The sequence below is a fragment of the Castanea sativa genome, chromosome 7 (assembly GCF_040712315.1).
Source record: "Castanea sativa cultivar Marrone di Chiusa Pesio chromosome 7, ASM4071231v1".
In the NCBI taxonomy this organism is placed as follows: Eukaryota; Viridiplantae; Streptophyta; class Magnoliopsida; order Fagales; family Fagaceae; genus Castanea; species Castanea sativa.
Window position 1 is genome coordinate 9,293,293 of NC_134019.1, and position 72,089 is coordinate 9,365,381.

The 72,089-nt window shown below is 36.8% G+C and overlaps 3 protein-coding genes across 3 annotated transcripts in view; all 3 read right to left on the reverse strand.

Annotated features, from left to right (window-relative positions):
* Nucleotides 1-6,482: 6,482 nt before the first annotated feature.
* LOC142643930 (uncharacterized) lies at nucleotides 6,483-7,352 on the reverse strand. The gene has a single exon (XM_075818638.1). It carries the CDS (start codon nucleotides 7,350-7,352, stop codon nucleotides 6,483-6,485), a length of 870 nt encoding a protein of 289 aa, XP_075674753.1.
* Nucleotides 7,353-12,783: 5,431 nt separating this feature from the next.
* Nucleotides 12,784-16,592, reverse strand: LOC142644691 (disease resistance protein RPP13-like). The gene is made up of 2 exons (XM_075819268.1): nucleotides 13,311-16,592; nucleotides 12,784-12,937 (listed from the first exon to the last, which is right to left on the reverse strand). The coding sequence occupies exons 1-2, from the start codon at nucleotides 16,476-16,478 to the stop codon at nucleotides 12,881-12,883; spliced, it is 3,225 nt and encodes a 1,074-aa protein (XP_075675383.1). The 5' UTR covers nucleotides 16,479-16,592; the 3' UTR covers nucleotides 12,784-12,880.
* A 49,823-nt stretch (nucleotides 16,593-66,415) lies between these two features.
* The window catches only part of LOC142642578 (uncharacterized protein PHLOEM PROTEIN 2-LIKE A4-like), a 10,594-nt gene continuing 4,920 nt past the window's right edge, over nucleotides 66,416-72,089 (reverse strand). Inside the window, exons 2-3 of the mRNA XM_075816961.1 lie at nucleotides 69,993-70,134; nucleotides 66,416-66,897 (exon numbers count right to left, since the gene is read on the reverse strand). Coding sequence (XP_075673076.1) covers nucleotides 66,528-66,897; nucleotides 69,993-70,134 — 512 coding nt within the window. The 3' untranslated portion in view covers nucleotides 66,416-66,527. The remainder of the gene's footprint in view (nucleotides 66,898-69,992; nucleotides 70,135-72,089) is intronic.

A 72,089-nucleotide genomic window follows, 5' to 3' on the forward strand; every position in this document is an offset into this window, starting at 1 on the left:
ATTTCTTCCTCATGATTTTGAGGTATTTGATTCCCCCCCAGCAGACGTTGCTCTGTTATTGAGCCTAGACGTTGCTAGGACTTTGTATCAGTGCAGCAATGCTCCTGTTTCTGATTTTTAGTTTATAAATATTTCCTTTTCACCAAAAAAAAAGAAAAAAAAAAGAAAGAAATTGGAGTGACCTTCACATGTGTGGTTGTGGTTGAAGCACATAAAACAAAAAAGCTAAATGACAAAAATAAAATGAAGAGGCAAATTGAAAAAGAAACATAAGAATACTATGAATCAAGGGGCAATGGGTGAACAAAGAAAGAGGAAATAGTGGAGGAACAGATCTATGAAATGGGCTAAAGAAAAAGAAGAAGAAAGGGCATTTGGTCTGGGAAACATGGCGGAAATGTTCTGACGATAGAGGTGGTGACATGAGCACAACAAGCTAATAAGTCCCTGATAGTTTCAGATCTGAAACTTGTGTTTTTTCTGTTTCGGTCCGATACTAATATTTTGGCCGAAATTCGATTATACTCCGGTATGGCTGAAATGACCCAATACATGCTGACATTTTAACCGGAACGAAACAAACCCATTTATGTACTGACTTAGTCATCTGTACGAAAAATTTTGACCGTACCAATTGGTACGGTATAGAATTGATTCCCTTGGACATAATCCATCATGCACCCTTGAATAATACTAAAAATAATAGTGCTACCAAGTAGAGTATCAAATGGGTTTATGTTTAAAAAATTCATTCATTTAAATTTGGGGTTTTTGTGTTTGTCCAATGGGGTTACACATTTGTCAATTACTGATATAGCCAGGAGTGATATAATGAAGTTTGAATCTTGGATGCCTCTGTTGGATACACCAAGAAATATCAATTGAGGTAAAAAAACTCTTGGCAAATACATTTATTGTTTTCGCCTAGACGCAAATAAACCAAAGATATGCTTTTATACGTAAGCAATGTAGAAGTGCATAGTGTGTATATCATTTATCAATTACCACCAAAAAAAGAAAAAAGAAAAATCAAGATTTAGAGGGACAACTCCAAAGTCCAAATATCTTATTTACAACAAATCCCAAAATACAATCAATTCTTAGGGTCTATTTGGGGTTCACTTATTTTGCTAAAATTGAAAACTTTTTGCTGAAAGTACTGTAGACAAAAGTTAAAGTTAGCAGAAATAGTATAGTAAGACTCATGAATAGTACCAAAAAGTGCAATCGGACCCATGAATAGTAGCAAAAATGAGCTGGCTTTTTAATTTGGAGCCAAACACACTATTAGCGTAAGGATTAATAAGAGGATTAATAAAATGACTTAATCTTCTCAAGAAAAAAAAAAGTGACTTAAAAGTGAAAATTTTAAAAAACTTTTAATATAGATGAGCTATCAATTAGTTGTAAAGTCACCTTAAATTATTCTTTTAAAAAAAATGTTATGTTAACTTGAACTGAAATTCGTACATTAAGACAATGCAATGTGAAGTATCACTCAATGCAACAATTAAAAGAATAGATCTAAATTGACTGTGTGAACTGTGAATACACAATCCTAAGAGAAACTTGAAATGATACAAAGTAACCCAAAAGGTGAATAACAACATACATAATCCTAAGAGAAACTTAAAATGATACAAAGTAACCCAAAAGGTGAATAACAACATAAAAAGGTTAGGGGCATTGAGCAAATGAATGCCCAATTTCCCCACAATTATACCCGAACTTCTCATCCATGGTCTCATCATTCTTATTAGGGCGATTTCTTGACACTGTGCCCTTGATGCCAACAAGGCTATCATATCTGCAAGCATCACATAACACACACAACTACCACTATAAGTTTGACTTTATGCTATAACAGAAAATTTTCCATCTCCAATAAAACTTCAATTCCATAAATGTTATTCAATGGCACACTTCGTAACTTAATCAGTGGTGAAGCCAGGAATTTTTCTAGGGGGCCAACCTTAGGAAGTCCCACATAAATTCTTCATTTCTTTTCTCTCACATCTAACTTTGGTGGGGTGTTTTCTAAATAAAAACACGCGTTTTTGATCAAAAACGTTGGAAGCTATGCGTTTGGCATTGCATTTTTTGAACAATCATGTTTTTATAAACTTTGAAAAATACGTTTGCAAAACACAGTGGTGGGTGGCTTTTAAAAAAACACAGGTAAAAAACGCAACTATCATAGTGGTTGTTTGGATACCGCTTATTACTGAAAACTGAAAACACTATAACAAAATAATTTTTAAATATGTGAATAGTGTTGTAAGACTCAGTTTTAACTTAACATTTGCTGAAATCTGTACTTGTGAATCTTGTGAACCGTGCACAGGACCCACAAAAAAAAACGCCAAACATAAAGAGTTTCATTTTTCATGCAATCCAAACTCAACCATAGTCGGTTGAAGTTTGAAATTCCTAAAATATCCTCACAAATACTAATGCGTTGCCTGCTACCTTTGCTATCATCTGTCTCCTCTATGCCTTGCCTCTATCTAATTCCACTCGGCTTCGCTTTAGTTTCTTCTCTCTAGGTTTTTTTTTTTTTTTTTTTTTTTTTTTTTTTTTTTTTTCATGAATTGAATATTCTAGGCAAGCAAAAATTGGAGTGAAAGAAAAATTATTTTAGTATGGATGAAGTTGTGGGTGACGCGAAGAAGATGAATCTAGAGAAATGAATTGGTTTAGAAATTACTAAAGTTAGATGCGGACCATGTGGTTGGAGTAGAAGATTTTTGTCCAGCTACTCAACAAGTGAAAGAGAAGCTTGTGGTCGGAAATAGACATTGGGAAAGATAAAAATTAGGTGTCCTTCTTGTGCACTCTTTTATTATTATAATAACAAAAATAAATTACACTATTAAATATAATAATAATAATAATAATAATAATAATAATAATTATTCAAATTTTTTTATGGGACGTTTTCTTATTATTACAACATATATTATTATTATTATTATTATTATTATTATTATTCAATTTTTTATGGGACGTTTTCTTATTATTACATCATTAAATATATATATATATATAATTATTACTATTATTATTATCATTACAGTATTTTTCTGTCAAGTCCTTTTTTGTAATTTGCTCAAAACAACAATTTTAGAGTAACATATTTTACCAAACGCTCAAGTGTAACTTTAAAAAGTATATATATATTAAAACGCTCATTTTAAAAACGCTTTTTTTAAAACACCTAATCCAGATGGATTCTAGCCATGAAGAAAATTCTCAAACCAACTAGACCAAAATCTATGACAATGCTTTTCATTTTTAGACGGTTTATAATTCTCACTTTTATGTTGATATGGCCAAACTTTGAGATACTTTGTATTCCCCATAAGTTACTCATACCTTAAACAATATTTTTTCAATTTTGAACGTGTTTTCTTTTAAAATATGCATCAATTGTAAATTACTTATACTTTTAAAACCTGAATATTAAATTTAATAATTAATAATCCAGTTATATAACATCTAAAAAATGCAAACGCTTAAAATTCATGCTGTCAAATAAAACCAAACAAATGAAGTAAATCTGTCTAAATTATTATTATTATTATCAAATATACTTATATAACTAATAAACAAGTCTATTAAGAATGGCTTAAATTTATTACTCAAGCAAATACTTTCAAACGATGTGGGATTCACTCTACATGAAATTATGTCCAAAAATTTCCTTATATGTATTCTGGAACCCTAGAAGCATGCACATACTCGGGACATGCATGCGCATGCCATAAGTGTGCGTGTGCATATGCGTGTATGTGTATGCACACTTAGAGTTTTTTCTACACTTTTTCTTTTCCAAAATAACTTTTATTTTCCAAAAATAACTCTCAAGTCAAGATTTTATGAGATTGGATCCTAGCCAACCTTGGGCCTCCGAGTGATGTCGTCATTGGAGAACAAGGGCTCGGGTTGTAAGAGGTATAAAATGAGATGTCTACACCATGTCCCCCCTCCTGGATTTTCAAAATTTCCCTTAACTATAGGACTAAAAGAAGAAATTATCTTTATATTAAAGAGTAATTTAGTTACTGGCCCCCTTAGAATTTTCAATGAAAAAAAAATATGAATGTTGTACAGTATACAAGCCAGTGCAAGTAAACGTGCTGACTTGGCTACATCTAGACCCTACACATGGACAAACCATGAGACAAAAGAAGAAGGATTTTGGTGAGGGGAGCTGTGCCTTCGGCTCGTGCCAACGGCATGATCACCATTAGGGGAAGAGAAGTGCACAGTCTAGCATGGGCACCGAGCCCTACCATGAAAGGGAATTCAGCCTCTATTTGTCAGAGGTTGTAGAATACCCCTCATTGGTTAGTACCAAGCTGGACCACTGCAAAAGACACGTGCAATGCTCTCAAGATCCATGCAGTCCCTTTCCCTGTTGATGCTTGTCCCTCACGATGTAGCAGAGCCACCTTTCATCTCACTACTCTGGTCAGAAACGGTTTCTCTCTCTCCTCCAGCCATAATATAGTATAGTAGTTGTATTAGGATTTGTGGGGAGGAATGAGAGTGAGACACCTGTTATTGTACATCTAGTAGCACTCCCCATTCATAAGAGGAGAATGCTACTGAGCCATGGAGGGAGGTAGAAAATTTGGGTAGGAAAGAAAGGCAGAGAAGAATAGGTGCCTAGGAAGAACAACATTGTGTAACCTTAAACTTTCCATATTATTGCACAACTTTTAAGGGTGAAGGATATTCTGTCCTTCGCCTACCGTGGTTTTTCACCTCGTTGATAGGGTTTTCCACCTATACCTTGTTCTTTACGTTCTTTGTTCTACCATGGTCTTCCTTTTGATGATTTGGTGGTAAAGTTCACATTTTTATCACTCGCCAAGTTTTAACACCCAAATGTACTATTAGACTATTAGGTCACACACATTTTAACATCTAAAAATCTAACTTGCACGTACAAATATCAATTTCAAAACCCAAAAAGAAAATTTTGATATAAAGAACCCAAAAATAAAAATAGAATTTGGCCCATCCGTTGGCCCATAGTTCCTCCAAAATACAAGATTACGAGCATCAAAATTATTTTAATCAAAAACTGAGGGTACGGTTGGTATGCTGTAATAGCACCTGTAATGAAATAATTATTCATGTGTAATAGTAATTCGGTCATTTGGTTACATCTTTATTACATGGATTAGTTATTACATTGGAATAACTATTCTTTAAATTGAAGAATAGCTATTCCTCTTTAAAATGGATGTAATAGTTATTCTTTAGTGCATATAATAGCTTTTAAAATTAATATATTTCCAAAAATATAAAGTTTCCTTATATATTATCTTTTACAAGCTTTCTATATGTAACAATCAAACTTATGGATAGTAATAGTTATTCCATTATAATGTTTTCTATTTCCATTAATAAAGATTACTATTCCTAATGTAATTTACATTCGGTATACCAAACATACCCTAAATATTTATATATATTTTTAAGAAAATGCCCTTAGAGCTTACGCCGCCGCTGAGCTCCATCCAGTCGAAGATTGGACCAGCAAAGACTAGCGCGAATGCAGACTCCACTTGACCACAACTGCTGTTGCACCATATAAGCAAATACTAAATATATAAACAAAAAGTAACACATTTATTATTAAAAAAAAATTTGTATGGAAACTTTAATTTTTTTTATTTATAAAATAAGCAAATACTAAAAGGATATTAAAAAAAAAAAAAGATAAAAACAAACAAAAAGAACCAACGTGTATTGTGCAAATTTTATCCACAAAAAAAAAAAAAAAAACTAAAACCAAACCAACGTCAATGTACTATGCAAACAAGAAGAAATTTTATCCAAGTAAATAAATAAAAAAAAATAAAAAAAGGGGGGGGAGGGGGAAGGCAAAAAGTAGAAAAAGACAAAAAGTTGGATATTGGATGGAGAAGGACAATTTTGTCCAACACACGTTTTTCTCATTTTCTCTCTATTTTGAAGAGATTGAATTTTGGTGGGCATAGATAAAAAACAACTGGACCTCACCACTTTTCTCTCCCCCTCTCCCTCTCGACCAAACACCATTTCCACTAATTTTCTCTCCTATTTTCCACTTTTTTTTTTTTTTTTTTTTTTTTTTTTTTTTTTTTTTTTTTTCATCCTCCCTAAAATCCACTCAACCAAACATATCCTAAGAGACCAACAAATTTCATAGTGTATTAACCTTCAGTATATCAGGAAGGAGTGCGTATTGAAAATCTAAATTTCAAATTATTTGGGGCCTGGAACATCAAAGAAATCCAGATGCTGTGCCACTGCCAAATCAATCTCCTAGGATTAAGAAGTAAATATTTAGTGTATCCAGGGTACAATACACATTATTCTCACATAATACTATATATGAGTTCGGCACATAGGGCACACATTAATGTGAGTGTATAGTTCTCTAATTAAAGCCAAAATCCAATTAGGCTACAAATATAAATTTTAATCTATCTTAGAATCACTTCAGCTATTGCATGGCTGCGTGAAATTTGAAAGTGATCAGTTAAGCCAAAATGCGCCATTAGAAGCCATACATGAGTGAGAAGCTCTCCTCCTCGTCTCAGCTGCTGAGCATGAAGTCTTCCTTTACATTGGCTAGCAGCATGACCCAACATTTCCAGCCAAACATCTTTAATTATTTTCCATTTCTCCTCGCCTTCACCTAATGCTGAAGCAAGCTTACATGCATAAAATATTACATTATTGCTTCTATCCCTTCTACTTCTATCCCTTCCTCCAACTGTTAGCATGATGTCGGTTTTCACTGTTCTCAATGTCTTTGAAGCTTCCACCTCGTCTCCAACTGATTTGCCAGCATGTTCTTCAATGAAGTGTCCGACATCTTTATAAATGTCCCGGAACTTGATATTTCCCATACCAATTGGTAACATATTAGGATGCCTTACTAGAAGGTAGAGCATATATCGCGATAGGTAATTGCATCTTCGGCGCTCTAAACCTATTGCACTTCTTTCATCTTTTGGGGATTGTGTACCTTCTTCAGAAAACCCTGTATCAATGTCATCCGACTTTATGTAATCTTGGAAGAAGCAAATTTCTGTAGCAAGGTGCCAAATAAGGATGCTTTGGTCAAACCCTTTCTCAACAGTCCAAGCAAGATCCTCACGTTTATACCTTTCAAGTGTGCAGCCTCCCCTACGACCATACAAAGCTTTAAGATCTGTGTCATAATTATTCACTTCTGCCCAATCCCTTACATCCTTGATCCCCCAAAAGATTAAATTTTTTGTATCATCAACGTCTTGTTGAGGAATATGATGCGGTTGGATCTTAAGCCTTTCAACAATGCGTAACATCTTCAGGATGCCATAGTAGGGTAAGGGTGCTTTTCCTAGGGAAAAACTTAGCAGACTGAACTGACTAATGGAATTTGACCAGCTGCGTCTTTTATATTTAGGTCGTAAAGTACTATGAATGACTTTTAAGAAAGTTGGTTTCTTATGCTTAATTAACCAATAAGCGGTCTGGTCGGAGAGAAGTAGTTCCCTAAATGCATATAACTCCAAAAGAAGAGCGACTACCAACAATACCAAAGTTATGATAAAGTCAATCCTGGAGTGATGATGTCCCTCCTTGAGGGTGACAAATAGCACCAATACAGTCAAAGTGATAAGGATTCCAACAATTCGTCGTGCAATGCCCCAAGGAGAATAGATTGCGTTTGCCTTGGTGTACAATAAATCATATATAAACCCAAGTTCAATCTCAATAACCTTGAAAGCCTGTTTAGAAGACAGCCTTTTAAAGATTTCTCTACTTGCATATCTGTTAAATTATAAATGAAAAAAAATGAAATATTTAGAGATTGAAGCAGAGAGCGAAAGCAATAATCCACAACAGAAAGCTAAAGCTATTAATAGCTACATTTTTACTATTTCGAATTATGCATTATAAGAACTTAACATATGGCCTATTGAGGCTATTGATTATGCTTGAATCAAGTATAATTGATATGCCTTAATCCTTATGAAATATGTGCATATACTTACCGATCCTGGAAGCCAAGAATGAGATCTGCAAAGAGACGTTTGACCATCTCAAGCAAGCTGTAGGCCTTAATAAGTAAGTCATCTGCATGAGGAAAAGACCCATTTAATGTTGTACCAGCTAAATGATGTGGCATCTCAACCTCAAAAACCTGATATGTTGTGAGATGGTACCCCTCATACAGCTTCAGTTTACATTTCTCCATTATTGTAGAATCATTGGTAGGGACATCTGGAATTGAGTCTCTAAATGTTTTTTCACTTGCCCAGTAAAGAACCCACACTCTTTCGCAGTATTTGACAAGCCCAACTAAGAACATCACAATAAAAAGTAGGGAAAGACGAGAGCTTGTACAGGCCGTGACCCAAATGTACACTGTAGCAATTGCTTGGATAACCACTCCCAGTGAGTGCCTTTTCCATAACTCGTTGTCTTCCAAGGAATAAGCAGTAATGGTGTCGGTGCCACCTAGGTGCAATAGCAAAAGGGGTGCCCAAAATGTTTTTAGCTCATACTTTGCATCAACTAAACCACAGGCATTGTGGACATCTCTTAGATCTTTTGATATAATGCCAGCAGCCATTAAAGCTATTGAGTCAGCGAGTAAGTAGGTTGACCAAACAATAAATCTGATCCAAGTTCCGGCAATATATTTTCTGCGATTGCCCAGAATGACTAGAATTATTTGGGTGGTGAGACTAAGTAGAATCAACCCTCGTAGCTCCCATTCTGTCCACAGATTCCTCCAACTTGGCGGAACCGCCAACATTAACCTCTTCTTCTTGATAAACATTATACTGCTAACAACTGAAAATTTATATGCATATTATGAAACGTGGGAAAAAAAAAAAAAAAAACCAAACAATCAAACTCATTCAATATTCTAGTGCTACTCCAAAGTGATTAGCAGTCAACAAATTACAGGTTCACTTACAGACACGACAAAACTTACGTGTTGAGGTAGTAAATCATGGTAATGCTTATAAATTTAAAGTTAATTAAGGGGATAATTTGTAAATATAAACACAATTAATAAAATGCTGGCTGGCGGCTGCTACTCTTCAAAGTTGGCTAAATTACTAGAGTACCTGTTGGGATCAGCACCATTGGCAATTTTGCTTCCAAGTGAAGTAGGTACTTTCAGTTTGTCTGTGATTGTATGTATGGCCGTAGTGCTAGAGAGAGAGAGAGAGAGAGAGAGAGAGAGAGGAGGGCTCCAAAAGATTCTTTTGAAGACATCTGTTATTGGATGTAATAAATAACGAGAAGATAACAGTTTTGTTTTTATTGTTTTTTTTTTTTGTCTTTTTCGCTTTTGTAATCTAGAAGATAAAAAGTTCATGAAGGCTCGTCTATTATTTACTTTTTTTCTTTTAAAACTAGGAAAAATACCTCTAAGAGGAAATTTATTTTATTAAAAACTTACTATTTGAACTCAACAACTAAAAATTACCAATTAAGAGAGAAAAAAACTAAAAAGTAGTACTTTTTTTTGGTTACAAGGTGAATAGTTTGTTGTTATTAACAATTATTTTTTGGAACCCAACAATTAGTTGTTCAATTCTTTTTTGTAGGGGTCAGTTCTTATTTTTTGGAGAGGCCAACTATTAATTTTAGAGTATAATATTTTGAAAAATTGCAGAATATATATACATTATAAAGTTTTTTAAAAATATTGGGGGCCATGGCCCCCCTATTGGTAAGTGTAGCTCCGCCCCTCAATGAGTTCTAATTGGAATTAAACTCTCCCTGACCAGCCCTATACAAGAACAGCCACCTTCACCATTAATCTATTGCTCGCGGTTGATTAATTAATCCCAGACGGTAAATTTTCTTACGCATCAAAGGCAAGATAAAAGGTTGCTGCAATATAAGTTTCTTTGAAGGCTCTCATATTCTTAAGTGCCTTGATCTAGCTTATAAGAAATTTCCTTGCGTTGTGGAACATCAGGATAAATTATGCACATCTATTGATATCCTTACATCTATTTCTTTGATCTTGTATCACAGGCAACTTTTTGTTTTGATAATTTCTTGGCATAATTGCTACCTTGATGCCAAATAATAATTACATACGTGAGGATATTTAGGATGTCCTTGAATAGATATTCCACCATGCAAGAATTTTTATTTTTTTACTTCCAATTGTGTAATCCGACCTGCTTTCCTTACATGATGAGCATAATTCATCCTTTGACTCACTTTTTAGTGACGCTTAACAAAAAGAGGCATTTGCTTCAATTAAGGAAAAAAGTATGGAGTAAACTTAAAGGATGGAAGGAAAAGATGATGTGTCAAGCTTGTAGAAAAATTTTGCTTAAAGCAGTTGTACAATCCAATATATGCTTGCTTAAAGCAGTTGTACAATCCAATATATATGCTATGGGATGCTTCCTGCTTCCTTCTTTCGAAAGGGCTCTTTAAAGAGCAGACTTTGGTGGGGTCAAAAGTCACAAGAAAAGAAAATACACGAGCTGAGTTGGCCTAAAGTTTGTATGCCTAAGATAATGGGAGGAATTGGTTTTCGGAATCTTCACCCATTTAATTTACCCATGTTGGTTAAACAAGGATAGAGATTATACAAGAATATGCACTCATTGTTCTACCAGGTCTACAAATCTCATTATTTCCCTAATACATCAATCTAGATGCTACATTACCAAAATATGGAAGCTTGGCATGGACAATCATAGCTGTAGCAAGATTTGTCTTAGAGAATGGATTAAGATGGCAAGTAGGACTAGAAATAGGATTTGAATTTGGCAAGATCTGTGGCTCCTAATAAGTCATTTATTGTTGGCTTAATTTAGTGACAAAATTTGTTTGTATTGCATTTTATGTTATTTATTTTCTGGGGTTTAATGTAATTTGCGTAGATGTACTTGAGCCTCTCCCTTAACCATGGAAAACTACATCAACTAGGGATTTAACCTAGAGGCGACCTGCCTAGCACATGAGATCCACGTGGCAGGTGGTCTGGATGAGAATGTAGACTTGCATCTCATGGCCCACATGCGACTTTAGGGCGTGACCAGGTCACGAGTTGGATGAACTCTGTACTTTGCATTTTGGACTGCACCTATCCAATGCACATTTGCCAGCACAGGCACAGTTGTGAGGCATGGCAGAAGGCTTCTAATAAGGGTGATAAAAACCCTAGAAAACCATAAGAAAGATATCCAAGAGAAGCCTCTAGAGTGTATGAAGAGAGAAAATTATTTTGCTTTGAGAAAATCAATCCAACCTCTCTTTTCCATCTACTTCATTGTATTGATTGAGATATTGTAGACACTTTTCTCACCCATAAACATAGACCTCGTAAGTGAGAGAAGCTTTTGGAAACTTGAGAAGCCCCATTCAAATCCAATCTTCATTGGTAGGTTTTTTCATTGGTGCTTCAATGGAGGGTCTCCAGTAACCTAGAAATAGCAAAGATTCGGAGCAGTCAGTTGCTAGCTAGAGCTTATAAGAGGGCTCAAGTCCATGTAGGCGTTTGGGCTTGGAGGGTTCTTAGTGTCCTAATGTACTATAACTATCTTATTTAGTGGAGATTTTCGACGAGTGGCTGGGGGAGAGGTTTTTACGCCTAGAGCTCGGGTTTTTATGCTCAAGGCTTGGTGTTAAGTGTGGTTTGCTTGCTTTTTCCTTTATTTTCATTGCTTTACTATATTGCCATGTTTTGTATAGTGTAGTTAGTTGTGCTTGGAATTTGGCTAAACCACATACACTTGAACTAATTTGATTAGTTTTGGATTAACATTGTTTTAGCCATAAAAAGCATGCTTTAGGGTTCTAAATACTTGCTACGATTATTTTAGCATATTTCAGCTCCCAACCTCATCATCTTTTAAATTGGCGACCTAACAATGGAAATAGTGGATAACCTCATTGATTGATCAAATATTTCTTCCCCATGAAGCTAGTGGTAATTAAATCTATCTCATTGAGTGATGGACCAGTACAAGACATCACATACACATGCACCGGTCAATTCTCGATCAAAAGTGCATATAAAATGATCCAGATCCAACAACTTAATTCCTCTCGCAGCCAACATCAAACCACCACTCGCAAAGTAACTGTATTTGGAAATCAAAACCTTCATTTGGCTTGATCAGGGCTTGATCTTGCTTCCGTAGCAAAAACTGCTACAGCCCATGCTATAAAATCTAGCAAAATTTATTGTTTTGCGGTCAAAATTAATATTTTTGGTTGGAGGTGTCTCCTCTAGCTTGAACTGTATTGTTTCTAATGTATAGTTTTTGTTGTTGAATGAAATTCTATCGTTTATCCGTTAAAAAAAAGTTAGCTGAAATCAATTAAAATCAACTTTTTAAATAATTAGATGGTGAAGCAACAAAAACCATGAATACATTTAAAACACCATATCGACACCATCAATGGAAACCAAAACCCTAAAAATTACAACTCAACATCTGGCTGGCAAGTTGTTTACTACGGCTGCGCAAACGTGATCGTTAGACTCCGTGTTCAAGACCATTGTATTGAAGTCTTCAACCATAAAAGCAACCTCTCCATCTCCTTTCTTTTGAATCGAAAGGACTTTGTCATTAGTTAAGAAATTAACCCAAGAAATCAACGCTTAATCAACCATTCCTCAAATTTTCATCTAGAATACCAATATCATTTATAAGAATTCATGGATCAGGCCGAAATTTAAACATAAGTTGGTCTGCTGATTCAAATATGAATTTATAACCCACATACGGCAACAAAAAAAAAAAAAGTTTTGCTTCTTGCTTCACAATTCTACTCAACTAAACACACCCATACAGCCTTAAATCACATCAAATGCCAACTGTCCACCTCCTTTCCTTTACTTGCTTGCGGGGGATGCATCTGGCCTTTTCTGTTCTAGCATAAGGAATGGATCCTGCAATTTGAAATATGTGAAAGAAACGTAATACTGATTACAATCCCCAAATCATATTCAACAGAATTAAGACAACCTAGAATAAGTAACAAGACAGGAAACAAAACAATCAGGTTGGTGAAATTTGCAAATTGCAAGATATCAATTCCATCTTAAGACCCATCAAAATGATTTACTGACAATGAAAAATTCTAGTTATGATGAGTTTTCTTTGTTTTCAATTTGATCAGATTTTTCACTTAGGCTAAACACCTGAAAATGAGAAACATTTTTTGGAAAAACGTTTTAGGTCCAAATATAGAAGAAAAGTAAAAAGAAAAGCTATTGAACTTATTGATAATGCAGATGGATATACGTTTAGAAGAAAGCTTACATCCAAGGGAGAAAAGTCCCACTTGTTCGTGAGTAATATGTCTTTGCCCAACTTTCTTCTAACATCTGCTACAAAATCCTCTGGCATTTTCGTTAAAATCAATTCCTTCAAGGAAGCCAGCTTCTCTAATCCGTCTGAAGTTTTCAGTTTTTCGCAACCTCTAATTTCTAATTCTACAAGATTGGGCATGGCACCTTCCTCAACCTTCCACTCCTCTAGTTTCTCTAGCATCCACATTTTCATGACACGAAGTTTAGGAAAGTGCCTGGCAAGACAACTGATTTTCGACCCTACATAAGAGCAAGCAAAAAGCCTGAGAACATTCAGCTGAGGCAGCAGCTTCCCTAGCACTGGCATTGGATCATTTTCTAGTTTTGACATAGACAATGTAAGAGTTCTGAGGTTTTGGGGAAGGTTATCTATGGCATCACTTATCACTCCAAACAAATATAAGTTTGAGAGAGACTGATGTCCCTTCATAGGCTCCAACGCAAGGTCTAGAGGTTGGCCAAATGGGTCTCTTGATTTCAACCTTAAGGTTTGGAGGCTGGCAATTTGTGAGATACACTCTGCTGTTCGCTTTGCTGATTTTGAATGGCATGTCAGTTCCAATTTCCTAACGTTGATGAACATTTTCAGACCATTTATCATGGGGCTTTTAGCACCAATATGTAGCGCTGTTAATATCTGTAGGTTGGGTAAAGACTCTTTTGGTGGTTTCCAAATGGACATCTCGTTAATATAGAGATGCCGCAGCCTCTTGGCCTTCCAAATGGAACATGGCAAAGTAATTATATTAGTATATTTCAAATCTAAAGTTTCTAGACATGGTAGATCCCCAATTGATGCTGGACATGAGTCAAGACCAGTCCATCGTAAGCCTATGTACCTTAAATTCTGCAACTTGCTGAGTTTCGCAGGTAGCAAAGGTTTGTAGACACCCTCTAGATCAAGTACCTTGAACAGAACATAACCTCTTTTATTGATCATTGTTTTAAGAAACGTACCAATTCCACTGTTGGATGCATCTTGCTTCTGGGAGTTGAAAGAAACATAGGAACATAGTTGTCGGATGTGACCTTTTGAAGTAGACGACTCCACACCAAATTGATCTGCAAGCCTTCGAATGTAAAGCTCAGGTGAATCAGCAAATGTGCAATTCGACTTGCAGTGGTGGACATGAAGAAATCCTATGTCCATAGCTTTTGGCACAAAAGCATCGTAGAGAAAGCTTGGCAAACGACACGTTTTGGGGCTTCCATCTGACTTCCATCTTGCTATTTCAATCATGTTTCTACACACTAGCTCTTCAAAATATTTCTTGGCTTCACATTCAGGGTTAAGTTCATTAGGTAAGAATTGAAGAAATTCCTCCGCAAGCCACAATTGTAACAACCTCCTTATTGGGATCTCATAAGCTTTAGGAAACAGAGCCAAATAGAGGAAACAAGGCCTTAAAACAGATGGTAATTGATGAAAGCTATAATCAACGATTTTTAAGAGAGGTGATTGACTCTCACTTCGTTGTGCAAGTGCAAGATTAATTGCTCTTGACCAATCCTTAAACTCTATAGCTGATAAAACCCCTCCCAGTAGCACAATTGCTAGAGGCAAACCGTTACATACTTTCAGAATGTCCACCTTGATGTTGTCTAATTTGGTATTATATTCTTGTCTGCCAACCTTCTTCAAGAACAATTTCCAACTCTTCTCCTCAGACAATGGACCTAATTTGAGCGGAGAACTCCAAGGATCAGCTTTGATTGCTACATTTGAGTTGCGAGTGATGAGAATGACTCTGCTTCCATTCACCGTGTCTGCAAAGGGACGGACAAGCTTGAGCCAAACATCAACAGTTTGGACGTCATCCAAGACTATTAAAAACCTATGCTCCATCAAAAATTTGAAAAGCATATCAGATAGTTCTTTCTCGCTCATAAACTCCAAGTCCTTCAATACAATTCTAGGAAGCTGTTTTAGTATGAGGAGCAAGAGATCCTTATATTCAAGATCTCCGAAAACATGGAGCCACACTCGCCACGGGAATTGCTGCCGAATATCGAGTCTATTATAAACATTCCTTGCTAAAGCAGTCTTGCCAATTGCTTCTTCACCCATGACTGAAATCACGCGGAGACTTTCATCATCGGGATTGATCAGTCGAGATACAAGCTCCTCCACCGAATCTTCACGTCCAACGATAAGTACATCCAAATCCTGATCAATTAATGGCCATATTTCGAGCGGAGAACTCCGAGGATCAACTTGGAATGCCACTTTTAAGTTTCGAGTAGTGAGAATAACTCTACTTCCATTGACAGCACCGGCTAAAAGACGGACAAGCTTGAGCAAAACATCAACAGTTTGGACATCATCCAAAACTATAAGAAAATTATGCTCCATTGAAAACTGTAAAAGCGCATCAGACAGTTCTTTCTCACTCATAGTTTCTACTGAGTTACTCGATACACTTCTAGGAAGCTGTTTTAGTATAGCGACTAAGAAATCTTTATATTCAAGATCTCCGGAAACAACAAGCCAGGCTCGCCACTCAAAATGCTGCTGAATATCTAGTCTATCATAAACATCCTTTGCCAAATATGTCTTTCCAAGTGCTTCTTTGCTAACTAGTGAAATGACACGAAGACTTACCTCATCATCGTTGATTAGTCGAGCTACAAGCTCCTCTTTGACATCGACAAGGTGGTGGTGGTGGCGGCAGATTTGTCCTTCACGTATTTCAGAAATTGAATCAGTCTTGTCTCCCAGAGCCAGAGGCTGGCCTTGCGGCTTTCCAATTTCTGTGGATACAGCTCTCACGCCCTGCACCAACTTCTTCATTTTGTAGCAGAACTGTAGCTGACTCCATGGTGAAAATGGCAATGGCATTTCAATTTTAATGAGACCCTTTTGTCTCCTTTGTAGGATGAAACTTTCAGTGAAGTACTCTGCAGAGTAAATAGTGCGCAGAAGTGAGGCCTCCATTGAAGTTCTGTTACTGGTATTCTCATGGTTTGGCTTCGCAGCTTTGAGGAGGCACAAAATCTTTTCTAGTTCGTTGGCAGCAGTAACTACACGATTTCTAAGTCCTGGCAAGGTAAATCTTTCCTCTTCAAGCAGCTTCTGTAATTTCCTCAGTAAAATTGAAACGGGTACTTCAGTCGCCATAATTTCTTTCAATCTCCGCTCCTTTCTCACAACTCACAAGTCACAATTGGGGTTGGTGGGAAGAAGACAACTGTAGACCAAATGGATGACTGAGATAGAATTATGACAAGACAACCGAAGATCAATTGTGGGCAAAAGGCTATTATGTATCCGGTGTACCTCTCTCAGAACATGTGATGCGAGAGGCTTGGTGTATACACCATAAATATGATATACCTTTCTCCAGTTGTGGATCATCCACCATAGTGGAAATCATATCATATTATATCACATTATATACTTTATAATAAAAGTTGAACTTAAAAGTCATGGTTGCATCAAATATATGCACCAAATTACAGTTTGTTCCCTAGCCTTTGTGAGTGTTTGCTTCTCAAAATTTTGCCAACTGGATGCACCAATTAATTTTTTAGATTAAAACAACAGTCTAATTGTACTTATCAAATGCTTAATTGTTGATGTATATCATTTTTTTTTTTCCTTATGTTTTGTTCAAATCAAGTTCTTCTTTGTTTCTCTGGATAAAATAACAAAACACGCGTAGGCTACGTTTTGTATGCATTTTTTTTCCTACTTTTGTTTTTTATTTTTAACATTAACTGTGAAATTTTTTTCCTAATACATATATTTTTCCTAATAATCCCCTTCTCTCATAATTCCTAGATTGATTAGAAATCTAATTTCCTCGCAATCGAAAAGTCTCTCTCTCTATAAAGAGTTTTTTTAAGTGTATTATTATCAATGGCGGCTTTAAGAATGTTTCTCAAGGTGTTCTTAGGTGGGCTTGCTTTGTTACAAATTTTTTTTTCTTCAGATTCTCTGTTACAATTTTTTCTTTTTTAGATTTTAGTTCAATTTTTTTTTTAACTTTTTCTTTTTGCTTGAAAGCAATGTTATGAATACCATTTTGGACCCTGTTTTGGTTTGTTTAGTGGAACGGAATATTTCGGTACTGATCTATTTCAACGTACCGTTTCAGGGGTGTTTGGGTTTCTTAAAAAAAAATTAAAAATAATATATATTTATATTTTCTTATACAACATAAAATTATTGATTCAAATAAGTAAACCTCAAATAAAAAAAATTATTTAGTTTTTTTTTTTTGACACTCATATCATTTAGTTATTAAATAAAAATTACTCTTTTAGAATATTAAAACATAAATATGTAATTAAATAATGAAAAACAACAACTAAAAATAGTACAATAAGAGTGTATATATGTATATCATATTGAAAAGAGGTAAGACTCACTAAATAAGTTTGAAATCAAACTCTTTTGTCAGCTTTTTTAGTTTTGTCATTTCCAAAGCTTTGTCACATGGGTGGGGTTAGCAAGCTAAAAGTCTAAAATGCAAACTATAAAAAAAAAAAAAAAAAAAAAAAAAAAAAAAAAAAAAAAACTTGACAAAGCAAAAACTAGAGTAAAAAAAGAAAGAAAAGGTAGCTAGACTAGCAAAGCTTCTAAGACGAAGCAAAGAAAAAGAAAAGGAAGAATAAGAAGAGGAAGGGGCGACCTTTGCGATAGCTGGATTTGTTTTTTAGGCGTTCGACGTAGGTAATGACATGCTGTGCTGACGAGTTTGTCAGCTTAGGGATTTTTCTTTTTTTTCTTCTGAAAAACTGGTACTAGCCAAAATGTAACAAATAATCCACCAAAATTTAATTTTATTGGCATAAAAAATTTTGAGGGTATTCCTAATTTTTTTTAAGGGTAGATAAATAATATTTTTTTATTATATATATATATATATATATATATATATATATATATATATATATATATAAATTTCAGGTCAAGGTGGTCCTAGGAATATACTCCTATAGGGTCAATGGGCCCAGGAATATGTGTGGAGTTCGCCCAAGAGTATTTGTAGGGCTAAAGGCCCAATCTGAGAACACTGAATGGTTCGAGGATGTAAGAATGTGAACTCACAAAGCAATACTAATAGGTAAAAAGGTGATACCTGAACAAGTATATCCAAGAGGATAGTTCGAGGAAGATTATGTCCTCGGCTATGTAAAGCCGAGGTAGGAGAAAGACTGGCTAACTTCCACAGGAAATATTCTAGAAGACCCTATAGGTAAGGGTAATCATGGTAAATGTGAAAGATAAGAAGAAGGACGGTGAAATATCTAAGATAAAGTTGTTACTACCGTCCCCGCATTGAATGCTCTGCAACTGCTTCTCTGGCCGTATTAATGGAGAAATGATACCTGGGCATCAGAGTTTAGCCCGATACCTGCCTTCAAAGACTTCAGGGGAGGTGGATGAGACAAGTATCTAAAAAAGCAATTGAACCCTTACGTGGAGGATGAGGAGAAGAAGATGGATGATATAAAAGGAAGAAGGGACCTTCAAGAGAAGGGGGAGAGAAAAATAGACACTGTATACATCAAAATCTATAATTTTAATCTATCTTTGGAAGAGATTGAGGGAGATAACCAAATTCATCCTCGGCTTATGTTTGAGGATGAATTTTGTCATATAAACTTTTCCTTGTGTGTAGTGTTTGAGTCGAGCCCATCATTTTTGTTATCCAATATCCCTAAAACCTAGATTTCAAACCCATTCTCTACAAATTTCATTGTATTGGGCTTTTGGGCCTATTCCCTTCTCACTATTGGGTTTGGGCTTAAATTGTGACCCTGCAATTGGCGTTGTCTGTGGGAATCTTGTGTTCTGGGAGGTTTAGCATTATGGTAGGCTCAGGTCCACATCGTGCAGAGTCTGTGGGGTCCCAGCGTGAGGGTCACTTCTTGCATCTTGAGGAGGATAAGAACCGAGAGGGTAGTGTGCATACAATGCACACTAGTAGGAGTCGTTCATGAAGTGAAGGTAGACTTCCCCACAAGGAAAATGCTAAAGTCATGCAGAAGGAAATTGACCACCTGAAGAAGAAGTTACGCCACGAAAGGCAAAGGCGAATTCCTTCCTTTTCTGATCCTTCTTCTAAGGGCTCTAGGGATGACAGTTACAGACCCAGGTCAAGAACTCCCCTGGATGAGTCTTTCTCCTCTAAGGAGGACAATTTGCATGAACGTGATGGTAAAAATTCTTTTTCGAGGGGCTTGGGAAATGATGCTATGGGTAGGGCATTACATCAAATCTCCAGATCACCCTTCACGTGTAGAGTGGAAGAAGGGAAGCTCCCTCGACGCTTCACACAACTAGCATTCACCATTTATAATGGCCGAACAGATCTTGTGGAGCATGTGAGTCATTTCAATCAGAGGATGTCAGTACATTCTAAGAATGAAACTTTAGTATGCAAAGTCTTCCCCTATAGCCTAGGACCTGTGGCGATGAGGTGGTTTGATGGCTTGAGGGCAGGTTCTATCAATTCTTTCAAGGAACTTACTAGGGCATTTGGTTCTCGTTTCATCACATTCAGTAGAGTTCCTCGGCCTTTGGATTCGTTATTATCCATGGCCATGAGAGAAGGGAAAACCTTAAAAACATACTCAGACAAATACAGGGAGATGTTCAATGAGATTGATGGGAACTTTGATGATGTGGCGATAAGGACTTTTAAGGTTGGGCTACTTGCAGAGCACGACTTGAGGAAATCTTTGACCAAAAAGCCTATAAGAAGTGTACGTCGGCTCATGGATCGCATTGATGAATATAAAAGGGTTAAGGAAGATCAATAACAAGGTAAGGAAAAGGCGAAGGTTATCCCTCAGGAAAGGAGGGATTTCAGGTCAGACAGATACAACAACAACAGGCTCCGAAGAGATTTTAATGGGTAAATTGGCCCTACCACTCCTCAAGTGGTTAATACTGTCTTTAGGGAACCAGTGCATCAGTTGTTGGAGAAAATCAAGAATGAACCATACTTCAAGTGGCCCAATAAGATGCTGGAGGACCCCGTGAGGCGCAATCAGAACCTTCATTGCCAGTATCACCAAGAAAGGGGTCATACCATTGAGGATTGTCAGACTCTGTGGAACCATTTGGAGCAGTTGGTTAAGGAGGGAAGGTTAAAGCAATTCTTGTATCGGCCTAATGGGTAGGGAAACCACTCAGGGGCGATGAACCAGGCCAGCACTTCATCAAGGCCTCCTCTGGGTATGATCAATGTTATTTTTGCTGCACCTGGAAGAACTGGCTCTCATCCTTCCAAGGTGATGTCTGTAGCTCGGACCCTGGCCGAGGATTCTACGTCTGAGCCGAAGAGGATAGGGGGCTATGATGTGAGGAGGGTAATGGTTGATCAGGGTAGTGGTGCAGATATCATGTACCTTGACTTGTTCAAAGGGCTAAACCTAAAGCTTGAGGATCTTATGGCTTATGATTCGCTCTTAATAAGTTTTGAGGGGAAGACTGTCATACCAAAGGGGCAAATTAGGTTGCTAGTGCAATCAGGCCCAAAAGTGGTAAACGTGGATTTCATTGTGGTAGATGCCTATTCTCCCTACATGGCCATTGTGGCAAGACCTTGGTTTCATACTCTGGGTGCCGTGTCCTCAACTTTACATGTCAAAGTCAAATTTCCATCTAGGGATCAGATCGAGGAGCTCCTTGGGAGTCAATCTGTGGCTAGACAGTGCATGGCGGCTGCAATTCTGCATCAGCTTGGGCCGGAGTCCTCGGCCTCGACTGAGGGAGGGCTATAGCAATCAATGTCCCTGGCCATGCCTAGGGTACCAGCGGTAGAAGAACCTGCATTTGAAGAATTATAGAAGGTTCTTATAGATGACGACCCTGAAAAATTCTTTTAGGTAGGAGTTCAGTTGCCACTTGAAGAGAAAACGGAGCTGGTTATGTTTTTGAAGAAGCATGTGGATGTATTTGGATGGAATGCTTATGAGGCCCCCGGGGTTGATCCAAGTTTAATTTGTCATCATTTGAATGTCAATCCAGTTGTGGTGCTGAGGAGGCAACCACCTCAGCGCTCCTCTAAATAGCATTTCGAGGCTGTCAAGGAAGAGGTGCTAAAGCTTAAGAAGGTTGGTGCTATCAAAGAGGTATTTTATCTTGAATGGTTGGCTCATACTGTAGTAGTAAAGAAGAAGAATGGGAAATAAAGAGTATGTGTAGACTTCACAGATTTGAACAAGGCTTGTCCTAGATTTTTTTCCAATGCCTCAGATAGATCAGTTGGTGGATGCTACTGTTGGGCATCCTCGGATGAGTTTTTTGAATGCTGTTTAAGGTTATCACCAAATACCTTTAGTTTTGGAGAACCAAGAGAAGACTGCATTTGTCACTCCTACGGAAAATTATCATTATAAGGTAATGCCTTTCGGTTTGAAGAACGCAGGGGCTACCTATCAAAGGATGATGACTAGGATGTTTAAGCCACAGTTGGAAAAGACTATTGAAGTATATGTGGATGACACGGTGGTGAAAAGTAAAGCGGTTTCCACGCATGTGGAAGATTTGAGTGATACTTTTCAGACGCTGAGGAGGTACAAGTTATGACTTAATGCCTCTAAGTGTTCTTTTGGTGTGGGATCGGGTAAATTTCTAGGTTACATGGTAACTTACCGAGGGATTGAAGTTAATCCGGCTCAGGTCAAGGCAATTAACATTTTGCACCCACCTCGGAATCCTAAAGAAGTTTAGAGGTTGACAGGGATGACTGCGGCCCTCAACTGGTTTATTTCTCGGTCCGCGAATAGGTGCAAGCCTTTCTTCTAGTTGTTGAATAATTGGAAGGGATTTGAATGAACCGAGGAGTGTGCTTTAGCTTTTCAACAGCTTAAGGAATATCTTTCACGACCACCCATTATGTCTCGGCCAGAAGTTGATGAAGTTTTGTTCGCATATATTGTGGTGGCTAATCATGCTGTTAGTTTGGTTCTTATACAGGATGATAATGATATACAGAGGCCAGTTTATTACGTAGCAAGTCTCTACATGAGGCCGAGGTGCATTATTTACCGTTGGAAAAAGCAATTCTAGCAGTGGTGCATGCTACGTGTAGGCTTCCCCACTACTTCCAATCTTATACAGTTGTTATTTTGACTTAACTCCCTCTTAAGTCTATACTTCGGAGTGCTGACTATACGGGAAGGATTGCCAAATAGGGTACCATTCTAGGGGCTTTTGATAACAAATATATGCCTTGCACCACTGTAAAGGGACAAGTCCTTGTAGATCTGGTGGCAGAATTTGCTAAGCCCTTATTAGAAGAGAATGTTAAGGGATTGGACATGGATGAAAAATCAGTTGGCATGATCTCATGCAAAGAACCTTCGTTGTGGAAAGTGTATGTTGATGGAGCAGCAAATCAAAGAGGATCTGGTGTGGGGCTAGTTCTAGTGTCCCCTAAGGGAATTACTTTTGAGAAATCCTTGAAATTGGGGTTCTCGGCCACCAACAATGAGGCAGAATATGAAACTTTACTAATAGGGATGGAAATGGTTCAGAAAATGGGTGGAAAAATGGTACAAATGTTCTCGGATTCACAATTGATAGTAGGCCAAGTGGAAGGGAAGTTAGAGGCAAGAGATCCAAGAATGCAAGGATACCTAACCCGAGTCAGGTATATACAGTCCAAATTTGAATCTTTTTCCTTATTACATGTATCTATGAGTGGGAATACCCATGCTGACTCTTTGGCCACACTTGCGACATCCTTGGCACAAAGCCTACCTCGGGTCATCCTTATTGAAGATCTGTGTAAACCCACTGGGACGAGTGGTAATGCCATCCAAATTCATCAAATTAGGGTGGAACCTAGTTAGATGGATCCTATAGTGTCCTTCCTTAAGGATGATATCTTGCCTAAAGAAAAGTCCGAAGCAGATAACGTACGTAGGAAAGCACCTCGGTTCTGGCTGTCTGAGGACCAGAAATTGTATGAACGCTCTTTTTCAGGACCATATTTGCTGTGTATACATCCAGAAGCAATGGAATTACTTTTGAAAGAGTTACATGAATGAATTTGCGGAAGTCACACAGGAGGAAGGTCTTTATCTCATAGAGCTATCACACAAGGGTATTGGTGGCTCAATATGCAGAGAAAAGCACATGATTATGCAAAGAGATGTGACCAATGTCAGAGATTTTCTCCTAACATCTATCAACCAGAGGGTGTCCTTAATCCTCTGTCTAGTCCTTGGCCTTTTGCTCAATGGGGCTTGGACATTGTAGGGCCTTTCCCAAAAGCAGCAGGAAATAGGAGGTGGTTGTTTGTTAAAATAGATTATTTCACTAAATGGGTTGAAGCTGAGCCATTGTCAAATATTAGAGATGTGAAGGCGAAGAAATTTGTCTGGAAAAGCATTGTCGCCAAGTTTGGAATCCTTCATACTCTCATTTTAGATAACGGCCTAGCCTTTAGAAGATATTGTTGTGATCTAGGCATCACGAATAGATATTCCACTCTAGCATATCTGCAAGGGATGAATAAAACCTTAGTTATGTTTGGTCCTCGGATCATCTACTTTGGGAAATTAATACTTTAGTTCATTTTTCTAAGTATTAAACTGAAGCTTGGTCATGCTTGGCTCCTCGGATTATATACCTTGTATAAATTGATATTTTATTTAGTGTTGAACAGAACCTTAGTTATGTCTAGTCCTCGAATCATCTACTTTGGAGAAATTAACACTTCAGTTCATTTTTCTAAATATTAAACTGAAACTTGGATATGCTTGGATCCTCGGACCACATACCTTGCATAAATTGACATTATTGTTGAACGTCGGGTAGAACCTTAGTTACGTTTGGTCCTCGGATCATCCACTTTGGGGAAATTAACACTTCATTTCATCTATATATCTTTTGTATGTTGGTATTCTATTGGGCACTGGTTAAAGTCTTAATTATGTTTAATCCTTGGTCAGCTTATGTTTAACGTGGATCTAGGCATAAGTTTGCCATTCTATTTGCAAATCTTAAAAACTCCCAAAATAGTGATGGATGGATAGAAGTTCATGAGCATCACTTAAAGCATTTGCAAGTATATTGAACATATTTATTGCCTAATTCATGCCTGATTGCTTCCTTAGAATTGTTAATTAATTTATGAAAGGAAATAGATTACTGTTCTATTGTGATAAAGAAGCATAAAGTAAGATGAAAAAGATAACAAAAAAAAAGGGTAATAAATTTTAAACCCGTAACAGAAATAATTTGCTCTTTTCATTGATTTGAAATTCTTTAGAAGTACATTTACTTGCAAGTTGTCAAATTACATTGAATAAAGATAAAAAGAAAAGCTAGAGAGAAGAGCAATCATAGCTTCAGCTTTAACTTTAAATGGCCTTTAGGATCTTTTGGAAGCTGAGTTGGCGCCGAGGAGTCAGTAGCTATCCCTTTGCCTTTCGGATCTTCCTCTATGGTTTTGGGATTTGTCGCTAAGACAAGCTCCATTGTTTCGTTAGTCTTTTTGTCCTTGGAAGATTCCTTAGGATCACTGGGAGGCTGTGTATCCTCATGTGCCATCCCTTCTGTTGGTTCAGCATGTTTTTGAAGCTGACTTTCAATGGAGACAGGGTCTTCAGCTACATCACCTTGTTTAACCTCTGCTTCTTGAATGACAGCACCATCCTTAGTTTGGGGAGGGGCAGAGACTCGGATGGCTAGGGAGAAGTAGACATTTTCTGTCTTCTAAAGGGTGGAAGAGGCATCAATCCCAGCTTGGGAAAGTGCCTCATTCCATACTTGGAGGCAGTAATGCCTACATACCTTAGAGACTTGAGCTCTGAAATTTTCAGTGGTCTTTGCCACGCTGACCTTATAGCCATCTTGCTCAGCTTGGTCCTTTGCCTTCTCAGCCTCCTCTTTGGCTTTGGTAGCCTCTTCTTTGGCTTTGGTAGCCTCTTCTTTGGCTTTGATGGCCTCCTCATTCGCCCTCTCAGATTTCCTTAAATCTTTCTTGAGGTCCTCAATCAACTTCTTTGCTGCAGCATAGTCCTCATCGACTTGTTTAAGCTGCAGTCTCTGGGTCTCAGCCTGCCTCTCGGCTACTTTTAAAGCAGCCTTAGAGCTTAACTTTTCACTCTCGGCTTTGTTCAAGCTGGTCGTGACCTCTTGTAATTTTTTGACCTTTATATCAAGGATCCTCTAGGCATTGTTGGACCTTAATTCTTCAGTCTTGAAAGCTTTGTATGTGCTAATAGCGATCTCCTCGGCCCTGTGAGCCGACTGGACAGCTTATACACAAGAGATAGTAAAGCAAGAAGGCATAGTTAAAACTTTTAAGTGTAATAGAAACAGATGTAAACAACGATTGAATGGGACTCTTACGATAGCAAACTCCTTCTTTAATGTCATGAAGACATTCTGGTCCCTCATTTGCCTGAGCTCACCCATATCCTCAGGCAATAAAAGGGCTTGCTCCAAAGCATCCGCTATGTAAGTAGCTGTTCCTGCATCAGAATTCCTAATGGATGCATCAGCGGTAACCGCCTGGTCATCCATGGTCATTGGAGGTGCCCAAATTGGGGCAGTTACGGGTGCGTGAGTCTCGGCCCGTCTTTCTGACCTCGTCTGCATTGTGTAAGCCTGCTTTCCTCCCTTTTTGGGCTCCAGCTCCTTGGGAAGGAGGTCTTTCCCTCCCTCAAGCACATCCTTCCCCTTTTGCTAATCCCTTTTTCACTTATAATCAGCTTGGTCGGTGCGTTAGGATTGGACAGGTGGAGGAAGAAAGAGTTTGGGCTAAGAGGTTTTCTTGGGGCCTTTATCTTTTGTCTTAGTTTGAGCTACCTTTGGAGGCACTTGAGTCCCCACTTAGGCTTCCGGTACGTCTTTAAGACTTTGTTTAGGCTTGCGTTGGATGCCCATTATGTCAGATTGTTGGGTGTTGCCTTGTGGAGGATTTGAGGAGGATGTGCCGAGGATAGCAACTTGGTCTTCAAGGGAAGGGCGTCGATTGAAGACTTCAAACTCATCCTTGGAGGAATCTGATACTTCAACAATCTCTTTTTCTTCCTTTACACTGGGTTGGGACGAGGTTGCTTCACCAGTTGTGTGCTAAGTTGGAATTGGGACGAGGGGAACACCTTCTAGTATGAGTGGTATGGGTTGTGTGAGGAGGGTGCCTTGAGGAATAGGGGTGCCCTCAGGTAGAAGAAAACCCTCGGCAGCAATGCTTATCAGGTGTAAGCGTGGGTCCTTCGCTTTAATCACGCACTTCAACTCTTGGAAAGCTTTGGATATAAGATCGTAGTCGAGGATTAAATGAGCTGCTCGGAGTTGGTTGTCTGTGTGCACAAACACTTCAGCCTTCAATATTCTGTCTAATCTTGCGAAATCAACGAGATGGGAATGGGAACCGCTGCGTGTAGGGCTGCAAAATTGTTGAGAAGAAAAACAAGGTTAGAATAAGTAAATGTTTTTATATAAAGCCAGGTATAAAAAGAATGACTATGAATAATTCAATTAGATCCAGAACTTCAGCTGGTTCCCCCTCCCTTGTCGAACAGGGAACACCATCGTGCCAATCCCCTGATATGATTAGGAAGTCACTTTTCATACCCTTGTTGGATTCAGGGAGGCATTGGATTAGTCTAACTTCTGGATACCTAGATTTTAGGTAATATCCCTAGTTTTTTAGGTGGTGGAGGTTATAAACCCAGTTCAGGTCATGATGGGTGAGTCCTAGGTTTATTTTCATTTAGTGTATCTATGGAACCTAGAATCCTAAACATATTTGGGGCGCATTGGGTAGGAGCTAATTTGAAAGCCCTAAGATAATCCCTAGTAACGGTTCTCATTAGGATTTTCATCCCTCCTTCTATAAACGCTGTCATCGGGATTACTACCTCTTCTGTTTGTCTTTTTTCATGCCACTCCCCTTCCGTACAGTATGTAATAGACACCCCCGGTGGAATTCTATACTTAGCCTTAAATTGTTCTATTTTTTCATCTGAATCTACTAGGGATGCAAATCTACCCATTTGTGGGAGTAGGGAATGGGTATGGTGGGAGAACTAAGAAGATAGGTGTGCCGAGGAGAAAGAAACACAAGAAAAAGAAAGAAGAAAGAAAAATAATGAAAGACGGAGTTTGGGAGAACTTACTTTAAAAATGACAAAGTCACCTCGGACTAATTCTTGATAAATGTGAGGGCGCGTGTATATTGCAAAGGTTGGAAGATACATTGTATGAGTGTTGTAGTGTGTAAGAGGGTTTGAATTGCTAGTATTTATATTAGAGGGAGTCATGAAGCGGGAAAATTCCCGCCTATGTCCCAACGCAATCCTCAACCATTGGATACGCGTCATGTCGCTAAGTGTGGGGGACAAAGAGACGTTAGAATTTAATTTGGGGATGCTTTGCATGTCGAAACGTCAGGAAAGTGCAATGGGCAGTTCAAAAGTCATCATTCCTGTCAGTGAAGATGTGAGGTGTACACAAGTTAACGGTGACAGTTGTTGAGATCCTCTTTTTCTCCTGAGGTAGCAAAAATGAGAATCTCGAGGGGCTATTGTAGGGTCAACGGGCCAAGAAATATATGTGGGGTTGGCCCAAGAGTATTTGTAGGGCTAAAGGCCCAATCCGAGGATACTGAATGGTCTGAGGATGTAAGAATGTCAACTCACAAAACAATACTAATAGTTAAAAAGGTGATACTTAAACAAGTATATCAAAGAGGATAGTCTGAGGAAGATTATATCCTCGGCTATGTAAAGCCGAGGTAGAAGAAAGACTGGTTAACATCCATAGGCAATATTCTAGAAGACCCTATAGGTAAGGGTAATCATGGTAAAGGTGGAAGATAAGAAGAAGGACGGTGAAATATCTAAGATTAAGCTGTTACCACTGCCCCCGCATTGAATGCTCTGCAACTGCTTTTTTGGCCGCATTAAGGGTGAAGTGATACCTGGGCATCAGAGTTTAGCCTGATACTTGCCTCCAAAGATTTCAGGGGAGGTGGATGAGACAAATATCTAAAAAAGCAATTGAACCCTTACGTGGAGGATGAGGAGAAGAAGAGGGATGATATAAAAGGAAGAAGGAACCTTCAGGAGAAGGGGGAGAGAAAAATAGACACTGTATACATCAAAATCTATAATTTTAATCTATCTTTGGAAGAGATCGAGGGAGATAACCAAATTCATCCTCGGCTTATGTTTGAGGACAAATTCTGTCATATAAACTTTTCCTTGTGTGTAGTGTTTAAGTCGAGCCCTTCGTTTTTGCTATCCAATATTCCTAGAGCCTAGATTTCAAGCATACTCTCTACAAATTTCATTGTATTGGGCTTTTGGGCCTATTCCCTTCTCACTATTGGGTTTGGGCTTAAATTTTGACCCTACAACTCCTAAGCACAACTTCTTCTTCTTCTTTCTGTATTTTTCTTTTATTTTTGGGATAGAAATACTACTTATTGTTCTAGTCAATTTTTCTCTCCTCCATTATCAATAATTCTCCTTCTTTTTATAATTTCTATGTTGATTATAAATCGAACTCTCTTTTGTTTTGGAATTTTTTTCTTATTACTTAGGCAATTTGACAGTTGTGAAATTTATTGTAGAATGCTTTATCAAACCTACCTTTTGCAAAATTACAATATGCATTTCTCTTCTTTGTTTTTGTGTGTGTGTGTGTGTGTGTGTGTGTGTGTGTGTGTGTGTGTGTGTTTTTTTAAGGTTTTGCTATGAGTTATAAAGGAAATTTTTTAAATCCTTGAAATTCATTATATAAACCTCTATAAATATTTATGCTTTATCTACTTATTATTTAAGAACTATCAAATTTTGTATTCTATCCTTCAACAAAGGCTTCACCTTTTTATTTCTGGGTTGTATTTGTGTTATGCGTGTGGAAGAGATTGTCTAACATTATGAGCATGTAACTTTTTTATAAATTATTTAAAAAAAAAAAATTCACTATAATTAATTTTTGTTTTAGCTTTTCAAAATATCAACATTCATACCTATATTTAGCAGCAATGAAGGGCAGCGTTACCTTAAGGCCAAAAGGTTCAAATGAACCCTTGAGATATATATATATATATATATATATATATATATATATATATATATATATATATATATAAGTAAGTTTTTTTTGACCCTCTAAAATAGACCACCGTGACATAAATTTTGATTAAACCCAATTGAAATAAGTGTGAATATAATCATTTTAATGCTACTTTCATAGTAAAGGTTAAGTGGCAAGTTGTATGTGATTTTTATCTGGACCCACAACCAACATCACTTTTTTACCTTCCTTTAACAACTTGCCACCTATACTTTGTTGTGAAATTTTTGCGAAGTGTTGTGTCAGTAGCACTATTCTTAAAATATTAATTTTACAAGAAAGAAAAAAAAAATGTTTCTAATTTTTGCTCCTATATTAAAAAATAAATAAATCTTCTCTCTAGGACTCTGACTTACTTTGCCGTTGGCAGCAAAGTTAAATTGCTTTTTCTCTGCGCTTTTCTTCTTCAATAGAAAAAAAAATTACACCATTGTTACAACCAATAAATGTGTATCTACATCTATGATTCTTTTCTCATTCTCTCTATCCTTCTTTCTCCTTTCTATGTTTTCTTAGTTTTTCTCTTTGTTTTATCAAGTAGTTTGATAAATGCTCTATAGATTTTCAAGTTTAAGAAATCTTTTAGTGCTTGTTCCAATTCCAAGAGAGTAACGTGTATGGTTAAAAATTCATACACTTCAAAACTAAAAACCTTCATTAGGTACTATTTTTTTTTCTTAGTTTCACATTTACTCCCAATCCTATTCGTACGAGTGTTACTATTCTTCTTTATCATATATTTTTATTTAAATGATATTACATATAAATATAATAAGTTATTATTAATTGGACAAAAATGTACGATTAGTTATTTACTTATATTTGTTTATGCATTCAATGATTGTAGTCTTATCGAGTTTTAAACTATTAATAACATTCTTAGACCATTGTATAGTATAGTTGTATTGTATACTAAATTATATTTAGAATACTATTGTAGATTATTGCATATAATATGGAAGTTGTATGTCAGGACATATGTGGAACTTGTTAGAGCATATGTTATTGTAAATTGGCTAATCCTTAACAAAACACACTTGTTATTGGATAGATCTAGAATGTGTTTAATACTTCAAGGAATAAGAGTTCAGGTATAATATTGAAGCCATGCAAATTTGTCCAAGAAACAAGTGAAAAAGTGCTGTTCATTAAAGATCGGCAGATAATATCTATCGAGTTTTAATGCCTGATTCTCGACAGCTCTCGATAGAAGCTATATCTATCGAGAATTACAAAATTCAGATTTCTAGATCTATTTTTCACGCATATCCAAGATAATTGTGTAGGGTTTCTTTTCTCACAACCCTAGACATATATAAGGATTATTTTAAGGGCCGTCTCACTTGATGCAAAGTGGTGCAACTCAATGCAAATTGATTAAGCATGCAAATTGTGATCGGAGACAAAATTTTCCCTAATTCATCATATTTTTTTGTAGAAGCTACTGTGTCTTTGCACCAAGGGTTTTGTAACCAATGAGCTTCTTGATCTTCATTGTCTGGATGAACTAAAGAACTTTGTGGCCAATATCTTTCTCAAGTTGATGTGTTAGTCACGTACTTGGATCCGTGCATCGATTAGTTAGTCACGTACTGGGAGCTGTGCATTGAAAGGAGAGATTGTCACTACATTACAAGTCCAATTGTGTATTGGGGTAAGGGTTCAACTGTAGGTTGGTATTAGGTACTAGTATTCCTTTTACTTGTAACTGCTCATTTGGATAATAGTGGATTCTTGAGAGTGGTGACTTTAAATTCACCCAGTGGGATTTTATCTCAATGGTTTTTCCCATTCATAAATAAATCACCTGTGTCAAATATAATTTCCGCTGCATCTAGTTCTATTGGTGAGTTGTTTGTGCTACCACGCATATTGCATGTAATTGAATCTAATCAATTTCACTTAGCTAAATTAATTGATTAAGTTACCAAAGGGGTCCATACATTCTTGGCCTATCAAGTGGTATCAGAGCGGACACACTCTGATTAGGGTTAATCTTTGTTGTGTGAGTCATTGACCCCTGTTTGTCAAGGATAGAGGACAATCTTTAATTATCTCTCATTTATTTGATGGCACTAACTATGCACACTAGAAAGTACGCATGAGAGCTTTCTTGCAGTCTTTAGATGAGAAGGTGTGGCAAGTAGTGGACATTGGCTGGACTAAGCCAAAGGAAGTGCCAGTTGATTGGGATGATGCCAAGATCAAAGCGGCAAACCTTAACAGCAGAGCATTGAATGCTTTATTCAATGTAGTTACCAATGAGGAGTTCAAGAAGATATCTTCAACTAAAACTGCTAAGGAAGCATGGACTATCCTCCAAACAACCTATAAAGGGAGTAAGGCTGCCAAGGATTAAAAGCTTTAAAGGCTTACCACGAGCTTTGAAGAGATTAAGATGGAGGAGGATGAGTCGATTGATGAGTTCTGTGCCAAGCTAAAGGACATAGTTAACTCCGCCTTTAATCTTGGGGAAACCATTCCTGAACCCAATGTTGTAAGAAAGGTGCTTAGATTTTTGCCTGAGAGATTTCATGCCAAGATCACTGCCATTGAGGAATCAAAGGACATTGACAAAATTCCTTTAATAGAGCTGGTTAGCAACTTGCAAACCTATGAATTGGGTTTGACTAGGATTGGGAAATCAAGCAAGAGTAAGAGCATGGCATTGAAGGCCAAAAGCAGTGATACTAATGAGTCCTCTGATGATGAAGATTCTAAGATGAAATCCTATATCACGAGGTAGTTCAAAAAGTTCATGAAGAATGCAAATGCAAAACGATTTGATAAAGTCTATAAGCAGTCTAGTTCGTCTTAGTTCAAGAACCAAGACAGAGGAAAGAATGATGCTAAGGAAGGCAGTCAGTACACTGTTCCCTTTGGACCAAAGTGCTTCGGATGTCAAGATTTTGAACATATGAAACAAAAATGTCCAACTTATTTCAAGAATATTGGGAAAAGTAAGGCCATTGCTACTACCTTAAGTGACACTGAGCCTGATGATGAGTCAGAAGACAATGAGGGAATTATAGAAAAGGTAGACGAAGAAGAGGACTTGGTGGAGTCTAAGTTTGAGAAAATGGATGAACAAGACGACACCCATACAGCCTATGCAAAATTGTTCAAGGTCTCTGAAAAACATGAGAAATTGTATAGGCTGACCACCAAGAAGCTGAGTGAAGTGGAACTTGATCGAGAAGAGCTCTCCACAAAGTTTGATGAAGCTAATCAGACCATCGGAGCACTGCAGTTTGAGAACAATTTCTTAGCTGAAAAGACCAAGAAGCTTGAAGCAGAGCTATTTCAAGTTAGAGCTCAATTGGAGAGGACTTCCAGTGCAAAGCTTGACGAGATACTTAACTTTCAAAAAATTTCTTCTGATAGAACCGGTTTAGGGTATGATTTCTCTTTTCCTAATATTGCTTCTTCTAGTACTATTGTGTTTGTCTCACCTGCTAATAATGTTACTTCTGAGAATAATGAATGTAAAACTGATATAGCTAATAAGAACATAGATAAGAGCAAATCTATCTTAGGAGTACCCCTTAAGCTTGATAAGAAAGAGACTAGAAACTCTAGGACTAAGAAGGGTAATAACCAAAAGTCTAAATAGAAGAAGCAGTATTTCTGTCATCACTGTGGAGCTTCAGGGCATACTCGACCTAATTGCTACAAGTGGTTAGCCACTCAACAAAGCAACAATATGATCTCATTCGGAAATTGGAATCAGTTTCCATCCTTTTTTGCTCCTCTTGGAGATCTTCTTAAGACCCTCATGTTCCTTTCGAATTTGAACGGTTTCAATTCTTCCCTCTCACCATCGGACCAAGGGTTTGCCAAACGGAAAGGTTCTTCCAAGGTGTGGAAAGAAAAAGGGTCAAAGTGATTTAGTCACTTTTTCTATCTCTCCCTCTCTTTTTTATGCATTAGTTGTGTGTTTTGCTTTCTCGTTTTGAGTCAGTGTAGTTTTATGTTATGCTTTGTTTAACATGTTGGTTGTTTGTTTTCAGTTTTTGCTTTATTTATTTTTTCATAAAAATAACAAAAAAAAATTGAAAAATACAAAAACAGTATATTTTTTGTGTACATTAGTAATTGTGTACCTTGGATAGCCATTGAAACAAAGTTCTCTAAATTTTGTATCTCTTGTAACTTAGATGAGCATCTCAATGCACAACTAAGCAAGTGAGCTTTGTGGCTCGTGTTTGTGATGAGTACGATTAAGTAATCTCTTGTACTTAACACTTATATCACTCTTTTAGACAAGAATGACTAAAAAATCCTAGGAGAAAAGGCATAATAACCATCTTACCGCTAAAGCCCGCTAATCATGAATAACATTTATATGCTTCGGCATAGCAAAATTGTGATGTTTAAGTTTAACATAATTGAGTATTTTTCTCTCTCTCTTATATGACTATGCATGATATGCTCAAAAGAAAAAGTTATGTAAATAAAATCAAAAGCAAAAAGAATTAGAATGCTTTTAAATATGGTTGCAAGCGTGTTTCTAGGAAATGTAAGAGTTATAAGATGTACCTTGAAGGTGATAGTCACCATCGGCATCAAGCAGTTATGATTATGTGTGAGATAAATTGATTTTCTCATATCTCAAATCGTCATAATATGAAACACTTATGCACATTTGCGATATTTTCACGCACAACACGCAAATTCTTTGCTACTTTTGATACATGTGCAGGTACATTGTGATTTGGCCATCACAAAGGATACATGTGTTAATATATGCTCACTAAACTGTCTTGACTTGTTTATGAAATATAAAATTGGTTAGACTTGTTTAGTATGTGTGTGTGTTTTGGATCTAAATGCTTTGCATTTTCTTGTTGAGAGATGTTTTGAAAGCATAAAATGTTGTTTAGATCTTTGGTTGAGTAGTTTGCTTGATTGCATTCATATCTGTGTGTTTTTCCTTTCTTTGGAAAATTGCTTTTTATCAAGCTCGATAGCTTCTCAACAGATCCTCGATAGATTGCTATCTATCGAGACCCTTGGACTTCTTTTCTCGATAGATCTTATCGCATCTTCGATCCATCGAAACTTTTTTTGGAATTTGTCTCGATAGCTTCTCGACAGATTCTCGATCTATCGAGAAAGTTTCTGCTTGGTCGATGACTTCTCAATAGCTTTTCGGTCCATCGAGGTGATTTTGCTGTCGACAGATTCTCGATAGCACATTGACAGATTCATATCTGTCAAGATTTAGTGCTCGACAAATCCTCGATCCATCGAGCTGCGATTTGTTTAAATAGCTTTAGCGCGAAATCAAATTCATTCTTTCAGAAATATCTTTTCTCCTCTCCCTTACACTTTTTCCTCAACCCTTTCCCCTTCCCTACTTGGATTTCGACCTAGATCTTCTACTTTCCCTTTGGTATGCTTTTTTAATCCTTCCTTTATCATGCATTTCACACATTTAGACCTAGGTTTTAGGTTTTCTTGAAACTTTTGGAGTTTTTGAAAACTTTTGAGTTTCTTGTGAAATTTTTGGGTTGGGTGTTATGTTTTTTTGTGCTATATGATCATGCATTGCATTCCATTTGCATTTTCACAATGTTTCATGCATTTAGATGTGTGTTTAAATGTTGAAAAATTGTGTTCTGTTAGGCTTGGATTAGGTTGAACCCATGATGCAATTTCTTTTGGCATGTCACATATTCATGCATTTTTCATCCATACGTACCCTTTCTTTTCTATCTATTCTTTGCTGAGTTATGATTCTGTTTTCTGTTTCTCTCCTTTTCTCTCTCTCTCTCTCTCCGATAGTCTGCGCATGGCACCCACGCGCAAATCCGCTCCGTCTCAGAACCCTCTCCGTTCCAAGACATCTTCTTCTGATCCTACTCCTTCTCATTTCATTCTCTCTCTCATAGATGTCTATAAGGATACAGCAACTCATGATAAGCTCATCTTCCTTTCAGCTATCACGCAGATCATTCGCCATCTCTCTATTCCTTATCCTGAGTCTTCTCACTTCTCTATCATGGATGCCATTAGAGCGACGTCAGTTCGACAGAGCAAAGCCCAGTTTCAACCGAAGCAGCCACGAACCGAGACGATGACTCCTCCAGCCTCTTTTGTTCCATCCACCTCCACTACTTCTTCGGGTGGTGGTGTGACGCTTGAGGCCGTTATGGCGCAACTCGATCGCATGGATGCTTGCCTTGATACATTCACTACTAAGTTGTATCAAGTGACACTAGTGTTAGTCGCATCCCATGATGACAGGCTCGCATGGGTGGCGTTGCCGCGTCTCCATCTCCCTCTCCTTCTCTTGAGGCTTTTAAGGACGAGGACGCTGATGATGGTTCCGATGATAAGGATGAGAATGAGGATGCTAGCTCTTCTAGCGATGAGGAGATGACGACCTCTTATTGACTTACCCTTTGTCATTAGTGACAAAAAGGGGGAGCAGTTTTGGGTTAAGAGTAGTCATGTATTTAAAGGGAGAGTTAGCATATGATTATTTTTTGTTAGGGCGAGTGTCTTTTGTTTTTTAGGGATGTAGTGAGGATTTATGTTTTTTTTTCTTTTCTTTTCTTTATCTTTAGATACATTATCCTTTTGTACACCAGTCTTGTGACTATTTAGTGATAACAAACATTGTACTTATCTCTCTATTATATATATGATGATGTTGTTATCATTTACCTATCTATCCATGTGTTGTTTTTTTTTTTTTCTTTATACACATGTTTCTTTATGTATGCAATCTTTTATTTCTATTTCAAACTAAGATGCGTTGATGAGTTTTGATCAAAGTGTTTCAGAAAGGCAGGTTGTCAAAATCTATCATGCCATGAACTCTCTTCTTGTAAAGTTTTTCAAGAGTTTGTGTTAAGATTAGATTTTATTGTATTCAACAAGTGATTATGAGTTTAGAGATTTATAACTTCTCTCATACTTCGTTTATTTTTTGTGGTTTTGTCACGGATTGCCAAAGGGGAGATTGTTAGGACATATGTGGAACTTGTTAGAGCATATGTTATTGTAAATTGGCTATTCCTTTGACAAAACGTATTTTACTTGTAATTGGGTAGATCTATGACGTGTTTAATACTTCAAGGAACAAGAGTTCAAGTCTAGTATTGAAGCCATGCAAATCTGTCCAAGAAACAAGTGAAGAAGTTCTGTTCATTAAAACTCAATAGATAATATCTATCAAGATTTAATGCCTGATTCTCGACAGCTCTCGACAAAAGCTGTATCTATCAAGAATTACGAAATTCAGATTTCCAGATCAATTTTCATGCATATCCAAGTTAATTGTGTGGGGTTTCTTTTCTCACAACCTTAGATATATATAAGGATTATTTTAAGGGCCATCTCACTTTATGCAAAGTGATGCAACTCAATGCAAGTTGATTGAGCATGCAAATTGTGACCGAAGACAGAATTTGCCCCAGTTCATCATATTCTTTGAAAAAGCTACTGCATCTTTACGCCAAGGGTTTTGTAACCAATGAGCTTCTTGATTTTCATCGTCTGGATAAACTGAAGAAATTTGCAGCCAACATCTTTCTCAAGTTGGTGTGTTAGTCACGTACTTGGATCTGTACATCATTGGGTTAGTCACGTACTGGGAGCAGTGCATTGAAAGGAGAGATTGTTACTACATTATAAGTCCAATTGTGTATTAGAGTAAGGGTTCAATTGTAGGTTGGTATTAGGTACCGAGATTCATTTTACTTGTAACCGTTTGTTTTGATAATAGTGGATTCTTGGGAGTGGTGACTTTAAATTCACCTGGTGGGGTTTTGCTTTAGTGGTTTTTCCCATTCGTAATCAAATCACTCGTGTCAAATTTAATTTTTGTTGCATTTAGTTTTATTGTTGATTCGTTTGTGCTACCACGCTTATTGCATGTAATTAAATCTCATCAATTTCACTTGGCTAAATTAATTGATTAAGTTAGCAAAGAGGTCAAGACATTCTTGGCCTATCATTGTATGTACTAAAAAAATTTATTTTTTACTCGCTCCCCATGACAAATTCCTAGCTTCGTCATTTTTGACCCCCCTTGAAAAAAATTCTGGAGCTGCCACTGGCAACTACAAGACATTTGAATAATATTCATTGAAAAAAAAATTCTAAAACATAGCATGTTATGAATATCAACGACATATTCCTTCACAATAATGTTATAACTAAGTAATATTAAATCTACATCATGAAATAGGAATCCACATCTCAATATGATGTTGCAACTTTGCTTGAACTAATTAATAAATTTTTTAACAATTGTTTATTTCATTTTTCTTCCTTAGGACTCCTTTAATATTAAATTTTAGGACTCTCCGCTCATTTTTAACAAGATCCCATTTAGATTATAAAAAAAAAGTTCATTACTGTATCAAAATGTGACTCTAAATGAAGGTTTGAAAACGAAATTCCGCGTAGTCTATACTCATCAAGTGCATAACACAATTCAAATGTAGCTACAAATTTCATTATAAGACAATCAATAAATAAGAAGATAATTACGTTTTTTCTAGCAAATAAATAACCCTTGGTTAAGTTTCCTTAGGTTTTTAATTATTGAATTTAGGAATTTTTTCTTATAAATATGTTGTGTGATTGCTTGAGGCCTTTAAGAATAATTCTTTACATACAATCAAGACCAGCTCAATACATTATGAAGCCTAAGTCCATAACGTTAAGTGGGGCCTTTTCTTACATATAAATATAAACTAGCATCATCACACATACTTTGTGAGTGCGATGAGACTCTTTTTTATTTTGGGTTTAATATCATAATTTTTCATCAAGATGAGATAAATCTGTAATGTGAGATATTTAAATATGCAGAGTCCACTTTACAGGCTCTTGCCTATCTTGAATATGCCTATATGCTTTCTTTAATGTAATAACTTTTTGTTATTGGGATAATTGAATTTGTTTTTCAAAATTTGAAGAAGAGAAAAGATAATCAGGATAGAGAGACATGTAAAAGGAAGTAACTGCTTATTATAAAATGTGTTGATTAGTAGTTATGAAATGTACTAGATTAAGCAATACAATACAACTTTACTTGACTATAAAAGTATCTAATAATCTCAACCAACATTAACAAAGACGAATTCATTATATTACTCAATAAATTAGATAAATCAATGTAATATAACTAAAACACACTATCTATTATGTTAAGCAACCAAATACTAGAAAATTATGCTTGAAAAGTTTAATAAAATTATACTTTTGATATATCTAAATAATTTTGATTATAAATTTAATTACAAGTAATTAGTTATACATTTATTTAATTTTTTCACAAAAATTTATGTTTTTGTTAACAACTAAGATATGACATACTATCCTCTCAAAAAAATAAAAAAGATATTACATACTAAGAAAAAAAAAATAAAGAAAAATATAGAACCGTAAACTTGGAGAGTATATAAAGAAAAAAAAATGAAAGTAATAATATATATCTAAAAGCTGAAGAATTGTGTGGGGCAAAAGGATCCTGGTGGGAACGTGGGCCTTTTGGGCCTTGTTAAGGAAGGCCGACCTGACCCTGGGGTTAGAGATTGTTGGTGCTATGGGTCGGCCTATACGCCGAGGATCCGAGGATCCAGCCGAGGATGGTTTTCCCCTCGGACTGACATCAAAGAACCTGAGACTTCATGGTAAAGGTTAGGGAATGACACGGTCAAGACCACTGGTTAAAGGGAGAGAACCCTTGAATGTCCTAGAAGCGCCGATGTTGGAAGAATATCAAAGGTAAAGGCTGCTACCTCCACATTAAAGACCCTGCACCTACCACCCTGGCCGCATTAATGAGGAAGTGACACTTAAACAGTGGAAGGGAAACTTCTAGTTACTGTTCAAAGGCACTAAGAAAAGAAATATCTAGGCTAAGGGAGGAATTGGGGGTAACACGTGGATAAAGTATTAAAAAGAGGAGTATTTAAGGAGGGACCTAGGACAGAAACGGGAGGGAACTTTTTGTAACCTAAAAAGAAAAAGAAAAAGAGAGAGAGATATAATATAAGAACAGCTCTCGGCTTACGTCCGAGGAGGCCTATTTACATTACTCCTTTTTGTTTCCAAGTACTTGCAATCTTTAGTTTGTCATTTCATCCTCATACACTTCTAACCTGGGTTTCAAGCCCACACTCTACAAATTCATATTGTTTAAGGCTCATTGGGCCTGAGCCCATAACTGTTCTTGGGTCCAGGTGCAATTGTGCACTTACAATTGGCGCCGTCTGTGGGAATCTAGTCTAGAAGTAGTAGGGATATTATGGCAGGCTTAGGCTCTCATCATGGAGAGTCACAAGGATCACAACCGGAAGATCATTTCGAACGTCTTGAACAACGTAGGGATCGTGAGGGAAGCGTCCATACAGAATATCCAGGGGCTAGCCATACTCGTGGAGGGGGTAGCACTACCCACGATGAGGGTTCTAAATCCATGCAGAAAGAAATCAATCGTTTAAAGAGGAAGTTACGCTGTGCTAAACGTAAGGTTTCCCCGTCCTCGTCTAGTTCTTCCTCAGAGAAGGACAGGAGAGTTGGCTACAGTTCGAGGTCATACTCCCCCACCAGCGCAACATCCTCTGGTGAGGAGAACAACCAGCCAACCCGCAGACGTAAGAATCTTCGTTCTAGGGGCTTAGGCAACGATACCATGAGTAGGGCGTTGCACCAACTCTCTAAGTCTCCGTTTTCACGGAGGATTGAGAGGGGGAGGCTTCCCAGGAGGTTCACCCAGCCCACCTTTACCATCTATAATGGCCGGACTGATCCGGTGGAACACGTGAGTCACTTCAACCAAAGGATGGCAGTGCACTCTCATAACGAGACTTTGATGTGTAAAGTCTTCCCCTCCAGCTTGGGACCTGTGGCTATGAGATGGTTTAACGGTCTCAAATCGGGGTCTGTAGGCTCGTTTGGGGGACTAACTAGGGCATTTGCTTCGCGGTTCATTACTTGTAGCAGAGTCCCTCGGCCATTGGACTCATTGCTATCCATGGTCATGAAGGAAGGGGAGACACTAAAGGCATACTCCGACAGATACGGGAGATGTTTAATGAAATAGACGGCGACTTTGATGAGGTGGCGCTTAATACCTTTAAGGTGGGCCTCCCTACTGATCACGACCTACGAAAGTCTTTGACGAAAAAGCCCGTCCGCAGTGTACGCTGTCTTATGGATCGTATTGATGAATATAAAAGGGTAGAGGAAGATCAGCAGCAGGGAAAAGGAAAGGAGAAGGTTATCCCGCAGGAGAGAAGGGATTTCAGGTCGGACAGATACCACAACAACAAGCCAAGGAGGGATTACTTCGGACAATCCGGCTCGGCAGTACCCAGTCTGTAAATACCGTGTTCCGAGAACCAAGGCATCGCTTATTAGAAAAAGTTCGTAAAGAGCCCTTCTTCAGATGGCCCGGCAAAATGGCAGGTGACCCTGCGAGAAGAAATCAAAACCTTTTCTGTCAGTACCATCAGGATGTGGGCCACACTACCGAGAAATGTCGGACCCTGTGGAACCATTTAGAACAGCTCGTCAGTGAGGGAAAGTTAAAGCAGCACTTGTGTCAGCCCACTGGGCAGGTCAGTCAAGTTGGTTCAAACAACCAGAGGAATAGTTCATCTCGGCCAGCATTGGGGACAATTAATGTTATCTTCGCTGCACCTGGTAGGACCGGCTCAGGTCCTACTAGGGTTATGGCGGTTTCCCATTCGCAGGCCGAGGATGTGGGTAGCAGGCCGAAGAGATTAAAGAGCACTTTACCTGTCTTGGGTTTCTCCGAGGAGGATAAAGTAGGGACTATCCAGCCCCATGACGATGCTCTTGTGGTTACCCTCAGGATAGGGAATTATGATGTGAGAAGGGTGATGATAGATCAAGGCGGCGGTGCAGATATTATGTACCCTGATCTATTTAAAGGGCTGAGGTTGGAGTTGGAAGATTTAACTCCTTATGACTCCCCACTTATAAGCTTTGAGGGAAGGGCCGTTGTGCCGAAGGGGCAGATCCGTTTACCCGTTCAATCCGGCTCAGAAACGGTTGACGTAGATTTCATTGTGGTTGACGCGTACTCTCCATATACAGCCATCCTCGCCAGGCCATGGCTGCACGCTTTGGGAGCTGTCTCTTCTACCTTACATGTTAAAGTAAAATTCCCCTCGGGGGAGCATGTTGAGGAAATCCTCGGCAGCCAGGTAGTAGCTAGACAATGCATATCGGCTGCGGTGCTTCGTCAGTCAGAAATTGAGTCATCAACCTTGCCCATCCAGGAGTCATAGCAATTAACAGCTCTGGAGGCACCTGGAGCGATGATAGAAGATGAAGCTGTTTGTGAGGAGTTAGAGAAGTTTGTAATAGCCGATGATCCGGAGAGGTTCTTTCAAGTTGGCATACGATTGCCACACCAAGAGAAGATGGAGTTGTTGAAATTTCTAAAGGATAATCTAGATGTCTTTGCATGGGACCCCTATGAGGCTCCAGGTGTAGATCCGAACTTTATTTGTCATCATTTAAACGTCAATCCGGCCATTGTTCCGAGGAGGCAGCCACCTCGGCGATCTTCCCGAGAACATTCTGAGGCTGTGAAGGAAGAGGTTCTTAAACTCAAAAGGGCGGGGGCTATCAAAGAAGTTTTCTACCCTGAATGGTTGGCTCATACTATTGTCGTTAAGAAGAAGAACGGCAAGTGGAGAGTATGTGTAGACTTTACTGATCTGAACAAGGCCTGTCCTAAAGATTCATTCCCAATGCCACGGATTGATCAACTGGTAGATGCTACTGTCGGACATCCTCGGATGAGTTTTTTGGATGCCTTCCAGGGTTACCACCAAATTCCCTTGGCGTTAGAAGATCAGGAGAAGACTGCTTTCATTACACCAACCGGGAACTATCATTATAAGGTCATGCCATTCGGGTTAAAAAATGCGGGGGCTACTTACCAAAGAATGATGACCCGAATGTTTGAGCAAAGAATCGGGGAAAAACATAGAAGTATACGTGGATGATATGGTGGTGAAGAGTAAGACGGTACCTTCGCACATGACAGATTTGGCCGACACCTTCCAGATGCTGAGGAAGTATAAGTTGCGCCTTAACGCCGCCAAGTGTTCTTTTGGCGTGGGATCTGGAAAGTTCCTAGGATATATGATCACTCATAGGGGCATCGAGGTGAACCCAGTGCAGGTTAAGGCTATTCAGAATTTGCAGCCGCCTCGGAACCCAAAGGAGATTCAGAAATTGACCGGAATGATTGCTGCGTTGAATAGATTTATTTCTCGGTCAGCTGACCGGTGCCGTCCTTTCTTTCAGTTGTTGAACAAGTGGAAAGGATTTCAATGGACTGAGGATTGCGAGTCAGCTTTCCAACAGCTTAAGCAATATCTTTCTCGGCCACCCATTTTATCTCGCCCTGAGGTGGACGAGGTTTTATTCGCTTATCTGGCCGTGGCTATTCATGCGGTGAGTCTAGTTCTTATAAGGAATGAAAATGGAGTGCAGAGGCCGATCTATTATGTTAGTAAGTCCTTGAATGAGGCCGAGGTGCGCTATCTGCCCTTGGAAAAAGCGCTTCTGGCAGTAGTCCACGCCACGCATAAACTCCCTCACTATTTCCAGTCTCATACTGTGGTTGTTTTGACCCAGTTGCCTCTCAAGGCTGTGTTGCGTAGTGCTGATTATTCTGGCAGAGTGGCAAAGTGGGGAACCATTTTGGGAGCCTTTGATGTTAAATACAAGCCTCGCACCTCGGTGAAAGGTCAGGTCCTCGCTGATTTGGTGGTAGAGTTTGCTGAACCATTGTTAGAAGAAACTTCAAAGGAAGCACACATGGGTGAAAAATCAGTTGGTGTGATCACAGCCGTATCGCCCTCGGCTTGGAAAGTTTATGTGGATTGGGCCGCTAATCATAAAGGGTCTGGCGTTAGACTTGTTCTAATGTCCCCTGAAGGAATTGTCTTTGAAAAATCTTTGAGATTGGCCTTCTCGGCTACTAATAATGAGGCCGAGTATGAAGCGGTCTTGGTAGGCATGCAAATGGTACGTAAGATGGGTGGCAAGGAAATCCATTTGTTCTCGGACTCTCAGTTAGTAGTCGGCCAAGTCATGGGTACCATGGAAGCTAGAGATTCCAGAATGCAGGAATATTTGGCCCAGGTCAAGCGTCAGCAGGCTGAATTCGACTCCTTTGCCTTAGCTCATGTCTCTAGGAGTGGAAATACTCATGCAGATTCTTTGGCTACGTTGGCAACATCCTCGGCTCAAGGTCTACCAAGGGTTATTCTCGTTGAGGATTTGGTAGAACCTTCTCTTGTAGCTGCTAACGCACCTCGCATCCATCTAATAAGGCCTGGTCCTAGTTGGATGGATTCGATCATATCTTTTCTCAAAAATGACATCCTTCCCGAAGACAAAGTTGAAGCTAAAAGGTACGTCGAAAGGCGCCGCGTTTCGGTTGTTCGAGGACCGAAGCTATACAAACGATCCTTTTCAGACCGTATTTGTTGTGTGTACACCCCGAATCAACGGAATCATTACCGGAGGAATTGCATGAAGGAATTTGTGGGAGTCACACTGGGGGAAGGTCCTTAGCTCATAGAGCCCTTACTCGTGGTTATTGGTGGCCCAATATGCAGAGGGAGGCTCGTGACTATGCCGTAAAGTGTGATCAATGTCAGAGGTTCGCCCCTAATATCCACCAACCTGGAGGGGTTCTTAACCCTCTGTCTAGCCCTTGGCCTTTCGCACAATGGGGCCTGGACATTGTCGGGCCATTTCCGAGAGCTGCTGGCAACAAAAGATGGTTGCTCGTGGGAACAGACTATTTCACTAAATGGGTTGAAGCTGAGCCATTAGCCAATATCCGAGATGTTGATTCCAAGAAATTTATATGGAAAAATATTGTTACTAGATTTGGCATACCGCACACACTTGTCTCAGACAATGGCGTTCAATTTGACAAAGAACGCCTTTAGGCAATATTGTGGTGACATGGGTATCACAAATAGATATTCTACCCCAGCTTATCCTCGAGGGAATGGGCAGGCCGAGGCCGTTAACAAGGTCATAGTCAATGGGCTCAAGAAGAGGTTGGATGATGCGAAAGGCAGATGGGTAGAAGAGCTCCCTCATGTTCTCGTGGACATATCGGACCACACCGCGCAGTCCACTGGAGAAACACCATTTTCTATGACTTATGGAGCCGAGGCGGTGATACCACTAGAATCTGGTTTTCCTACTCTAAAGACAAGTTCTTTTAGCCCCGAGAATAACCAGGGACTTCTGGAGAAAGATCTTGATTTACTTGAGGAACGGCGTGAGGCAGCTATGGTCCAATTGGCTTATTATCAGCAGAAGCTAAAACGAGGATATGATGCCCACGTGAAGCTAAGGCCACTTGCACCTGGTGATCTTGTATTAAGGAAAGTTGTAGGCACTTCTAAGAACCCAGCATGGGGTAAACTAGGACCTAACTGGGAAGGCCCCTATCGCATTGTTTCAATAGCAGGCATAGGGTCGTATAGGCTAGCTGACCTAGATGAACGAGTTGTACCACGTCCATGGAATGTAAATAATCTTAGAAGGTATTATTATTAATCAAATAAGCTTTTGTCAATTAATATTTCAAAGTTATGACTAGTTCTCATATTTGAAGTTACAATTATTAAGAATCAAACAGAAACTTGGTTAAGTGTAGTCCTCGGACCACAAACCTTGTGGAAATTGATGTCTTGTCATTTGTTAAACAGAACCTTAGTTATGCTGGGTCTTCGGACCTCCTACTTTGGGAAAATTAACATTTGAAGTTACAATTATTAAGAATCAAACAGAAACTTGGTTAAGTGCAGTCCTCGGACCACAAACCTTGTGGAAATTGATGTCTTGTCATTTGTTAAACAGAACCTTAGTTATGCCGGGTCTTCGGACCTCCTACTTTGGGAAAATTAACATTTGAAGTTACAATTATTAAGAATCAAACAGAAACTTGGTTAAGTGTAGTCCTCGGACCACAAACCTTGTGGAAATTGATGTCTTGTCATTTGTTAAACAGAACCTTAGTTATGCCGGGTCTTCGGACCTCCTACTTTGGGAAAATTAACATTTGAAGTTACAATTATTAAGAATCAAACAGAAACTTGGTTAAGTGTAGTCCTCGGACCACAAACCTTGTGGAAATTGATGTCTTGTCATTTGTTAAACAGAACCTTAGTTATGCCGGGTCTTCGGACCTCCTACTTTGGGAAAATTAACATTTGAAGTTACAATTTCTAAGAATCAAACAGAAATTTGGTTAAGTGTAGTCCTCGGACCACAAACCTTGTGGAAATTGATGTCTTATCATTTACAGTTACAATTTTGAAGAATTAAACGAAAGATTGTTTAAGATTTATCTTCGGACTATGACTTTGATTAAACTTAACTTCTGATTGTGTTTGGATGTTAATACCTTACTGTTTATTAACTTGGATCTTAAGTTTTATATCTTTAAGTATTGAGTAAATTTGTGTAAGGAATGGTCCTCGGATCTTACATCCTACTAGAAACAGTGTTGTGCACTATAAGGGCTTAACCGTTATATGAAGTCCTCTTTCCTTTTTTAATCAAGGCATTGTTCAAACGTATTAACTATGTCACCTTGTATTAAATCTTTAGTAATATACGCATGATAATGTGGAAGTTATGATTGTGCAATCCTTGGAGTTAGATTTTTATACTCTGAGAAACTTTTGATATGACTTAATGGGAAACTTTTGTAATAAGTTCAAAAAAAGAGTAAAGTAGAAACAGAGACAATCCAAGTGAAAAGTAAATGAAATCGTTCTTCATTAATTGATTGAGTATGCATTACATATAATTCAAAAAAAAAAAAGAAAGGAAAAAGAGAAGCCCTAAGCTAAGTCCTAAGCTGTTGGAGGAGGATCTTGCTGAGAGGTACTAGTGCCCTCGGTCTTTCTCAACTCCAGCTCAAAAGGAGTCATAATCTGCTTTCCTTTATCCACTGTCGTTGTTGAAAGGACGATGGGTTCCACTGTTTGGCTCAAGTCCTTCTCTGCATCCACTCCTCCTTCCTTCTCTTTATTGGAACCAGAAGGTTCTGTAGGATCAGGAATTTGCTGTGGGACCATCGGAGGTAGGGCAGGAAGAGTTGTCTCAGGGGTAGGAGTAGCAGCAGGAGCCTCTTCAATCTCCTGTATTTCTAGGGGAAGCCAAACGTTCTCGGACTTCCTCAAATCCGAAGATTGAGGAACTCCTGCTACGTTTAAAGCTTCCCCCCATACTTTTTGACGCATTCGCGGCATAAAGCCGCGAACTCCTCTGTCAGCTGCTCCTCGGTAGTGGCTACCCCTTCATCAAAACTTGCCTGCTTGGCAGCTTGAAGAGAGAGTTGGAAGGAACTGGCTTCTTCCTTCATCAGCGCCAACTGCTTCTTCAGATCCGAGCACTCCTTTTGAGCTTGGGAGAGCTCTTCATCTCTTGCTTGAAGGAGCTTGCGCTGTCCTTCTATCTGGGTCATCATGGTCTTCAAGTTTGACTCGACCCCATTCTTCTCTCTCCTCAGCTCTGCTACCTCCGAGGTCAGCTTCTCGTTCTCAGCGAGGGCTGTGCCCAAAGACTTCTCAGTCTCCATCCTGACTTCGAGCTCAGTTCTGGCTATTTTCCGAGTGTCTTCAATAAACTTTTCAGCTACAAAGACCTCCTGAATAGCCTGTAACAAAGTATGATGGAGTTAGGAGTACCAAAAACAAACTTACTTACGAATATTGTTAAAAGGAGAAACACTTACCAGCGCTAAGTCTCTTTTTAGGGAGAGGAATAGTTGTGGCTGGCCCATTTTCTCCAAGGTCTCTATGTCCTTGGGCAGCAGAAGGGGACGTTCCAAGACCTCGGCCAGGTGGTGGGCATGGCCTTGTTGAACCGCCCTTCTACTGGACTGGCAGGAGATGGGAGCGCCGTCCAGCCTTAGATCGGGGGACCAGGTGGTCGGTGCTCGGCGCACTACAGCCTCATTCCTGATTTCCCCGAGTTCAACTGAACGGGCTCTACCCTTGCCCTTGTCCAGCTTCTGCTGCTGGGCCGGAGGGAGTTGTTGGCGTGGTTTCTTGGGGTCTTTAGTAATCGTCCCCTCATTATCCCCCTTTCTCTTCTTCTTGGGGTCCTCGGCTGGCAATTTTGGCTCAACTAGAGGAGGAGGAGGAGGTAAAGCTGGGGGAACTTGGGACGTTCCCGCTTTCTTCTTCTCTGCAACCTTAGCAGCCCTACTAGTGAGAAGACCCTCCATTCGTCCCATGTCTTCTTCAAATTCGTTCTCGGGAAGGGCAACTACAAGCCCTGCAATTCCAGAAGCCTCGGTGGTTTCTTCTTCCTCGTCGGAAAGTACCACAAACTGGTTCCCGCGAGGTCTCTCGGTGTCTTCGAGATGGAATTGATCTATCTCGTCGTCGAGTGTGTGTGAAGAAGACACCTGCTCTTTCGGAATGACAGTTGTTTGTGAGTGCACGGCAAGGGGGACTGCTGCTATCGCCCGGTTGTATAGAATGGTGTTAGGAGCGTCTGGGAGGTCACGGTCGTCCAAAAAATGGGGCCGAGCTACGTTTATCCTCTTTCGTCTTCGGTCGCCTGCAATAATGGCGTCCTCTATCTCCTGGAAGTCTTTGGAAAGAGGGGTGTACCCTAGAATAAGATGAGCAGCTCGGAGTTGCAGGTCTTCACTAACGAACACCTCGGAGCGAAGTACCCGGTTTAGATCTGCGACGTTGCAGTGACTTAGACGAGGACGCACGTGTTGCTTATCTGCAAAAAATGCATCAAACAAACAAACTTGGTCAGATTTATATAGAAGTTTAACAAATTTAAGCAAGTGTGAATACGCATTTCTGTGTGTATGTGTTAAGAGAAGTTGAGTTGTGGGGAGATTAATCCTACGGCGTCGCACCTGGATCCCCCCACTCAACTGGGCAGTGGAAGCCGTCGTGCCAGTTCCCGGACACGATCAAGTAGTCGTCCTTCATGCCTTTGTTTGATTTGGGCAGACAGGAGATTAGTCTAACGGTGCTAGACCTAGATTTAATGTAATAACCTACCTTAGAAAGTTTATGGGACTCATATAGGAACACGACATCGTGCCATGTGAGATTTAAACCCATCTGCTCGTTTAGAGCATCTACACTACCTAGGACTCTAAAAACGTTTGGGAGGCATTGATCGGGACACAACCGATGGTTGCGGAGGTACTCCCTAGTTACGAGTTTCATTGGTATGGTCATCCCACCCTCTATAAAGGCTATCATAGGAATGATAACCTCTCCCTACGTCCTAGAACCGGCCACGGCTGTTGCGGCATTTTAACCCTACGTCGCTGGGAATACGGTATTTGGCTCTAAAGCCTTCCATCCCAGTGGCGGTATCAACTAGACACTTGAATTTTCCCATTACAGAAGGACGATGGACTAGACTTTAGAAGAGAGAGTGTTTGTAGTGATAGCCGAGGACAAATATCGGGGAGAAAAGGTTAAGAATAGGAGCAAGAACTTACAAGGTTGAAGGTGTGCAAATCTCCACGGTTTTCTGCAAAGTAAGGTATGATGGCTGATGTCTTGATGGGATTACCCCCTGAGGAATTAAATGAAGGCGCGGGTTCCCGAAGCGTCACGACGTGCGAAAAGGCGGCCTCGAAATTATGTCTGTCCCGCCTAGAATTTCGTGGAGTAATGAGAACCGTTGGATGCCCATCTCACCGTTGAACGTGGCAGAGAAAGAGTAACTTACAGTAATAAATGCGCGCGTTTTTGAAAATAAAACCGCCAAGTGTCATTTTCTGGGACGCGAAACGATTTCCACAGGTGCTATCACTTATAAAGTGTGTAGAGGGGATCCTCGTCAGATCAAAACCCTATTTTTCTCCTCGGATGTCGAAAATTAGAGTTTTGAGGGGCTATTGTGTGGGGCAAAAGGATCCTGGTGGGAACGTGGGCCTTTTGGGCCTTGTTAAGGAAGGCCGACCTGACCCGGGGGTTAGAGATTGTTGGTGCTATGGGTCGGCCTATACGCCGAGGATCCGAGGATCCAGCCGAGGATGGTTTTCCCCTCGGACTGACATCAAAGAACCTGAGACTTCATGGTAAAGGTTAGGGAATGACACGGTCAAGACCACTGGTTAAAGGGAGAGAACCCTTGAATGTCCTAGAAGCGCCGATGTTGGAAGAATATCAAAGGTAAAGGCTGCTACCTCCACATTAAAGACCCTGCACCTACCACCCTGGCCGCATTAATGAGGAAGTGACACTTAAACAGTGGAAGGGAAACTTCTAGTTACTGTTCAAAGGCACTAAGAAAAGAAATATCTAGGCTAAGGGAGGAATTGGGGGCAACACGTGGATAAAGTATTAAAAAGAGGAGTATTTAAGGAGGGACCTAGGACAGAAACGGGAGGGAACTTTTTGTAACCTAAAAAGAAAAAGAAAAAGAGAGAGAGATATAATATAAGAACAGCTCTCGGCTTACGTCCGAGGAGGCCTATTTACATTACTCCTTTTTGTTTCCAAGTACTTGCAATCTTTAGTTTGTCATTTCATCCTCATACACTTCTAACCTGGGTTTCAAGCCCACACTCTACAAATTCATATTGTTTAAGGCTCATTGGGCCTGAGCCCATAACTGTTCTTGGGTCCAGGTGCAATTGTGCACTTACAAGTAGCATTTATTATTATTTTGCTCCACTTAAGCCACATCAGCGTCTACGTTATTATCCTCTTTTCTTTCGCAATTTTCCTACAATTTTTTTTTTTAACATTCACTTTTTTTATTTATAATAATTACACTTACTATAACCTTTCTCCATTTCTTACCTTTTCATCTCCCCGCTAACCTCTACTTTAATATCACTATTTATCCTTCCATTCACCTTCCTTTATTTTGTATCTTCTTATTCACACATTTTTACTATAAATTTGTCATCTTCTCTTCCATTTTTTGCATAGTTTTTCCTCACAAAAAGGTTATTTCTCTCTCTCTCTCTCTCTCTCTCTTTGGTGGATTTTTATTTTTTATTTTTCTTGCATCTCTACTTTAGGTTAATAAATATTTGTATTTTTTTTGAACTCTAATTTGGGTTGATGAGATTTACTTTTGTGTTTTAATTTTTTTTATTTGATTGTTAAATTTTATCCTATTGCATTATGAAGAATTAAAGATAGTATATAAAAAATATTATTATTCTATTACGTAGCATGATTTGGATAATTTAGTGTTTATTGTTATATCTTTTATGTTTACTTTTATTTTCTTCTCATCTTATTTTATTCAACATTGAAATAAGATGAGATCCTCCATATCATAAATTATTTATATTGTCTCATCTTTTTTATTAAAAAAAAATTAAAAATATAATATTTTACAATTTCTCCAATTTTTCTTATTCCCTTTACCTTTTTCATTTCCCTAAACCTTCTACCTTAACATCACTCTTTCTCTTTCTCTTTCCCTTTATCTTCCTTTATTTTATTTCTTCTTATTATCATCCTCTTAGCATAAATTTATCATTCACTCTTCTATTTTATGCATAATTTTCCCTCACAACAAGACTATTTCTCTATTTTAGGTTGATAAATTTTTATGATCTTTAGAACTTTATTTTAGATCGATGCGATTTAGTTTTGTGTTTTAAGTTGTTTTTTCTTTTGTTCACTTTGATTGTTAAATTTTATCATATAGCATTTTGAATAGTTAAAGATAGTTTATAAAAAATATTATTATTATATTACATAGCATGCTTTTGATAATTTGATGTTTATTGTTAACTTTTTTTTACCTTCTCATATTATTTTATTCAACATTTAAATTTAGCTACATCCTCCATATCATTAAATTATTTATATTTCCTATAATTTTTTATATTAAAAAATTAAACATATAATATTTTACTTAAATTCAAGAAATAAAATTGTCATCGTAAAGTGGAGTCATGTTAGGGAAACACTAATTCTCACACCCAGTACATTAAAGGAAAAATGGAATACATAACAAATGTCAATTTAGAAACACTTAATTAAAAAAAATTAATGAGGATATCAAACCAAATATAACATAAAGAAACTAATAATGCATATTTAATGCATAGAATCATCATCAAATTTTGGAAAACGATAGGTTGCCAATGGAGAGAGAGAGATGGTAAAAAAAATACAAAGTAATAATGAGTAGATAAAGAAAAAAAATAACCAAACGTCATTAGTATACATTAATTGGAAAACAAAGAGGCTATAAAGAGAAGTAAAAAAAAAAAATAGAGATGTCCATACAGAGAATACTAAAAACTTTACAATGTAGTAAAATAAACTGTTACATTCACTTAAGAAATTAAATCAATAATCAACAATTAAATAAAATCATAATATAAAATTCAAACTTAAAATTAACCAAACTTTAATCATGGAAACCATATTTCCAATCATAACTAAAAAAGTGATGTTCTCCAGTAATAATAGAAATTGCTTAAGAAAAAAATTTTAAAATTTTAAAATCCTTTTTTTTGACGTTTCATTTAACCTTATACATACAAACACGTGCGCGCGCACACACACACAAATATATATAATTTTCATATGCTGTTACTTTTTAAAAATCTAATGAACGATACTACCTCTCATTTAACGTTTTTGTCAAGCAAATCATCGGTTAGTAAATATATGACAATGACAAAAAGCGTTACAAATGAGATTATTAAAGAAATTATAATATTAATTAGCAACTATCATTATGGAGTAGTAGTTTATGGTTTTTACACATCTAAAGAAGTGGAATATATACTACCGCACACTCTTGGTGCGATGGTCACTCCACAAGTATAGATACTTGTGAGGTGTGGGGGAGACAAGGACTGGGGTTCAAGTCTCCAAAAAAAGTTTCACACATATATAAACTTAAATTAAGATAAAGTATAATTTTTATCTTATATTAAAAAAAAGTTGATTATATAGAGTTTACTTAAAAGTCCATGTAAAGATTCACATATTATATATATAAAATTTTAAAAAAATTATATGTAAAATCTAAAAAGTATATTTAATTAGATAAAAAAAATATTATTACACACAATGCGCGAGTTTGTAACTAACTTATATAAAAAGTGGTGGCCCTGCGCCACGGCCGCGTGGTGGGGATCAAAAATTTAAAGTCCTATGGTCCTCCTATGCTACCCCACGTCCTGTCCCCACCCCAATTTGTAAATGAAAGAGCAGCGAAAATGGATTTACTCCTGTGCTTGTCAGAAGGTAAAGAAAGTCTAAAGAATAAACAAAGATAAACGTATAGCAAATTGCCAAGAATAAAGTAAAGAGAGACTGAGAAAGTACAGGAGGGAAGAAACAGAGTTTTGAAGGATGGGCTCAATGCTAACCAGAGAAGAAGGTGAAATGTAGCAGCTACAAAGGATCTTTAAAGAAAATCCCTTTTTATTTTATTCTTTAAATGGAGAGCGGAAAATTTTCGAGCAATCTGTGCCAAAAAATGAGATAGGTAATTGCATCTGTAATACAAACACAGCATCATTGGCAATTTTACTTCCAAGTGAAGTAGGTACTTTCAGTTTGTCTGTGATTGTATGTATGGCCGGAGGGAGAGAGAGAGAGAGAGAGAGAGAGAGGGCTCCAAAAGATTCTTTTGAAGATATCTGTTATTGAATGTAATTAATAATGAGAGGATTTGATTAGTGTATGTGCATACATTAATCATCCATTTTATAAAACATTTTATGAAAAGTTTTAAAGAATTTTAAAAAAATCTATCACATTTTCATATTTTTTTATAGAAAATTTCTTAAAATACTTAAAATCCATAATGAAAAGAAAACAATTTTGTTTTTATTGTTTTCCTCTTTTTTTTTTTCTGTTTACTTTTTTGTATTTTATTTTAAGATAAAAAGTTAGTGAAGGCTCATTTAAATTCATTATTAATATTATTTTATTATTTACTTTTCAATTTCTTACAACTGTGAAATATGTGAAATTTTTTGTGAGAATAAGAGGGTGTTTGGTAGAGTAGTTTGAGATGAGATTTTTGTAATTTGAGATGAGACTTTTGTAATTTTTTGAAATATAATGAATGAAAAAGTGTATGAAAAAGTGTGTAATGTTGTTTAAAATGTAAAAATGTGAATTTGAGATAACAACCCAAACAAGCCCTAAATGTTTTTTTTAAATGTTTTTTTTTTGGGTTGAAGAGAATAATTGTTTTGTGACTATAAATATTGTTTCCTACCAGAGTCAAGACTAGAGTTAGCCACAAATATTATATCAGCTTTAGTCATGTGCTGACAAATAGTCTCTAAAATGAAAAGACGGCTCTCTTTTTTTTTTTTTTTTTTTTTTTCGTCTCAAAGCAAATAGTGACAGAGAACCTCAAAATGAGTTTTCTCCATTTGTCAGAATGTAAAGAAAGTATAAAAAATAAACAAAGAGGAAGTAAAACAAATTGCCAAGAATAAAGCAAAGAGAATCTGAGAAAGTACAGAAGGGAATTGTTAAGTTATATTTTTTACGTAACGTTTATATTAGTTGTATTCCATAACAAAGGTTTTGTAATATTATTATTTTATCTCCTTGTATTTTATGAAATTTAATTAGAATGGATTTAGTCTTTAAGTTGGTGACGATTATTCAAGATAGGGAATCTTGCGATTGACTTGGGACTGTAGCATCGGCGAAAGGCCCTGTGAGGAGCACATATAGAAGTTATACAATCAGTATGTCTCGCGAGTAACTTGGAATTTAGACAACTCGCGAGACACTCTGACAAATGAGATTTTAAGTGTGACTCTCTTCTCCTTCACCCACACTATATATACCCTCATTATTCACAAAATTTTAAAGAGACCATAAGATAGAAAACCCTAGAGAGAGGTTTTCACAACACCCACTTTATAGAGAGTGTTACTCATCCTTAAGTGAGAATTCATTTGTAGTCTCTTCTCCTTCTCTCTCTCATTGTTATACATTGAGACGAAATTTTGCCCAAACATAATCCACGCTTATTCAAAGTGTAGAGAGTTGTTTTGGAGCTTAGGAAGTATTGGGTCTTTGCCAAATTAAAATAGTAAGGCTTAGCAATGCAATCGTGCGTTATTACGGGATCCGGGAAACTAGTGAAGACAAGACTCAGTAAAGTCCGTTGATAGCTGAAACTTGGAGGGTTCAAGTACTTTGAGTAAATCAGGCTAAAGGGTCGTTTTGGTTCTCTGTGTATTCCAAATTATTCACCAGTGGATCATTTTAGTTTGGAGGGCTGCAGAGAAGTTTTTACGCCGAGTTTTTCGGTTTTCCTCTTCGATAACACATCGTGTTATCTTGGGTTCGCTATTCTTTTCCCTACTACCTTTTACATTTTAGCATTGCGTCCTTGTGTTCATCCATGCAATTATTGAATGCTTCAGTTAATTTCGACTCCTAGTCAAATTGGTCTTTCACTGGATGTTAGTCAATATCCACTATTATTGTTCACGTGGACTCAATGAGTTCTAATTGGAATTAAATTCTCGCTGATCAGCCCTATACAAGAACAGCCACCTTCACCATTAATCTATTGCTCGCGATTGATAAAATCCAGAAGGTAAATTTTCTTACGCATCAAAGGCAAGATAAAATTCCTTCCTCTTAATTGGACATTGGGGTTGCTGCAATATAAGCTCCTTTGAAGGCTCTCATATTCTTAAGTGCCTTGATCTAGGTTATAAGAAATTTCCTTGCGTTGTGGAACATCAGGAAATATAGTGCACATCTATTGATATCCTTACATGCATCTATTTCTTTGATCTTGCATCACAGGCAACTTTTTGTTTTGATTATTTCTTGGCATAATTGCTACCTTGATGCCAAATAATAATTACATACGTGAGGATATTTAGGATGTCCTTGAATAGATATTCCACCATGCAAGCATTTTTATTTTTTTTACTTCCAATTGTGTAATCCGACCTGCTTTCCTTAACATGATGAGCATAATTCATCCTTTTACTCAATTTTTAGTGAGGCTTAACAAATAGGGGCATTTGCTTCAATTAAGGGAAAAGCATGGAGTAAACTTAAAGGATGGAAGGAAAAGATGATGTCTCAAGCTTGTAAAATTTTTTTGCTTAAAGCAGTTGTACAATCCAATATATGCTTGATTAAAGCAGTTATACATATATATGCTTGCTTAAAGCAGTTGTACAATCCAATATATGCTTGCTTAAAGCAGTTATACATATATATGCTTGCTTAAAGCAGTTGTACAATCCAATATATATGCTATGGGATGCTTCCTGCTTCCTTCTTTCGAAAGGGCTGTTTAAAGAGCAGCTTTTAGTGGGGACCAAAAATCACAAGAAAAGAAAATACACAAGCTGAGTTGGCCTAAATTTTGTATGTGCCAAAGACAATGGGAGGAATTGGTTTTCGGAATCTTCACTCATTTAATTTAGCCATGTTGGTTAACCAAAGATGGAGATTATACAAGAATACGCACTCGTTGTTCTACCTGGTCTAAAAATTTCATTATTTCCCTAATACATCAATCTTAGATGGACAAGCATAGCTGTAGCAAGATTTGTCTTAGAGAATGGATTAAGATGGTAGGTAGGACTGGAAATAGGATTTGAATTAATTTGGCAAGATCTATGGCTCATGAGAAGTAATTTTATTGTTAGCTTAATTTAGTGACAAAAGTTGTTTGTATTTCCTTTTATGTTTGATATATATTTTTTGGGGTTTAATGTAATTTCAGTAGATGTACTTGAGCCTCTTCCTTAACCTTGGAAAACTGCATCAACTAGGGATTTGACCTAGAGGCAACCTGCCTAGCTCGCGAGATACACGTTGTTAGGTTTTTAGATCCTTGTGAACTAGATTGTTTAACCTAATTAATTAACCAAGTGAATACTTAGGTTTATTATTCAGATCTAGGTTAAAAAAAAACAATCATATCATGCAAAGCAGTGGCAAAGTAAATAACACAAAGATATGATGACTCAAGAAAACCAAACTAGTAAAAAACCTGGAAAAGATTTAACCTAACTATCAAGGTAAAAAGCAAATCCACTATAGATAATCGAAGTTTACAATAAAATTTAGACCACTAACATCTTATTGCTACCACATGTAGGATTTATTGACACGACCATGTGCAAGTTCCAAATCCACGGACTCCTTCTCTATTAGGCATTTGCAACGCAAGCACCCACACTTGTAACTTTGAGACTTCATTCAAAGGTTTATCAACACAAACTCTCTTGTTTGTGGTTCTAAGACCACCCCTGAAGGTTTAGATCTTTAGCACCTTTGATGACTAGAGAAGGCATCAACTTCTACAGCACCGAATCTTGAGATTCTTCAAGGAATAACACCGGTAGAAGATATGAGAGAGCTTTTTGGGTACAAAACCCTAGATACAAAAGAGGCACACTCTTCTTTCTCTGCAAAGTCTTATAAAAACGTGCTTAGGGTTTTCTTTATATACTAGGAGAAGTAAATCTGAAATCCTAATCCTTTTTGTGCTTGAACTGTTATTGGGCCAAACTTAAAATTTTGCAAACTCGTATTTCGATCGGTTGAGCCTGTCTTTCGATTGATCGAACCACGCAAATTTCGAATTCTTCTTTTTGTAGCTTGTCTGTTCTTGAATTTGACTTTATCACTTTGAACATTGTCTAATAATACCTATAGACTCTAGGATCTATATCTAGATAAGTTTGTATTCATGGTTTGCCAATTATCCTAAACTTTTAGAACCTAACACACGTGGTAGGTGGTCTGGATGAGAATGCTGACTTGCATCTCATAGCTCCCATGCGACCTTAGGGCACAACTAGGTCGCGAGTTGTACAATCTCTGTACTTTACATTCTAGATTGCACCTGTCCAATGCACATTTGCCAACATAGACATAGTTGTGAGGCATGACAAATGGCTTCAGGTAAGGGTGATAGAAACCCTAGAAAACCATAAGAAAGATATCCAAGAGAATCCTTTAGAGTGTATGAAGAGAGAGAGCCATTTTGCTTTGAGAAAATCAATCCAACCTCTCTTTTCTATCTAGTTCATTGTATTGATTGAGATATTATAATCAATTTTCTCACCCATAAACACAGACCTTGTAAATGGGAGAAAGCTTTTGGAAACTTAAGAAGCCACATTCAAATCCAATCTTCATTGGTGGTGTTTCCATTGGTGCTTCAATGGAGGGTCTCCAATAAGCTAGAAAAGAAGTGATACGAAGCAATCGGATGCTAGCTAGAGCTTGGAGGGCTTAAGTATGTGTAGGCGTTTGGGCTTAAAGGGTTCTTATTATCCTAATGTACTACAACTATCTTGTTTAGTGGAGACTTCTAATGAGTGGTTGGGAAAGAGATTTTTACTCTCGGGGCTCAGGTTTTTACACTTGGGGCTTGGTGTTTAGTGTGATTTGCTTGCTTTTTCTTTATTTCTATTGCTTTACTATATTGCCATGTTTTGTGTTGTGTAGTTAGTTGGGCTTGTAATTTGGATAAATCACATACACTTGGACTAATTTGATTAGTTTAGGATTAACATTATTTTTGCCCTAAAAAGCATGCTTTAGGGTTCTAAATACTTGCTACGGTTATTTTAGCATATTTCAGCTCCCAACCTAAATTGGTGACCTAAAATGGAAACAACGGATAACCTCATTGATTGATCAAATATTTCTTCCCCATGAAGCTAGTGGTTATTAAATCTATCTCATTGAGTGATGGACCAATACAAGACATCACATATGCATGCATAGGTCAATTCTCGATCAAAAGTGCATATTCAAAAGTGCATATAAAATGATCCAAATCCAACAACTTAATTCCTCTCACAGCCAACGTCAAAAGAAAAGATATTTGATGGGAATGGGGAAGAAACGGGTGGATGAGAAAAAAGTTAAGGAAAAAAAATAATTTTAAAAGAAAATAAATGGTAGTTTGAATGGATACGTGTCCATCATGTAAGGAAATTTACTAAATAAAAATTAAAACACAACAAATTTTCACAATAGTTAAGGTGTTAAATCTTTCATATGTCAAAATAAAATAAAATAAAATAATAAAATATTTGACTTGGATTGACTATAACTAAAAAAAAATGAGTATTATGAAAATATTGTAACATTTTATTATATCCTTAAACTTTCAAAATTAGTGCTATTTTTTTTTTCAGAAAAAAAATAGTGTTATTGACAGAATATTTTTATAACAATGTCATAATAATGTTTACATAGTAAGTTGTTATAGGTTTTCATTTGGACCTACTAGTGGCATTATTTTTTTTTCCTACCACTAACAACTTGTCATATAGACTTTATTATGAAATGTTTATGAAATGTTTATGAAAATATTGTGTCCATAACTTGCATTAAGAGAGGTAATTAAAACAAAGAATTCTCTTTTCACACACACACACACACAAATATATATATATATATATATATATATATATATATATATATATATATATATATATATATATTTCTTGGTTTTTTTTTTTTTTTTGTAATTTACAACTCAAATTGCCACTTTTATGTGTTAGCCAAACACTCAATTTTTTCAAAAAACACGTTTTGATAGATTTTACCAAACATTTTACTTTTTTTTTAATTATAAAAAAACCAATTTCATACCGCACTTTTTAAAACCGCCACTTTTTCAAAAAGCACAGTTTGAAAAAGTTGAACCAAAGTCACCCTTGGTCTTTAAGTGATGAAGATTATTCAAGACAGGGGGTCTCGCGACTAGCTAGGAATTGCAGCACCTGCAAAAGGATGTGAGGATCACTTGTAGAAGTTCAAGAGTTGGTATGTCTCTCAAGTAAATTGTGACTTGGCCAACCCGTGAGATGACTTGCGAGAAATTCTAACAACTGGGATTTTAAGTGTGACTCTCCTATCCTTCACCTATGCTATATATACCTTCATTATCCACAAAATTGTAAAGAGGCTATAAAATAAAAGACCCTAGAGAGAGGTTTTCATAACACCCACCTTTTAGAGAGAGCTAATCATCCTTAAGTGAGAATTCATTTGTAATCTCTTCTCCTCCACTCTCCCATTGTTATACCTTGAGAGGAGGTTTTGCCCAAACACAATCCACACCCATTCAGAGTGTAGAGAGTTGTTTTGGAGCTTGTGAAGCATTGGGTCCTTGCCAAATCAAGTTGGTGAGGCTTAGCGGTGCAATCAGGTAGTATTGCGGGATCCGAGAAACTAGTGAAGACAAGACTCGGTGAGGTCTGTTGGTAGCAAGAGCTTGGACGGCTCAAGTACTTTGAGTATATTAGGCTTGGGGGGTCTTTTTGGTTATCCTTGTACTTTAATTTATTCATTAGTGGATCATTTTGGCTTAGAGAGCCGCAGAGAGGTTTTTATGCTGAGTTCTTTGATTTTCCTCTTTTGATAAGATATTGTGTGTTATCTTGAGTTTGCTATTTTTTTTCCCTACTACCCTTTACATTTTTGCATTGCATCCTTGTGTAAGTTGTGTTCATCCATGTAATTATTTAATGCTTTGGTTAATTAATTGGCAAATCAAGTATATTCCGCATCAATTGTGTTTAGCCTAAAATTAATCTAGACATAATTAAAAATTGGGGGTCTTAATTAGCTCTTATTTGTTCTTAAGAAGAAACAGAGTTTTTAAAGAAGTGTCAAACTTGAAAAAACAGACTCAATGCTAACCGAAGAAGAAGGTGAAGTGTAGCAGCTACAAAGGACCTTTAGAAACATCCCTTTTTCATTCTTTAAATGGAGAGCAGAAAAATTTCTAGCAAACTGTGCCAAAAGAAAATTTGAGATTTGAAATTGAAATTTGTTTTTGGAAGTTTAATTTCAGTTTAGGTTTGTTGGGATTTTTCAATTTATTGTTTGGGAGATTAACGAGTTCAACACTTTTTAAAAATTCCCTATAAAACCCGAAGGATTAGTACTTAGGGCACGTTTAGTAGACAGTAAGAGTAATTACATAAGAATAGGAATAGATATTACAAGGAATATAAAATGTTGTAATGTAATGTTTATTACTATTCATTTGTTTGGTAATAAAACAATAATAGAACCCTGAATATAATGGAATGAAATCATTTTAAATCAAACTTAAGATATATTTTATAAAATATCTTACTCTTATAATTATATTTGAGTAATAAACATCCAACAATTTTCTTTTGTTATAAAATACTACAGCTACTACATCATTTAGGAAACATCCAACAATTTTTTTTTGGGTAAATTCCACAAACCACCCCTGAGGTTTGTGATAATACCAACTAAGCCCAAAGCATTTTAAAACCTACCAATTTCATCCTAAATAGACAATTTTATCCCTGAACTTAAAAAAAAAAAAAAAAAACAAACAAAAACAAAAAACACCGTTACCTTTTTTTTTTTTTCCTCTTCTTCCTCTATCTTCTGTCTCTTTCCTCTCCTCCTCTCTTCTCTAAGTTCTCCATCTCAAAACTCTCTCTCTATTGGAACCTTAGCCACAGCGAAGCCCATGACTTGGTCACCGGCATCAACAACACTACCAATAAAAATCTATTTCAAAACCAATAGAAACCCAAAAAAAAAAAAAAACAGCAAAAATCCAAGCCAAACAACACCCATAAATCCCTTTGAAAATTCCCGATGAAATCTCCTAAAAATCCCAAGAAAAAATCCAAGCCAAACAACACATAAATCCCTTTGTAAATTCACAATGAAATTTCCTAAAAATCCCAACAAAACAAAACAGTAAAAATCCAAGTCAAACAACACACATAAATCCCTTTGAAAATTCCCAATGAAATCTCCTAAAAATTTCAATAGAAAATTCGAATAATGTTTGAAACAAAAGCTAACCTATGGAAATAAGAAGGTCAACGGTTTTGTCGTCGGGATTTTCGCCAGTGACGGTGAAGTACCAGCACTGTACGGTCTCCCGATACTTCGACGAGATCTATTGCCGAAGATTATTGAAACTCTTCATCGAATCCTTCAGCTTCTTCACCATGGAGGTCCTGGTCTGGTCTGAAGACAAACCGGGTCCACAGTGCCTCGAGCTTGACTTTGATCAGTTTGGCCTTCTTGAGAGCAAGGGACACGTTGGCGTCCATGTGGGATCGGGGGTCCTTCACGGCCTTGGCATTGTGGAGCTCTTTGAGCTCATCTTTAGAGAGAGAGTTTTGAGATGGAGTTTTTTGTAACAGCGTTTTGAGAGAGAGTTCTGAGATGGAGTCCCTAAAAAAAGTAAAGCTGTTTTTTTTTTTTTAAAGTTCAGGGAAAAAATTGTCTTTTAGGATGAAATTGGTAGGTTTAAAAATGTTTTGGACTTCGTTTAATATTATCACAAACCTTAGGGGTGGTTTGTGGAATTTACCCTTTTTATTATTTTTTTTTTTTAATTTTGAGAATCAGGACCAAGCCTGTGAAGAGACTTTATTAAGAACCTGAAAAATCAGCAATAACAAAGGAATCTATATCAGACGGAACATCCTCCATCCAAACTAACAAAGGAAAAGACAAACGAGCTCTCTGAGTTAAGGCATGAGCTACAAAATTACCTTGCCTACCAATGTGAGCAAAAGAAAAACTCTTCAATGAGTTTACACAAACTAAAGTATCTCTGACTAAATGGCCAAAGGATGAAGAGAACATATCCTCATTTTTTAGGGCCTTAATAACACCTTCAGAATCACCCATTTTTTAATTATAAAATACTAAAGCTACTAATGCTTTTACTACATGAAATTGACAAATTAATATGCTAATAAATGTGGTTGAAGAACTTGAACTAACAAATAAATAAAATTTTGAATTTATTTTTTATTTTTTATTTTTTTATACACGATAGAATTTCTACTGTAGCCTAATCTAAGTGTATATGTATGTGAAGCTTCCTCCTGGAGACTTAAACCCCAGCCCTTACCCCCCACACCCCACAAGCATTTATACTTGTAGAGTGACCACCGTACCAAGGGAGAGCGGTGGTATTTTTGAATTTATTTTTAAAAAATGAGTAACACATTCATTTTAAAGCTCTATGTAGTAAAACTTGTATTATTCATAACATTCTATTGTTTCAAATGTGGGGGCTTTCTTTCACTTAGGAACCTTAGGCAATTGCCTTACTCGTCTAGTGCATTGCGCTGGCCTTGTATACAATTTATATGATCTAGACTCAAGTGATTATTAATTTATTGTTTCTCAATAAAATTATTTTAAAATTTTATAGTTAAAACTGTGCAATGCAAGGGAATAATACTAGTTCAAGGAAATTTCAAACTTGATTTTGGTTTTTGATAATTGTTTTCACACTTTACCGGACTCCATAAGTTGACAGGCTAGCTCATCCAAAAAACGAAAGCTCATGTCATCTGTGAACAACTATAGACAATAAATTTCTAGCATTTTGAAGTATTGACATCAACTCGTGCAAAATATTTTTTTGTCTATTTTTGGATAAAAATTTATTATTCCTATTTTACCTAACCATTTTTAAAACACTCAAATCAATTATCTATTATATTAAAATATCAATTTTCTAATTGTTCTCTCTTATCACACACCACAGCCACCATTTACTCCCTTCCTTATGCTAGGGTCATACTTTGTATATGTTGGTATATCCGAGTCAAAATGCACTTTTGATGTAATTAAGTCCTAGTTAAGATTGTCCAATAAGTGTTCAAGTAGTATCAATTGAAGACACAATCAAAACAAGCTCAAGAACCACTCAAACTAGTTCTACAACTTATGTCTAGATAAAAGTCTTGATAGCAATTCATCTATCGAGGTTACTTAAACCTCGACGGCAAGCTCGATAGCAGCTGATCGAGCTTCGATTATGCAGGATGACTTAAATACATAAAAGTCTTGAGATTCATGCACTAAGGTTCTAGGATGACTTAAATACTATTTTTAATAGCTGTAATCATACACAGATTACACACGAATTAGTAAGAAGTTGCTACGACCTTGTGTGCCTTAATTAGGGTTTAGTCTAAGCTACTTCCGGTTCATCCATTGAAGCATGTTGCTGCGGAGAACTTTACACCAACCATCTACATCAATCAATAGTTTCTTTGATTAATCAACATGTGACTGTGATCATGGACGCACAGTTGACACATGACAGGTCTAATCCTCCGTGGCAGATAGTATTGATGATTTGAGGAGGGTGGTGAGACCTTTTGGTGGAGCTTCTTCTTCTTTTTGAGGTTATATTTTGTTGAAGGGATTGGTCCCTCTCGGTTTGTAAATGTTTTTATCATGGAAGAGCAGTCTGGGAGTGGCTGACTTTGTTGTATAGTTCTTTTGTGTGCAATAAGTAAAAAATAAAAATCCTTAAGGAAAGGCGATAATCAAGGCTTGACAATCAAACTAATTTGAGCATAAATTCTAAAATAATCCAATAATATTCTAAATGTAGAAAAGAAATGAAAAAAAAAAAAAAAAAAAAGATCTTGACATCAAAATTTTGATAAAATATTTCAGGATTTATAAAACATAAAATACAAATACAAGTTGATTTAGGTAGACAAATAATATTTATATAAACGTCCTATTATATATTGGTATATCATTTTGGATTTTGAAATATGTACTGAATATACGATAATATTCCATCTATTTATATAAGATCTGGGGATATCGATAGAGAACTTCCAGTTTATTCGGCTCTAAGAACACTCCAGCATAGAGCTTATCGCACAGCTCATCAGGGGAGGACATGTTGATAATTATGTTTGCTTCATTCAAAATTGCCAGGAAATTAAGTGGGGGTGTAGACACTTCATTTTGTAGCCTTATGACTTGAGCCCTCGTTTCCCAATGACAATATCACTAGAAGGGTCTAAGATTGGTCTAAGTCTAGCTAAAGAAACTATACTCTTTAGCTTAAAAGATGCTTTGAAATAAAAAACATTGCATGAACTCTAAGAATACGTACGCATGTTCATTACATGCGTGCGCATACTTAATCCATGCATATGCATGCTTGAACACGCGTACGCACTAGGGTTTCAGAAGTTCATGTAAGGAAATTTTTTAATTGAAAATGCGGCAGAGCTACTCCCACATTGTCTAGGAAAAGCCCTACCCTTTCTCTCTGAACACTATAAAAAGGCTACACGGCCTTTTTCCCAAAACATGCCAAATCTACTCCAAAAATGTGATTCAAATAGAAACTTTTTACTCCAAAAAGCATCCTAAACTAAAAGTTTCTTGATTGGGACCTATTTTGATCTAAGCCCTCTAGTTAAGCTTACTGACCTTCTGGTTTTTGTCTTCAAAGATTAGCCAAAAGAAGCGGTTAAAATCAAAGCTCATTGAGCTCTCTTGTTTGAGGTAATGGTTCAACCTCTCTCTCAATTCTTTTGTTTATATATATATATATATATATATATATATATATATATATATATATATATATATGTTTTTTGTTGATTTTATAATATTCTTTGTAGCTTAGGTTTACTACTTTTGATTAGGAGCATGCTAGGTTAGATTTGGTTTAGTTTTGCTTGATTGTTGCCTGCCTGTTGCCTGTTGCCTATTGCATTTTTGGGTACAGATGCATACACATCTCCACAAACATGCGTACGCATGTTTATTCAAGTGCATGGATGTTCAACTCAAAAAACCCAAAATTGTAAATAGACCTTCATGGAGTCATGTTTTGGTTCCTAGACCTATAGCCAAGTGGTGACTCCTTTGTCTCTTTTCAAGAAACTTCGCATACTCCTAGGCTAGTGCTAGCTTTGAGCCTAAAACCACTTTTAGGGAGGTTAAGTACTGTATATTCCGCTTTCGCAAGAAAGAGTTTGCATGCCTATGTGTCATAAGAGGGGGTACGATCCGTGAAACTTACAGTTTGGTTCATATATAGATCCAATTTGCTAATAAGACCTGAGAACATCCTTTTGATCTAAAATTCTCAAACTTGTTTTCAAGAATGAAATATATTTCAAAATCAAATCTTCTTTTCTAAATTGAACCTCTTCACAAAATCTCAAGATCTTTTTCAAATTAAAGATTGTTTTCAAAATCATTTGGATCTATGAACTAATCTTAGTCTCTAATTTAATTCTAGGTTTAAGAAATCAATAACATGATCACATGTTCTAGATTAGGGTTTACCACACAGCACACACACATTCACCATGTCTTTCAATTTCAATTATTTGCATGCCTATAGTAGGATTTAATCATGCTTATTAGTGTTTGTTTCACTCTTCAATCACTTGCTTAATCATGCCTATAGTAGGATATAATCACTTGTTTCACTCTTCAATGAACATGCTTACTGGGGAAAGCTCAATATGAGAAGGGGGAAGCTATGAAAAAAAAAAAAAAAAAAAATTCTATCATGACTTCAAAAGTGGAAACGAAAAATTACTTTTAACATGCAAAATGTGTTCGATTGACTTTTAGATATACAAATTAGCCAATTGACTATGATAGAAGTAAAGTTTCAAAAATTAAATAAAACAATTTTACAATAATAAAAAAGCTATGTTGTGATAAATATGATTATGAAATGCATTATTCTTCATTAAATTAGTCCAATTAATAATAATAATAATAATAATGATGATGATGACGATGATGATGATGATGATGAGACCACAAAAAAAAAAAAATCACGTGCAACAAGCAGGTCCGCAACTAGTTAATTCCCACGTGGTTTGTCCTTACCATGCCACATGTTCTAAAATAAATTAATTATTTGGCCCAACAATGACTATGCTTTATTCATTGTCAGCATCTAAATTCATACAAAAAGATTGACTTCCAATTAGATAAATGTAAATACTAACTTCCTATAATCTATCAATAAAACTAATCATAACTCATCCTCATTCAAACTAATGTTAACCAATTTTAATCCAAACTAAATTATTTTGAATTAATAAAACATATCCCTAGAATTATTTATCTAATAAATTTCAAGCTACATTATACTCATAACAGTCTCTCGACTCTAAGAAGGCAATGAGGCTTGAGAAGAATAAAGAGCAAATTCTAACAATCCGCTAATTTGCTTATTTATTAAACATACACACATTCCTTGTTTTGAATACATGGATAGAGCTTACTATCCAAGTGCCTAGTAGTTCTTTGGTCGAATGATAGCACATTTCACGACAAGCCCTGTCTTCCAATCTGAAGAATATTCCCCCAGTTTGAACGTAATCTCCCCAACATTTTCTGGTGACATTAAAAACTCACCCGCTTGGATCCCAAACCATTCTTCTATAGGTTTTTCATTTAAACTTTCATTGCGCTTTAAACTTTTTGAACTTGGGAGAATGATCTCAAGAGTCATTGAGTAATGCCGCATATTACCTTTACCTGTTATCTTCACAACAAACACAACTTCATACTCAGTTCCTGGTGAGAGATCAATTGTCTGAATCTTCCCTTCAATGTGTAACCAACATACTTCTTGTAGCTCAGCAACTTCAATGTCTTCGCGACTGGGCGGATAAGAATCCCATATCCTTCAACCATAAACGTAAAAATTAAACAAAATTTGTTCTAGAACTACAAATATCATCATATATCTTTTTTTAAAATATATATTTAATTTGCTCGTTTCATAAATAAAAGTTCCTTGAATAAATAAGAAGTTTCACAATTACGCCCTATTGCCTCTTGACGAGGACAAGCAACAGCACGAACATATCACCAACTCCTCAAATGGACCAGGACTTGCTCTTCTCATGACTCTTGACAAATCCTTACTAGGATGCCTATGGAGAAAATATAGGGACAAAACTTTTGTTTCACAACTTTTGCTACAATTCAGTGGCGGAACTAGAATTTCAGTTTTGGGGGGCAAGATTAAAAGAACATATTAAAAAAAAAAGAACTAAATAAATATTGGTTGATATTAATGATAAAATAAATAGACAATTGTAAGCAATTGTAATTGCAAAATCTACCTCAATACGAGTTCGCTTTGAATTCTATTTGAACCCATTATTACTTTAGAATTTTTCATAATCTCAATTAACTAAAAATAAAATTTCCATATCATTAAAATAAATAAATAAAAACAACAAATTCATAATTACTAACAATCAAAGTATGAGATTCATCAAAAGAGTAAATATATAAAGTTTAGAAATCTAATTTGATTCCTTAAAAATCAATTGAGAAAATAAATCAATCCAAAAGTGTTAACTATGTAAAGTTGCATAATCTCGCTGCCTTGATTGCTTTTTACAAATCTATAGCATTCAACCTCTTTTTTTTTTTTTTCTTTTTTTTATGTCTATTCTTCTCAATGGTGAAAAAGTAAGAGAAGGGGCAGAAAAAAAAAATAGTGAAAGCTTTAGGGTTTAGTATGGTACAAACACATTAAGTATTTACTACTTATTTATTGTAAAATATTAAATATGGATCAATGGGTTGAAGTGAGAAGGGAAAATATTGGGATAAGGAGGGGGAAAAAAAGTAGTGTGAATAAGAGAAATGCTATGATTACAATATTTTTACAATAAATCATACATGACAAGTTGTTACTGATAAGAAAAAAAAAATTCAATGGTAACTTCAAATTAGAACTAATTACAATTTACTATTTAAGAATTATTATAAAATATTGTAGAAGTAGCACTTATTCAAGAATAATGTTACGATGAAAACGTGTGGCAGTGGCTGAAATAAATTGAGAGTATGGTGCTTTTTTCTAGGTGCTAGGTTGATTATTTAAACTTTAAAGTATAACAGTTTCATTGTCATTTTCCTCAATCATATATCGGTTTGCTAGCTTTATAATGGGAAAGTGGGAATGCTATGTTGTTTTTCTCTTGCTTCTGGAGGGTCAAGACCATAAAGTTATTTTACATTCCTAAGCATCTAAAAGACTTTTAGGAGCCAGGGGGCACTTGCCCGCTCTCGACCCCCGGCTTTGCCCCTGCTACAATCATAATATGACTGATCATGAGTGTTTTTAAAAAAGTAGTAGATTTATGCAAAAGTGATAAACGGTTAGTTATAAGATGAGTTTGGTTCAGCTTTTTCAAACTATACTTTTTGAAAAAGTGGCGGTTTTAAAAAGTGCAGTATGAAACTGCGCTCTTTTAAAAAGCAGTGTTTGGTAAAAACTGCGCTCTTTTAAAAGGTAGTGTTTGGTAAAAAGTTGAGTATTTGGATAATACTTATAAACGTTGCAGTTTGAGTTGTAAATTACAAAAAAGGACAAGATATATATAAAGAAAATTCTTTGTTTTAATTACCTCTCTTAATGCAAGTTATGGACACAATATTTTTACAAAAATTTCACAATAAAGTCTATATGATAAGTTGTTAATGGTAGGAAAAGACAAATGTCGCTAGTAGGTCTAGATGAGAATCAATAACAACTTACTATGTAAACTATTATGAAATTGTTATAAAAATATTCTGTCAATAGTACTATTTTTTTTTTCTAAAGAAAAATAGTACTAATTTAAAAAGTTTAGAGATATAATAAAATATCATAATATTTTCACAATACTCTTTGTTTTTAGTTGTGGTCAATCCTAGTCTAATATTTTATTAATTTATTTAATTTTATTTTGACATATGAAAGATTTTACACTTCAACTATTGTGAAAATTTGTTGTGTTATAACACAATTGTAATTTTTATTTAGTAAATTTCCTTACATGATGTACACGTGTCCCACTCACTACCTTTATTTTTTTTTTTTCCTTCACTTTTTTCTCATCCACCTATTTCTTCCCCCATTCCCATCAAATATCTTTTCTTTTCCTCCACTCACCATCTTGTCTCTTCTTTAGGTTTTCTCCCTCACTCAAAATATAGTTCTTCTTCTTCACCCAAAAGACAAGAAGAAAGAAATATATTACACACAAAAAAAAAAAAATGAGAGAAGAAGAAGCCGTAGCTACAGAAGAAAAATCTCGTAGTAGAAGAAGAAGCCCGTAGCAACAATGGGTTTATGTTGGAATTGAAAATTGCACATTTAATTTAGAATTTTGCAATCTGTTTGGTTGGTTAGAAGTTGGAGGAAAGGAAAAGAAAGAAGAACCACTACTACCTACACGGTGCAATTCTTCTTTTGGGCTTCTTGCAATTGACGAGGAGGGAGAATAGAGTGTAGAGAAATTCTTCTCCTACATGAAAGTATTTTTTTTATTTTATTTTTTATTTATAGAGATCTTGGTAAAATTGAGATTTCAAAATAAAAATAAGGGTAGTTTAGGGATAATGCTGAAAATAATAAACGGTAACATTTCAAACTTATTTGCGTTTTCGGAAAAGTAGCTCCAAGGTTCAATATGAAAACGTGATAGTCCTTCGTATTTGGAAAAGTTGTTTTTTGATAATGTGCGTTGGTAATAATTTACCAAACACGCATTTTGGATTTTGGGCTTGAAAACATGCGTTTTGGGCTCTAAACTTGTAAACAAATGCACACATAGTCATGTCAAAGTTGTGATACAAAAATTTTGATCCTAGAAGAACTCATGCCTAGCCCAACACCGAGCTGAAAAGTGCTCAAGTACTTGACATCCAATACTCAATGTCACATAATGCACTTAAAGGTTTTAAAATATACCTCGTATCTTTCTCTTTGGTCCATTTCCAGTATGTAGTAGAATCTCCGGCCCAAGAAATACTAAGTTTTCGGGCAAACACTACGAAGCAATTCTTGTTTAACTTCTTGTCAACATAATACTTCTGCAGCAGAATGAATAGGAACAAGAAAAGCAATAATAAATATTGTAAGACAAAAACACCTATGGCACCAATAATGACAATAGTTAACTTTGTTATTTATAAGAGGGGATCCTAAAACCACAGTAACATTAAATCATAGGCATCAAATTCCTAAATCCTATACTATTCATTTACATAACCTAAAGAAAAAGTATATTCCAATTAGCTCAATTGGTAAATTCTCTTGTTGTCGAATAAGAGATCATAGGTTGAAACTGTTTGATTATTTAGACCCCTGTACACTTATATTGTTTTAACCTAATTAATTAACTAAGTTTATACTTAGGTTTATTATGAGATATATGTTAAACACAAACACTCATATTACCTAGTGCGGAAAAGTAAAGAAGACAGTAATATGATGACTCAAGAAAACTAATGAAACCAACCGTTTTAAGGTAAAAAACCTGTAGAGGATTTAACCTAACTATCCTCAAGGTAAACAAACTGACTATGATATAATGGAAGTTTTACAATAGATTTTCCCCCTAAAATCTAAAACTACCTCTAGTATTACTAACTCACATGACCACGTGCAGTTTCAACTCCACAAACTTCTCTATCTGAATTAGCTGAACACAAACACCCATGTTTGTGACTCGCTCTGAGATCCCACTCAAAACATTAAATCATCAGCAGTAGTTGATCTTGTTATGTCAACAACTTTTACAACACCAAATCTTTCGTTTCTTCAAAGAATATTGCCAGTAGAAGATTTTCAAGAGCTTTGGGTACAAAAACCCTAGATCTACAATACGAGGCACAAGAAGCACTCTTCTCTCTCTCTAAAAACCCCTCTTAGGTTTAGCTTATAATGTCCTTCAAATATGGCAAAAAAAGAATCACGATTTGGGCTTGAAACGGTCAAGTTATGGGCGTTTTATGTTTGCTGATTTTTGCTAATCTGCAACTTTTGATCAATTGAATAGCAATCAAACAACAATTGAACAGAAATCGAGAGAACCAGATTGCATCTTACTTTTTTTCGTCCTGAACTTGAGTTTTTTGTCTTGGACTTGAAAGTACACCATCCTAACTCAATGAAACTTACTTTTTGTCATGGTTTGTTAGCACTACAAACTCAAATCCTAACAGAAACTATTTCCCAAAAAAAAAAAAAAACTAAAGAAAAATATAATAAATAAGTGTTTAGATTAATTTTAGTAATTGATAAAACATCAGTTTGTAAAACTTTTTTTTTTAAGATAGTTATAATATGTTGCTAATTTTGTAGCTTGAACCCTTTCTTCTCTAGATCTTTCAAGCACTTTATGCATGAGAATATGCTAACAAAGTACTTTGTAAAACTTTTATTTTTCTTGAGAGGAAACGATAGTAGACTTTATTAATACAAAATCATGTTATACAATGGGAAAGATAAAAGAGGGACATTCTTTTAGCTAAATAATGACCTCCTCATTCTCTTTTGCAACTCTAGACAAAGGTGGAGCAACACGATTACATTATAAAGGTTTACTAATAAAAGAAAGAAATAAAATCAAAACTATCACAAAGAAATATAATGTCTTCAAAAATCCATACTACTACAAGAGAACAAATTCACTCTTTCAAAGTTTCTGAATCCCATAAAACCGTTAAAGCGCCAAAGAATACACTCTTGATTTACTAAGGCATTAGTGTGATGTGGATTTTTTTTTTTTTTTTTCGAGGGATCTTGGGGGCCCTCTTCTGTTGCTAAACAACGAAATCTGTCACTGCCTCTAGGATCCCAAGCCTATGGCAGTTAATGCTAAGAATCTTCATGGCGGTGAATGGGGTGAGGGATTACCCCCAACAGCTTTTTGAGAGACACTAAAACTGTCTGAGCAGATAGCTTGTTTTTTAGTATGTGAAGGATCCAAAGATAGCGAGGAAGATGAAGAACATTTACCCGAAGGTTGAAACTTGACAAATTCTCAAGAGAAGTCTGAGACTT

Excerpts from the sequence above, each read along its gene's own strand:
- LOC142644691 (XM_075819268.1), bottom strand. The coding sequence starts at position 16,478 with ATGGCGACTGAAGTACCCGTTTCAATTTTACTGAGGAAATTACAGAAG. Across the intron at positions 12,938-13,310 it reads GGGACTTTTCTCCCTTGGAT|GATCCATTCCTTATGCTAGA; the intron begins GTAAGCTTTCTT and ends TTCAAATTGCAG.
- LOC142643930 (XM_075818638.1), bottom strand. The coding sequence starts at position 7,352 with ATGTTACGCATTGTTGAAAGGCTTAAGATCCAACCGCATCATATTCCT.